We start from the raw sequence: 72,089 nt of genomic DNA, 5'->3' as shown, positions 1-72,089 counted from the left end.
AATTCTCCAAATGCATTCTGCAGCCTGGAAAAAAAATTAGACATTTGTCTTAAAAATGAACTAAGTTCCTGCCAATACTAAGTGATCAAATATGCTTCTAGTTGTGGATATAATTTCTTTTGCAAAAAATTCCACAAAGAATTCCACAAAGAGATAAATGTTGAAATTCACGAAGATTAAAGTCCCATTCTGCCATTGTATAAAAAGAATTTACCAATCTTTTTCAAATTCTAGAAATATTAACCACATGTATTCATTTCAACATTTATCATTCTGCACAGAATATAGGAATTTTTAACTATGCCAATTTTTTTTGATATATTTAAAACAATTTAAGCAATACTGTATGTCAGTGATTTTCAACCTTTTTTGAGCCGCGACACATTTTTTACATTTACGAAACCCTGGGGCATTTTGAGCCGTGGGTGGGTGGGGGGCTAAAAAAAGTTTGGACAAAAAAATTATCTCTCTCTCTTCCTCCCCTTCGCTCTATTTCTTTCTCCCTCTTTCTCTCCCTTCCTTTCTCTTTCTTTCTCTCTCTCTCCATCCCTTTCTTTCTCTTCCTTGCTTCCTCTCTTTTTTGCTCTTTCTCTCTCCCCCCCTACGTCCCTCTATGTCTTTATCTCTCTCTCTTGCTTTCTTTCTTTCTCTTTCTCTCTCTCTTTCTCTCCCTCTTTCTTTCTCTTGTTCTCTTTCTCTCTCTCTTGCTTTTTTTCTCTCTTGTTCTCTTTCTCTCTTGTTTCTCTCTCTCTTGCTTTCTTTCTCTCTGAGCTTCGCGGCACACCTGACCATGTCTCGCGGCACACTAGTGTGCCACGGCACACTGGTTGAAAAACACTGCTGTATGTTATATATTTGTTTTACAAATTTCCAAATATACTTTAGATCCTGATGAAAGTATATTGGACTTATTCCAGTTGATTGAATAACTTGATAATTTACCAAACTCTTATATAATATTCAAAATGATGTTAGGAAACAATGATAATTGATCAACCAGATCTGAAAAGCATTTGCATGTAGTTGCTTTTAGTTCAAAATATATTTGTATTCAAAATATTCTTTAGTTGTCCAATAATGGAGGCCAATATTCCTAGCACCAAATTAAATAAAAGAGGAAATGGAGAACAACCTTGATGAGTTTCATAAAATATCTTGACAAGATTTGAAAAATATTGTTAATATATAAACAATATACAGTATTGGAATTCAAATAGTATAATGCGCAGGCTTAAGTTGTAGTTTGAATTTAGAAACATATGAAAAGATCAGAAAGATCATGAGCCTGCAGTAATTTTAAAAGTAGGTCTAAGAAGCAGCTTCAGATATAATAGCTGATAAACCCCACTGAATCCAGTTTCTTATAAATATAATTAAAGAGAAAAGACCACATTTGTAGAAAGGCTGGCAACAGTAACTTTTCTTCATAGTTGATATGAACTTGGCTAATTACACAAGGATCTCATTAATAGTGAAGATCAAAATGTGATTCATATAATAAATATTGCTTCTCATTTGATTGCATTATATAATCTATACAACATCCATTGCCATTCATTCTCTTTCTCAGCCAACAGAACAGCATTGTCTGCATACAAAAATATATTTCTGTCCCTAACCAACATAATTATGGATACAAATCCAATTAATAATAATAATAATAATAATAATAATAATAATAATATTGATTAAGTGATTAAATGCCATAAAGTTGTTACCAACTCTTAGCAACCATATAGACTTTCCTCATCATGTTGTATCCCTAAGTTGGTTTCTGGTCTTCCAATGGTTCATTCAAGAATTCCATGTAGACTTATCTATGAACAGCTGATGTACCTTAAAGAACCAAGAGGCCATCATACTCATGTGCTTTTTCCTATTCAATGTTGAACATCCATTAAGCATTCTATTTGTTACTTTCTTTGTACTTTAGTTTCATCATATATCAATCATATACCAACACTTTAATCATATGCTGTCATATACTACATTCAATAACCAACTTTCAATTCCACTTTCCTCCAACACACCCTACTTATAGACTTTCTGAAAATCAACCAATATGCAATATACTATCTCACCATCATGTCATTCTCAGTGACTTTAAGAAGAATAAAAATCTGTTCTGGATACTCCCTCACTGCATTTCCCAAATGTTTATTATTGTCACTTCTTATATCCTTAGAATAAGTATTCTGCAGATTACCTTCTTAGATTCATTTAACAAAATAATCTCCCAGTATCTTTAATTCTTGCAACACTTAGCTTTGTATAAGGGAACAATAATAGCATTATTCTAATTGCAAGGCATATTTATCACAGCATTTATTACTTCCCTTTCATCAATTAGACATTAATTTTATCATTCATTTTGATTCCATTTTTTGAGTTATTACTATTATTCCTCTACAATCTCAAAAATACTCCTTAAATCACTTCCTCCTCTTAGTTTTATCCCAAATCATTTTATGACTTTAATTCTTAATTCAATTTTTGAAGCTTCATGTTTTGCCCTTTCATCCACTTCTAAAACATTTTTCTATTTCCATCAAAATCACTCTGCTCTTTCTTTGTACTTTTAATCGCAAAACTTTGTTTTCTTTTTGACTGCTTTCTTGATTGTTTTATTTACTAAACCGGCATAAAACACATGAAAATATTTAAATAAATAACTAATATTTCCCCCTTGGACTGATTTCATTTGGAACGTTCCTGATTCCTCCCCCCCCTCCCCCCCCCCCCCGCCCAGAATTCATCTCTAGTTCTTCCATTATCTCATTTCAGTGATTTCCAACCTATGAAATCCAATTGTTTTTTGATTTGCAAAAAATAATTAAAAACAGTTGAGACATCATTTCCTTCTTTACATTCATTTTAGCCTATTCATTCAGGACTGAACACTTTCACTTCCCTGCATGTATTCATCAACTTCACAAGATCTGACCACTGTCATTCAAAATTACATCCTTCCCCTTTCTATTACTTTCACAGATGTGCAACAATGAGTATTGTTTCTTTTAATCAGTTAATTTAACTATTACATTGCAGCAACAACCATCTCACTCTTAGTCAATTCTGATAATGTTGGAAACTACACCTACAGGAGAACAGAGCCTGGGTAGTAATGGGTTATTTTATTTTGTTTTGTTTTAATATATTTGATTTGATTTGATTTAATTTGATTTGATTTATATTGCTGCCTATTTGTACATGGCGACTCAAGGCAGCTTACAGGAATATAAAAATCTCATATATATAAAATAAAACTAATAAAAGAGAATAATCACATAATAAATTAATAAAATTTAAAAAATAATAATAAAATAATATAACCCCCCACCCTGACAATAATAATAATTATTATTATAACACATCACATACGGCATTTAATGGGCTCCATCCTATGTTCCCCAGGCCCCAGATCTTCAGCATCTTCTGGAAGAGTATTGGAGTTCTGATTACATTTGGGTGATACTACTAGTTCAGAGATTTATCAGTTGCCAATTGGCCTCCAGGTGTAATTCAGCATATGGAGTGTGACTTTTAAGGCTGTATGTAGTTCTGTAGCTGGTTATTTGGAGGACCATTTTCTCCTGCATTCATCAGTCCATCCAGCAAGATAAAATAGGGCCACATCCCTCCAGGGGCAATCTCTATGGGAGTCTATGGGGCTTCTGAAATAGCCATTATTTTTTTTTAAATATACTTTATTAATTTATACAAAAAGGAATAAAACGGGGGGAAAGGGAAATGGGGATACAGAAAAAAGAAGGTAGGAAGGGAGTGGGGTAAACAGTATTATTATATCACAGCTTATATATATTATTGTATATACATTTCAAATATTTGTCCATATGTAAATATTTCGTATTGAGAGTTCTTGTTTAAATATTTTATAGCTGTAGTATTTGGTAACCCAACAATAATGTGGGAAAATAAACGATAAAAAGGGAGAAAAAAGAGAGAGAAAAAAGGAGAGGGAGAGAAGAGAAAGAGAAGAGAAATAGGAAAGTAAGAAATATTACCTGCAACCAAGCAGGCGTTTAAGTTGTGACGACTTAGATGAATTATATTTGTTGTTTTTGTTAGTGGAAGTTTATCGTAAGCTGTGATATTAGTACATTTCTAGTAGTTATCAAATGGATTGAACTCAGATAGGGATTGAATTGTTTTTGGTCCACTTTTGGTTATACGTATCTTAATTTTAGTTTATGTTAAGCGATTTTGATTATTTTTTGGTTTGTCATCTTTAGAGTTGGATAGCCATCTGAACCATTTCTCCCAGGCCTTGTAGAACTCTGATTCGTTTTTGTTTTGAATTTCCATTGTTAATTTTGTTAGTTCTGCGCATTCCATAATTTTACTAATGATAGTTAGATTTGTCGGGATGTCTTCTTTTTTCCAATGTTGTGCATAAGTTAGTCTAGCGGCCGTTAGTATTTGGATAGTGAGGTATCTGTTTTCTTTACTTAATTTCTGTCTAAAAATGCCCAGAAGAAATAACTCTGGTTTAATTATGATCTTTGTCAATATGACTTGGTCTATTATTCTTTTAATTTGTGTCCAGAACTTTTGGGCGTATGTACAGGTCCACCACATATGATTGAAATAGCCATTTTCAGTACGTACCCAACTCTTCACAAGTCCTTCCCAGCAGAGATGTGGCCAACTTTCTCCCTTTTGGTTTTAGGAAAATTGTGAAGATCTACTTGTTCCCTCTTGTACAGGAGATGTGTTATAAAGAAAACTAACGTTCACAGATGCACAGTGCTTCCATTTCTTCCTTTTTATTGTTTTTTTAATATGTATTTCACATTTGGCAGACATGGATGCCCAGAGGCTTCAGAAATGGGTAGCACATAATCACAGTGGATGAATGAATGAATGAATGAATTCTGCTTTTATTTTGCTGTGATGGAATCACCATTCACTGAGTGTATTGTGCTGAGAATATATTGTGCTGAGAATCAGTGAGAATCCGTGCCTATTAATGGTGTAAAACTGCTCCGAGAAAAAAAAAAGGGGGGGGGGGACTTTGAAAAGGTCTTGAATTAAAAATGTAATTAAATCATAACATGTTCTGACGCAATCCAGTAGGACATGGTTAAACTATCATGGAACATTTCTGAGTTCTTACTTGGAAACAAGAAGAAGTTGTATAATCTCTCCCTCCCTCCCTCAAATATATTTCTTTGTTCACACCAACAGGACTATCCAAAACACGTTGTCACACCAAACAACTGCATAAAAGAAGCAGAGAGGATTCCTGGCATTGCCTTAGAGATGCTGCAGTACAAATCTTGCATTACAAAACAGATACCATCTCAATCTGGTCTTAAATGTAATTACCACTATTTTCAGATTTCCAGTGATGCCATCTAACTTTGGCCACTCTGTCAAGGTGTGGTTAGCAATCAAGTATGTATGAGGGAGGGAATTATAAAGATCAGAGTTTCTGAGTTTTCTCCTTAACGTTATGCTTACCACCAAAACTACTGTATTAGATCACTGCTGAATGCCTTGTTTCAGTAGTGGGCTTGTGGACAGATAACACTTTCCACTACTAACTTGCTATAACACATGATATGTGTGTGTGTGTGTGTGTGTGTGTGAGAATGTATATGTGTATGTATGCATGTATGTATATACAAAGCTTTGTTCCCCTAAGCACAAAGCTGAAAGCAACAGTCTGAAGATGACGAGTGGAACCTCATCGAAACATAGGAAAAGACCCAAATATGCCAAAACCTACATATACATACACACATACATACATATATATCATGTTTTATAGCAAGTTAATCATACACACACTATATATATATATTTGCTGATAAATGAAAAGGAAGAGAGCCTAGTATAGACCTATTTCAAGCTCGTTATGTTCTCATCAGCTAGATATACCCTTCTCGGAATTTGAACCTGTAGACTTCTGCGTGCAAGGCAGGATATTAACCTCTAACCTACAGGCTCGCCTCCAAATCAACTTTTACCAGGGAAGAGCCACATCATTGTTTTCTGTCGAATTATTCTGGTATTCCCAAATATATGGGAGGAAGCAACTTGCTTTCCTTTTGCCTCTCAGCCCCACTCAGGGGCCATAACAAGGCAGGTAAAAAAAAATTTAATAGTCAACAAACTATAATATACATGGTTATATATTTTTGCTGATAAGTGAAAAGGAAGGGAGCCTAGTATAGATCTATTTCGAGCTTCTTATGCTCTCGTCAGGAGATTAAGGGGCAAATGAGTTGTTTATATTGCTTATAATTAACAAAAGCCTTTTTTATCATGTAAGAAAAAGCAGTGCCTCACTCTAAGGTTGGGGCACAGCAAATCAGATAAATGTAATAGTGAGCCCAAAAATCCTACTCTTTATGGCGTAGACTACAATGCTGCTGCTATCATTGGAAGATGCCCTCTGCTGGCATCTTTTGGGGAGCTGAGTGGTGACAGTTATCACCGCAGACCTGCTTTGAAGGTTTGTAAGCATCACCACAGGACCTGGGTGACTTTCAGTCAGAGTACATCAGAGACGAAGCTAGAGATTAATTCTCCAACTTTTGAGTGATAAGCAAAGTTTCAAAGTCTCAGACCGTGTATCTTCTAAGGGCCTGCTCAGAGACTGCTCATAACAGTCAAAACAATAAGACCTCCATACAATTCCTTCTCCTTGCTCATGCGTGCATCCATTGCACACACACAAACAAACACACAGATGCACAGAGAGAGAGAGAGAGAGAAAGAGAGGGAGAGCTTTGCTGATTCAGTCTTCTGGAATGCATCCCGTCTGGGTGTGTGGGAGTGCTGGGTACCATGCCAGCCCCAAAGATCCTGGCATCTGGTAAGAGTAATTACCTAGAAAGGGCATCTCTTGCTTTTGGAGCTGTTAGGACAAGGCTGCCTGCCAATCAGCAGGGTTTGTTGTGCCCACATGTGCTTGTTCCTTCAGGAGGAAACAAAATCTCATTCTCAGTCTATGCCTTTTAAATTTTTCCTCCCCTAAGTTGTTTGCTCCTCAGCGCAGGTTAAAAAAAACCTAACACCACAAGACCCAGTACAAAAAATATATACAGTGGTCCCTTGACTTTCGCGGATCCAACTTTCGTGGAAAGGCTATACTATGGGTTTTCAAAAATATTAATAAAAAAATACTCTGTGGTTTTTTTGAACACCAGGGGTTTTCCTGGGGCTGCCCAATATATAATACTGTGCGTTTTAACTCTCCTCCTCCCACCCCCACAGCCATACTTCTTATTTAAATAAAAGCTCCGCTTCCGCCCCAGCCTCCTAATCCCTCCCTTTTATTTCTCCGTAATTCTCCACTTGAAGCCGAGCTTTACTGCCGCCCGCCGCCGCCGCTTCTTCCCCCACCCACCTAAGCCATCTCCCTTAATGGTAGCATCCGACTTCCCAGCTGACCAGCCTGGAATCCTGGCTTCGAGTCCTGGCCTGGATCCCTCTTGACTTGAGCTTCTCTTTCCCTTGCCCTGACCCTGAGCACTGGTGCTGCCGCCGCCGCCATGGGAGATGCCAGCAGCGAGCGCAGCAAAGCCCCCAGCTTGCCGCCCCATTTCCCCTGTGGGTTCTGGGGGTAAATAAAACCAGGAATGGAGCAGGGAGGGGGAGGAAGGAAGGAAGGAAGGAAGGAAGGCAGCATTTCTACTTCGCGGAAATTTGACTTTCGCGGGCAGTCTTGGAACGTATTACTATTATTATTATTATTTATTTATTAGATTTGTATGCCGCCCCTCTCTGTAGACTCGGGGCGGCTCACAACAGTGATAAAAACAATACATGGTAACAAATCTAATAATTAAAATCTAAAATAACAGTTTTATATTAAAAAGTCTAAAAAGAAAAAAACACCCAATAGATAAAATACATACACACAGTCATATCATACACAAAATTACATAGGCAAGGGGGGGGATGTCTCAGTTCCCCCAAGTCTGACGACAGAGGTGGGTTTTAAGGAGTTTACGAAAGGCAAGGAGGGTGGGGGCAATCCTAATCTCTGGGGGGAGTTGATTCCAGAGGGTCGGAGCCACCACAGAGAAGGCTCTTCCCCTGGGTCCCGCCAGACGACATTGTTTAGTCGACGGGACCCGGAGAAGACCAACTCTGTGGGACCTAACCGGTCGCTGGGATTCGTGCGGCAGAAGGCGGTCCCGGAGATATCCTGGTCTGGTGCCATGAAGGGCTTTATAGGTGATGATCAAGACTTTGAATTGTGACCAGAAACTGATCAGCAACCAATGCAGACTGCAGAGTGTTGGTGTAACATGGGCATACTTAGGAAAGCCCATGATTGCTCTCGCAGCTGCATTCTGCATGATCTGAAGTTTCCGAACACTTTTCAAAGGTAGCCCCATGTAGAGAGCGTTACAGTAGTCGAGCCTCGAGGTGATGAGGGAATGAGTGACTGTGAGCAGTGACTCCCGGTCAAGATAGGGCTGCAACTGGTGCACCAGGCGAACCTGGGCAAACGCCCCCCTCGCCACAGCTGAAAGATGTTTCTCTAATGTGAGCTGTGGATCCAGGAGGATGCCCAGGTTGCGGACCCTCTCTGAGGGGGTCAATAATTCCCCCCCCCCCAGGGTAATGGATGGACAGATGGAGTTGTCCTTGGGAGGCAAATCCCACAGCCACTCCATCTTATCAGGGTTGAGTTTGAGTCTGTTGACACCCATCCAGGCCCCAACAGCCTCCAGACACCGGCACATCACTTCCACTGCTTCATTGACTGGACATGGGGTGGAGATGTAAAGCTGGGTATCATCCGCGTACTGATGATACCTCACCCCATGTCCTTGCGAAAGTCAAGGGACCACTGTATATTGGAGAGGGGGGGAAATACCGTCTACATTTATCCACTGTGAAAACTGTCCATGCCTTCCTACAGTTGCTTCCTACTGAACTTGCAGGGAGATTCTCACCTTGTCCTAAAACAGCTAAATCTGCTCTAGGAACTTTGGCAGGAGCATTTGGTCAATAATCGTTCTACACAACCATGGAAATAGTGCATGGTCTCCTCTAGCTGTGGCTTATTGATGTCAGAGAACTTTAAAAAAAAATTAATTAGGATTTAATTTTAAGGGCCTATTCACTATTCTTTATTATTTTCAGCATACCCTACTCCTATTATTTATTTATTTTTATTTTTTCAGTGGTTCTCAACCTTTCTAATGCCGCAACCCTTTAATACACTTCCTCATGTTGTGGTGACCCCCAACCATACGTCTAGCACCAATTCTCCCAAGAGAGCTTTAAGCTGATTGGCAGAAGGTCAGAGGGACACCCCCCCACTGTAAATGCCTGACTGGTAGGATTGTAAATATATGCCAGAATAGAAGCTTTCGTTCCTAACACCATGGGAAATTTGTCGTTTACCATGGTCTTAGGAGAGCCCTGTGAAATGGTTATTCAACCCCCAAAGGGGTCACAATCCCCAGGATGAGAACCACTGTATTATATGCTTATTTTAGTTTAAATATTGCTTTCCATTGCTTTACCTGCGATAGATTAACCCTAGATGATTTTCAAATGATACGTTTGGGGTGTAGAGGCTGGTGCTAGGACATATTATATATTTTAGCTAACAGACCAGCAAATTCATATTTGATTTCCTTAAAATATTTGAATGGCTGTCATCTGGTTTTGGTAAACATGATTTCAAATTTCTGGTTTTGGTAAACAAGATTTGGCTAACATGATTTCAAAGTTTCAGCTGTTGTTACCTGTTCATGCCTCAATTCCATCTCTCTCCCTCTTGAAAATATCAGTTCAGAAATGACCTAAGCCATCTTCTGCAGTGAATAGAAAAGCAAAACACTCAGCTTGTTTTGCAATGTTTGTATTCTCCTTTAGGAATCCTTCACTCCATTGTTTAAAAACATCCCTAGCTTCTGACGCATTTAAAAATATTATTAGCCTTAGTGACATTAGCAAATGCCAAATTATGACAGAGCAGTTTTGGGGTTTAATATGGTTTTGAGGGTAGGAATGGAAGCCTCTCAGAAGTGTTGCATTAATTTCTCACTTCTTAATTTGGAAAAAAGCTGAAGACACAATTGTTGAAAATTGGCCATTTTTCCACCAGGTTCTGGGCCCTGCTGTCAGAGTGCTGGAGACCACAAACGATGTCCTGAGGGACTGCATGAAGCCCGTGGTCACAAACTGCCCATCTCTTGGTTTAAATGGTGTAGCCAGGAAATGCGATGTGGGAGAGATACACAGGATTCTCCCAATTAATGCATCCAAATTTGCCTTTTTTTTACCTCCCTCCCTTCACTAAGGCACTTACAGTTTTCTCCAAATACCTCCCACAACCCTTAAATCATTCTCATAGTGCCGCATGATTATTATTGCCACAAACATGGGGAATTCCTCATAAGTCAATCATGCTCTTACCAGCTGACTAATGGAGAATCAAGATTTCTTTAGGAAAATCATTTGCTCCCCATCTCACATCCAATGACTCTGGGTGGCTTACACCATAAAAACTTTAAAGCATTAAAAACATTAAAATTAACAATACAACACAGAGGATAAAATCATTAAATATAAACAATACAAACAATATTCTAGCCAGTGCTCTGCTCTCTCCAGCTAGACACCCGGAGGAAAGGAGGAGGACAGGATTCCCATCAAGGGAAATCCCACCTTTATCTCTGAAGCTTCTGCAGAATTCCAGGGTCAGCTGATAAAACCTGGGAAATAAATTATGACTCTGAAGCTGCATTTGAACAAGAGTCAGTATGCTCATTTGCCAAATAACAACAATTTCCAGGGGTTGAATATTGTTTTGGAAGTTATGAGAAACCCCCAAATGGAAGGGCCTGTACCACTGTAAAAACTTTGTGGTTTCATTTAAAAGAGAGAGAGAGAGATTATTGAGGAGGGGGGGAGAGGGGAAGGGAGAAGAGATTTGATAATGTCATGTTGATACTGTGAGTGAATAAAGTGTGGCTATTTTTCAATAAGGAACTTGAAGGATCCTTAATCATGTATTTTCCTGTAGCATTCTATGAATCTCTTTTTGTTTTTCCAACATTGTTTGTTTTTAGACATCATTCTGTCAATGAGTGAACGACATATAAACTGGATTCTTTGGGCCACTGCTTAAATCACAGGGGGGGGAAGTAAAGAGGCCCAGGAAATCCTGACTCCTAATTCCTAATTTTAGCTAAATAATTCATCCCTTTCCCTGAAAGTTTCTAACATCTTTAGAATGAGAAGCTCCAAGAGAGTCTAGGTGGTGAAACTCAGGCTCTGCCTTTGCACAAATAAATGATCTCTGATTTGGTATTAACCCAAAACACATTCTATTCAGATGAGACAATGTAGCCCAAATACAAATTGATAATTGTTTCCATGTCTCATTCCTCAGAAATCAGGATGTGTACTTTGTCTTTCTCTTATCTATGGGCCTCACCTTGGTTAACTTTACTTTCCTCTAATGCAAGTAAGGAAATGGGGCAAAGTAACGGCATTTCATCTGTCCTGGTGTTACTGATAAGAACAGCAAGGCTCTTGCTTTTAGGACATAAGTTGGGGCAACCATCATATATCTTGATTTCATTGGCACCAATCGTCACCTGTAAATTCGAAATCTCCAGCAGGAAATAAGAACGTTTGTTGCATTCCAAATTCTACTTCCAATTTCTTGCTTTGTTTTATTTTAGGATACACAACGATGTCCCAGCTTTGATGCAATCCTTTGCACTGGCTTTAGAGAGAAGGAGAAAGGAGGATGAATGACTTGATTTGCCAGGACAAAACCAGGCTCTATGTCTTTGTTCTTGTCCTGTGAATTGGCAGGCTGCAAGGGAGATCAAGCATGATGCTCAGTGTTCCTGCACGGCATAGACAGAATTCTCATAAACTTGCCCTTCAATATCTAAGTTAGCACCTAATCTATTGGTAGCCTGTAGGTTAGATAGGACCAGATGAAATGCAGATAATGGCCTTGTGATAATCATTCTTAATAAAATATTGTATTTCACCAGAGGTAATGGTATCCTAAGGGAAGAGATGATACATTCAACAACATTCTTGTGAAAGTACATATATTTTATTTATTTCAAATTATATGTCACTCCATTTCCAAAGCCTCAGAGTAAACAAACAAGCTTCAAAACCTTCCAGCCACCATTCAGAAGTACATGATTTTACTAATCCCTAAATGGAAATGGGTGTTGCAATTTATTTCATCACTTACAAAAGCACTGAATCATCACTGAGTTATGATGGACCTACCCAAAAGTTCCAGTCCAGATTAAATTGGGAGCCTTTGTCTCAAGCTCGACAATGGAACAAGTTAGCAACAACAACTTTTTCTGAACTTCAAAGGGACACAATGCAACAAAAATGGCTTCCAAACCTAGGCTAGTCTAAAGAAGATGTATTTTTAAAAAATATTTTCAAATCAATGTTGCACTTGGTGACTGTGTGTTCAAGTCCCTGCAGGGGTTTTTTTTGGCAAGATTTCAGAAGTGGTTTGCCTAGGCCTGCGATGGCAAACCTATGGCATGCATGCCACAGGTGGCATGCAAAGCCATATCTGCCAGTATGCAAAGTGTTATCTTAGCTCAGCTCAAGGGCACATGTGTGCTCTGGCTAGCTGAATTGTGGCTCGTGTAGAGGCTCTAGGGAAGCCTCTGGAGCCTGAGGAGGGCAAATAATGGGCCTACCAGAAGTCAAGGGAGGGGGTCGTGCATGGGGGTGGGGCAGCATGGTGGGGGGGGTCACACATGCATGCACAGGGAGGTGAGGTGCATGGGGAACATTGTATTATAGGAGTGGGTGCGTGTGCAATAGCATACATGCATGCTCTTTCGGCACACGAGGAAAAAAAGGTTCGCAATCACTGGCCTAGGCTGAGATAAAGTGACTGACCCACGATCAGCCAAATAGCTTTGTGCTTAAAGCAGTGTTTCTCAAATAGTGGGGCGCCCCCCCTGGGACGGAGTGATGCCAAGGGAGGCGCGTGACCCCGAGAAACATGCTTTTTTTCTGCAGGAAGTAGGGGGATTTTGCACCGAACAATAGCACACAGCACAGACCAGGAGATATGAAGCGCAGATTACAAACCCTTAAGAGATACCATGGAAAAATATTTAACAGGGATGAAAAGAAAAGAGGAGAGAGATTGAGATAAGATGAGGAATGTAGCGTATGTAGCGGTTGGCTTCACTGTAACTATGGTGGGAGATGAGGAAAGACCGTTATATTTACTGTGTCTAAAAATGTTGGCAGTGGACAGCATGAAGCCAAATAAAGTGTCACTTAAAAACATTACACCTTCATCATGCCCCCCACTTGAGATTTTTTCAGAGAAAACTTGCTGAATATTGCAAACAATCATCCCGGCGGAGAGTTGGGAGAGGCGCAAAATGTTTACTTCTTCCTGGGGGGGGGGGGGACATAACAGAAAATAATTGAGAAACACTGACTTAAAGTGAGACTAGAACTCAGTCTCCTAGTTTCTACCTTGACCCATTAACCAATATACCAAACTGGATCTTAATGGAAATATATGTACAGTGATATACCTAAGAACGCCTCTACTTACGAACTTTTCTAGATAAGAACCGGGTGTTCAAGATTTTTTTGCCTCTTCTCAAGTACCATTTTCCACTTACAAACCCAAGCCTCCGAAACTGTAACCGGAAAAGGCAGGGAGAAGCCTCTGTGGGGCCTTCCCAGGAATCTCCTAGAAACAGGGCCTCCATCCTCCTTGTGGTTTCCCCAATCGCATGCATTATTTGCTTTTACATTGATTCCTATGGGAAAATTTGCTTCTTCTTACAAACTTTTCTACCTAAGAACCTGATCACGGAATGAATTAAGTTCGTAATTAGAGGTACCACTGTATATAACAAATATTTTCCATATATAGAAAACTCATTTTCAACTTAGAACTGAAGGGAAATTGATCGCTTAAAGACGCTTTTGCCAAATTAGTGCCTGACAGAGGTTTTGAACTACAACTTCCATAACTGTCATATCACTGACTGTATATGATGGGAGCTGTGGTCACAGGTTGTAATCACATACAACTGTGTGATGCACCAGGTTGAGAATACTGATGCAAAGCGGGATAACAATAGGAAGAAGCAACATGGTTCATTCAGCAGAAAATAAATAAAAGTATAAAGCTTTTATTTATTTATTTCCTGTCTTTATTATTTTTACAAATAACTCCATATCCAACATACCTTCCTCCTCCTATTTCCCCCACAAAAGCAACCCTGGGAGATGAGATGGGCTGAGAAAGAGTGACTGGCTCAAGGTCACTCAGCTGTTTTTCATGGCTAAAATGCGATTAGCAGTTAGAACTCACAGACTCTTGGTTTCTAACCTGGTTCCTTAACCACAGTTAAGCGAATTGGCTCTCAAAATGGATTGGATGGAACATTTTGCTATAACTATCCTTCCACAGGTTAACAAGAACCTCTAAGACTTGAACAATCCATTCTGTTTAGGGTTGCAAGCATTTGGGGAAATGTATAGAATCTAGAAACTTTTTCTGTTATATTATGTTGAACATAAATAAGAAAGTAGAATAAAACAAGGTCTTTGGCTCAGATAGAGTATCATAGGAAGTCTCCATATTTTTTCCATCCTCCTATTAGCAGTAGACACCTATTTACGAGGCTCTTTCTGTGTTATTGGCAACAGCTTGTGAAGAGGCAGGCCATAAATACTCTTATGAGCACTTCCTTCCTCTTCCAATGAAGGCTCAGCCAATAAAGGACCTTTGGGTGTCCAACTATAAGGCTGATTATTCTTGTTCCTTCTCCTCAAGCTTGTGAACAGCATCTTGGTGGTCTCGGGTGTATTTCACATTTTACTGGAACTGGACTCCAAGATAAAACAGTGAGCATTTGTGTCCTTATTAATGGCAGTGCCTCCCACACACCCCAGTTACGAGCTTCACAGCAAACTAAAAAGCACCGACAGATCCCTGAAAGCCAGCTGTCCCTTAGTTGGGGAGGGGGACTGTCTTTTGAAGAATTTGTGCTCTTACCCCAATGTTTGTGCTGACTCCAACAAATAAAGGCTATCCCCAATGAGGAAACACTTGCTCACTCTATCCCTAATTCAAGAGAATTCTAAAAGTTGTCATTGTTTCCTATGTTTCCTATCCTTTGTATGTGAGAAACCAGGAGAGAAGGGGAGGCGCTCATCCTGGGCCTCACAAATGGAAGGGAACCCATGCAATATGGTTTAATTGTTTGAAACAATCAGATATATGGACCTTTATTCAATCAGATATATGGACCTTTATATAACACGTGAACAACGCATGCACAAATAGTATTCGGTGTTTTGACCAAGAATCTGCAAAACCTGGATTCTGAGAACTGAGCATTTCATAGAAGTCTGGAATAATTCATTTTTCCCATGGATTCTACCAATACGGGCATTCCAGTGGTGGTTCCCAGAGTTTTCCAATAGTTAGCCCTTTGAATTGGAATCAGTTTGGGTTCTCCTGGACATTATATTCCAACAGGATGGCCATTCCCTGGGATACGACAGATGCTACAAATCTGTAGGATTGCCTTTTGCAAAATTGCTGCTTCACCCTTGGAAAAGCTGGTATAGTTGGTGCAGGGCAGAAATGAAAGGCTCTGGAAATATTTGGAATATTCTATTGCCAGAACATTACTATATATGTTGTATATCTCTACTTTCCCTTATACGTTCCCATTTGTGGGGTTGTTGACTTTGATGGGGAAAAAATCAGTGCAGAAAACTGATTCATTCCATGAGAAGGAAGGGATAAAGGGATAAGAAGAACATAGAGGATTTGGGGAAGGCGTTCAAATGGACTTTTTGATACTAAACTTTTCAGAATCTCAGCAAAATCCCAGCTTTTGGCTGCATAGATATATTTACAATCAAGAAAACCAGGATTGCTGGCTATAACCATTGAATCTGTAATGACTGCATAGTCTTACATGCAACAAATATGTGGAACATTTGACGCTCCGAGTCTTCAGAGAGGGGCGGCATACAAGTCTAATAAATTATTATCATTATTATTATTGTCACATAGAAGATCCATTGTTCCCTAAAAAGGAGATGCCATGTTACAGCTATATGTTCTATTGATATACAATTCCTAATTTTAAACCCAAATCTGAGAGAACCTCCTGCTTGTTATTACAGATATCCATTGCTTCCTAGTTTTCCTAAACTCTTGAGTTACAGCAGTGGCTGTATTTTAAAAGATCTTTTAAACTGATCACATATTGGTGATGTCTGGTGTCATGGGATGTGGTTCCCAGTGATGGACAGAGGGGCAATAAAGGTCTCTAGAAGGAGAGGAGATGGTTTCATCTTTTTTGAAAAAATGTTTATTCTTCTTCTGACTACTCCTGTTGGGCTGTTATTTATAATCAAAACACATATATCGTGTTTTAGTGTTTATAAACTATAGCAGTGTGCAAAGTTTAGGTTCATTAATTTATTCTGAAACAAATTTTGTGGAATCAAGTTTTCAAATGGTTTCATTGATTTAGATCAAATCAAAACAGTAGAGCTCAAAACTGATTTAAATTTAAATTTAAAATAAGGGGTTTGTTTTGCATATTCAGAAAATTATATTGGCCTGATTTAAATTTAAAATCAAAATATGAAACCGACTGAATTTTCTTATCAGATTGAATTGTCAAATCAGAATTGGCAATTCAAATCAGATCAAAACCTAACATTTGAGGGAAAAGAACCTCATCCAAGAGAGCATGGATCAGCTCAGTCACTATGCAGATGGGCAGTCTTTGATCCTGCTGCTAAGATTAAAGTGACCAGATTTCCTCATTTGGTAAAGAGGGACATCATTGACTTGGGGGGGGGGGGGTTCTTGATTAAAAAGCAGGGAGCAAAAAAAAAAATTCTCTTTCTTTTTTTTTCTCTCCCTCTCTTCCTCCCTCCCTTTCTATTTCTCTTTCTCTCCTTCCCTCTTTCTTTCTTTCCTTTCTCTCTTTCTCTCCCTCTCTCTTTATTCTCTTTCTCTTTCCCTCTCTATTTCTTTCTCTCTCCCTCCCTCCCTCTCACTTTCTCTCTCTCTTTCTCTCTCCCTCCCTTTCTATTTCTCTCTCTCCCTCCCTCCCTTTCTTTCTTTCTCTGTCTTCCTTCCTTCTCTCTCTCTCCCTCCTTCCCTCCCTCTCACTCTTTCATTTTCTCTCTCTCCCTCTCTCTTTTTCTTCCTCCCTCCCTTCCCCGTTGTTTCAGCAAGGCAGGGCTCAGGAAAGGGGTCCCTTTGAAGATCATGCCTTGGCCGAGTCGGGGGGGGGGCAGAGGTAGAAGAGGAAGAGGGGGGAAGAAGAAGGGGCTCAGCAGCTGACTTGCCCGGCCTTTTGCAATGAAGGAGCTGGCCAGAAGGACTCACACGGGAGGTGGAGGAAGAAGGGGAACTTCCCAAGCTGCTGAGGCTTGTCAAACGGCTCTTTTCAGGGAGTGGCCGGGCTTAGCTGGACTTGGGTCATATCCAGGAGGGGGTCTAGGCCAGTGGGGGCAGTTTGACAGGAGGCTACCTGGCATGGAGTCGCTGATGACTGTGGCAGTGACTGTTGTGCCCACTACCTCTGTGCAGCAGTTGATCTTTTAAAAAAGAGGCACATTTTTCAAACGCCACGGGACGCGGGACAAATTATCAAAAAGCGGGACTATCCCGCCAAAAGCAGGATGTCTGGTCACCTTAGCTAAGACATAAGAGAAAAGCTCTATGATAGCAGTAGGCCTTTTAATCTGGTTCATAATCTTGCTGGCTTCTGTCAAGCCATCTAAGAGGCTACATGTTATCTGAAACATAACAGTTGCAGAGAGCTAATCTTGCAACTGGCACATTATATGTTGCATTCTCAGACTGAAGCGCATAGGCTTCAGTCAGGTCCTCCATTCCGGAGGGAAAATAGTGACTGCTGATTGGCTAGACTGGCAGGCAGCTCCCTATAAAAGGGCTGGCTGTCAGACAGAGCCTTTGCTGGGTTGTAAATAGTTGCCAAGTAAAGAGCTGTTGTTTTGAAGCCACTTCTGTCTGCCTCTTCCATTCACCCTATTCAACATTATACATTCCAGACCTGAAAGTTCTGGTCTTTAATTTCCCTCCTACTCTTTATTGGATCAGCTGTTCCCAAGCTTTTCACCAAGCCTGAGCCACAAATGGAATTTATCTGGCCTTTAAAATACATATCCACTACAAACCTCAAAGGCTCTTTTTGCCTTCCAAGGGTTGGTAAGGAAACTAGGACACTGTCCCAAATGCTGCACTTCACGAGTCTCATTGCTTGCCACAGCACTTCAGAGATTAGAAGTCATTCATTCCACATCCATGCCTTTTGCTCACTTACCAGGGACACAATCTATGGATTCTAGCCCATCATTCTGCCACCAGTGATCCAGTTTCTTCTCTCTGTAAAATGCAATCTATGGCCTCAAAATAAGGATCCTGATTCCTGACTCTCTGCCAAGGAAAAAAATAACAGGGAAGCTCACGAGAGAACAGCTTTTTACAAGCCTGTATTTATAGTAAAGCAAACAGGGACTCTAAATCAATGCTGACTCATAATGGCAGCCCACAGCCCAAACCATATAAACGTGATATTCACCACATAATCAGGGGAGCCATGATTGTTCCAAGTCCTGCTGGCATCTTCACCAGCATCTTCATCTAATCTGCCTCCCACTTTCAGCCTTGCAAGATGGAGATGTTATGTGTGACAAGAAGATTAAACCAGAATTTGGGAAGAACTATGAGTATTCATGCATGTTGACGCATGCCACTTTTTGAAAGGCTGGTGTGGATTAGAGATGTGCCAGTCTCACTCTTTCCTTCCCCACACCCAATGCCCCATTTCTGAAAGGTACAAGTTTGTTTTGCCCTGATGAAAAATTATGGGCTAACAATTAAGCTTTCACAGGCTGCGAACACAATTTCCCCCCCAGGAAGCAGAGAACAGCCAGTGATGATCATGGCCCTTCAAACACACTATTTATGCTTGCAAGCTTGAAATCTTGCTCATATTATGGTTGAAGCACTGGTTCACTTTTCTATATTACATGCCATGCCCTTCCTAAAAACTATAACCAAATCCCATTTCCTCTAACTGCTTCCTATGTGCCAAAAGAGGAGAGTATCCCACTTAGGCTTGTGTTCCTTCTCTTCCAAGCAGTGCTAAATTCTCAGGGCTCCATTTTCATCAGAGAAGTTGAGAATAGGGCATGGAGTGATAGCAGTCCACCATCAAATTTTTGGGGTGATGTAATCATAGGAGTTTTCCCAGAAAGTAGAAATCTACTCCTTTCCAGAATCCAGTTCTAATAAAAAGTGACTTTTTGCTGTATTCATATCTCACTTTTCTCTGATCAGTTGAAATAAAACTCTCCCTTCACCTCTGTTGTTTCATGAGCCATGAAAGCACAAACAGAATATCAACTCCCCTTCTACCCTGTACTCAGTAATGGGCAGCCAAAATTTTTACTGCCATACTGCGAGTGTGGCTTATTTTGTGGGTGTGGCTTAATGGTCATGTGACCGGGTGGGAGTGGCTTGAACGATCATCATAGTTTAAGTGAACTGTTAAGCCCTCGACTTGCAACCTTATCAATGTCGCTCGCTGGAGTGATAATTTGCTTCACGTTTCCCGCACTCTCCTTCCTGGGTCGCCCCCTCCCGCCTCAGGCTGGGTAGCTAGGCGAACGGGTGCTTCCCGAAGCATGAATACTGTACTGCCTGCGCCTCTTCCACCCATGCCTTCTGCTTGCACCTCAGGCGGGAGGTGGCCGTGTGAGGCTGGAGGGGAGCCAGGCAGGAGAGTGGGAAGCTCATCCAAGGCCAGGGAGGAGGAAAGAAGAAAAAAGCAAGGAGTGCAGATGCAGCAGCAGCAGGGAAAAAAAGGAGAGCCGAGCGGAGACCAGTAATCCAGGAAGTGACAGTTGCCGATCAGTTGGAGCTGCGCACGCATCTTCATTTCTGCCTGCTGCCCACCCCTGCCTGTACTCCTACTACCTTTCCTCAAGTAGTCCATCAGAGGTAGGCTGATAGCTGTACTCATGGAAATCTCAGATTCAAGAATGCAGTGCTAAAATAGATACTTAGGTGTCCCAGCCTTTAAATCAACACCCTTCTTAAACACAAAAACCACACACACACATTGGTTTGATTAGAAAAAATTCAAGAATAATACTTCTCTTTAAATAAAGCTAACATCTGCCCTGTACTAACCAATCAGATGAAAGTATTGCAACCCATTTTGCAGCAGTAGTGATCATGAAAACAATTTACTGGCAACTTTGAATCTCCTAGACCAGTCTTCCTGCCCCATGGAGGGTACAAGATGGAGGTTTGCTGTAAAGTATACCTTCTAATCCTATGGACACTCCAGATTTGCAGCCACTAAATGAACCTTGATGTAAAGGAAAGAATCTGAATGAACTTTGTGATAGCCAGCAGAAAGGAAGCATCATCTCTGGGCCTGACTTTTATATCCCAAATTGCATGTAGGTACTGGAGAAGTTGTCTTCTCCCTGTTTCCTTTGCTTTCATTGCTCACCTTTCTTTTTCCTGAATCCTGGATCACTTTGGGTACTGAAGCTAAGCTGGGCTTCTGAAACCCCAGAGGTGTAAGTTGATTTTGATTTTGGTACACTGGCCAACAGATACAAACTTAATATTAACCGCTCTAAACTGGACTGTAAAAAATATGACTTTAGCAATCGAGTTTTCAAAGTGTGGAACTCAGTACCGGACCCCATAGTGTCTACCCCTAACCCCCAACATTTTTCCCTTATACTATCCACGATTGACCTCTCCAAGTTTCTAAGATGTCAGTAAGGGGCATGCATAAGTGCACTAGGGTGCCTTCCATCCCCTGTCCAATTATCTCTCCTATATCTCATATTTCTTTTCTTCCACTCATATATCTCTATATCTCCTCCTCTTTCCTCCATTGATGTATTGTACTTTATTCTTATATCTTCACTCCTATCCTTCCTTCCTTCCTTCCTTCCTTCCTTCCTTCCTTCCTTCCTTTCTCTCTCTCTCTTTCCTCTCTTTGATATGTATTACCACATGGTTAATCTCATTAACTTTCATTATGTATTGGACAAAATAAATAAATAAATAAATAAACAAACAAATAAATAAACAAAAATATGGCTTGGATCTACCAGTGAAGGGCTACTAAAACTTTCACTACCATACTGTGGGCGTGGCTTATGCAGGAAGCCCTGCATTTTCTTTCAACATCTTTCAATTCAAATTGGGTGCTCTGGGTTGGAACTCCATTTTTGCTATCCCACTGCGTTTCCCCCTGTCCGGGCAGCAGCCCACAACTGGATCTACCCCTCCTTCACATGTGACTGGGAGAAGTGTGGCAACCAGCATTTGGAAGTGTACCATGTGCATGTGAGAAGGTGGGAAATCCAGAGACAAACTGTGTCATGTGCCTTTGATTGCTGTGGGTTTGTGCCTGTGTATCTGAATACTGTGTGTACATCTCAGATCAGAAGCAGGCATGCACTTCGTTTTAACTGATTCCAAATGTATGTGCTACAACTGTTGGAGGCACTTAAGAGAAAATGTGGTTTCCTCTGCTTTGCCTTTTCCAAAAGAAAAAAGAAAAAAACCTATTTTATTTTTACCTTCGGCTTTTATCATTAGTGGAGCGACAGGAAGGGAGCCTTTGGGAGCCACCCAGATATTTGGGGAAGGGACGCAGCTGGACTGTCTGCACTGCCTGTGATGTCTAGATAGAACCCTGGAAGCCTCCGCAGGGCTTCTCTGACACCCATCAGATCAGGCATATTTTTAGAAATTAAGGTCCCTCCAGTATTACACATTGAAGTTGAAAGTAGTCTCCCGTGTGAGTGAGGAGTTCCATCCAGCTTCTCTAATTGGAGAGCAAGGCCTGGCAACTCTCCACAGAAGAACCAAACAAAAGCCAAAGGGGGAAACTGTCTGGAGAGGCATCGCCTCTGGAGGAGTGAGTCACAGCCATGTGAAACGCTTCTCTCCCACATGTGTTTCTCCAAACAGCCCCCCACCTCAGCCAGTCGTCCTGCTGGCAAAGTCCTTCGGCTAGAAGTTACAGAATCTGATGGGCAAACAAGGCTGGCCATTTCCTTTGTTCTCGCAGTTCTCAGCCAGTCTTTCTCCCTATTTTTCTTCTTCTGGTTTCAGGAAGAACACCAAAGAAGATAAGCTCCACAGAGTTTACAAAGCAAAAGACAAAACACCTCAACCTTCAACCACATTCCTGAGTTGTGTACAGCTCTCTTCAGGTGCTTGGAAGTGACAGGGAGGGATTAGACGTCAACTAGTGAAGTTTGTTTGTCTCTTGGGGAAGTTGAAAGTGTTTTGAATAGGGAATTGTGGCTTACGTTGTGTCTATGATCATCCTACTTCTGTATTTGAGAACAGGTTTTGCAAGTTTGGATTTCTTTTTTCCATAACCCTACCAAATCTGTCTCACCAGAGGCAATACAAATGTTTGTGTGTACAGTCAACATTGGAAAATTATTCATCTCTCTAACTCATCTACAAAACTCTCCGGAAATGCTATTGGGGTCAAATTGCACATTTCTTTAAACGCATTTCTAAATCTCAATCTTGGGAATTTCCTCATCTTTCTTCTTGGATTTAAATGTACAAAAATAACAAATTAAATAACTAGCTATCTGCTAGTTTCTTTCTGGGCTTTCACAACACCCAGAATCTTTCTCTGGGGCAGCTGCCTCACTTTGTTTAATAGCAGGACTGGGCCCTATTCACAGACCATATCATATGTTGCTCTCCCTAAAATATTGTCTTTTTTTCCATATAGATTGTTAGTTCTAATCAATTTTATCCCCCCCACCCCCACTTGGTTGACATGAGGGGAGAAAGGATGGTTATATAGAAACCAATCTATTTTGTAGGTCACTCATTTGCCTATGCTATATAAAATAAAAAATATCAGATCTATAACAACTTCCAGTATTAAACTAAATGAGTATCTAGAGTATTAGACAACGAGCAACTAGAGAGATTCTCTCTCTGAGGGAGATGGATGGGCTAGAAACATGGAATATAAATAAATGTTCAGATGTTGTCTTCATTCTCTTGTTATGGCCTTTGTAGGAATACCTAGTTCTCTTCTGATGAAGTACTTTGAGTCCCCTGGTGTTTGTAGGGGAGGGTGGTCAAAAAAGGCAATACGGTGGTCATGATATTCTAGCGGGAGACCTACCCCTTTGTATATGCATATGCAACATTTCCACACATAGAAAAGGAGTGATACCTTTCATCATGATGCTGTGTCTGCCATCTTATTACCCTAATGCAGATACTCGCTTGGATGTCTGATGCTGTATATATACTGCATGTACCTGTAGGAATGCAGACAACATTGGTTTACAGGATAGTTTCTAAATTGTTTAAGAAATTCTAAATTCTAAATTGTATCCTTAATATTTTTATTAATATTGATTGTTTCCTCATTGCTTATTTGACCTCTATGGCAATCATTAAGTGTTGTACCTCATGATTCTTGACAAATGTAGTTTTTCTTTTATGTACACTGAGAGCATATGCATCTCCGAGACCGCCTTCTGCCGCACGAATCCCAGCGACCGATTAGATCCCACAGAGTGGGCCTTCTCCGGGTCCCGTCAACTAAACAATGTCGGTTGGCGGGCCCCAGGGGAAGAGCCTTCTCTGTGGCGGCCCCGGCCCTCTGGAATCAACTCCCCCCGGAGATTAGAACTGCCCATACTCTCCTTGCCTTTCGTAAACTCCTTAAGACCCACCTCTGTCGTCAGGCATGGGGGAACTGAAACATCTCCCCCGGGCAGATACAATTTATGAATGGTATGTTTGCATGTATGTGTGTTTAGAACAGTGATGGCGAACCTATGACACGCGTGTCAGCACTGACACGCGTAGCCATTTTTGGTGACACGCGGCTGCTCCCGAATCTCCCCTCTACTCTGCTGCTGAGAGTCTGGCGGTGGCAAGGAAGAAAGCCAGGGGGCGGGGAGGAAAGCACCCTATGGCAGAGCAGCAGCAGTTCCTCTCCCTGAAGGCAAGAAAGAAATTGGCCAATTGCAGGCCCGCTTTCCTCCCCGCCCCATGGCTTTCCTCCTCCTCCTGCTCCAGACGCTAAGCTGCAGACCGTATTGGTCCCTTCAGTGCCGCTTTTTTGCTTCTTCGCCGCCCCGCGAGAAGCCTGGAAACCCTGCATGAGCGGCTGGAGGGGACCGTAAGCAAGCCATCAGGACCCCCGCACACTAACTTGCTGACGGCCATGCTGTCCCGGATCGTGGGGAGGGGAGCTCTTCTCCCGCCAAGTGACGGCGAGGCCCTCCCAATGCTTGCCCGCCCAGGCCCCGCACTTGGAGCCGGGGCGACGGGCCTAGCCTCAGCTTACTTGGCCCCAGCGCGGCCGAAGCGTGGGGCGGAGTAGGCGGCGGCTGCTTCAGGCCCGCCCCCGAGCTGAGCTTCCTTTGGCTTCCTTCGAGGCAAAACTGCAAAGCTCACCTGCTGCCTCGAAGGAAGCCAAAGGAAACTCAGCTCAATGAGGATCGGCTGTTGGTCTCTTCAAGCTGCTGCCGCCCACTGCGGAGATCCCTTCGCCCGAACAGAGGCGGCGGCGGCGGGTTCAAGGGACCAACAGCCGGTCCTTTTTGGGGCTGCGTTGTTGCAGCGTCTGAGGCCGCCGCCTCCGCCTCCAGGCGAAGGGATCTCCGCAGTGGGCGACAGCGGCAGGTTTAAGGGACCAACAGCCGGTCCTTTTCGGGGCTGTGTTGTTGCAGCCTCCGAGGCCACCCACCGAGGAGATCCCTTCGCCTGGAGGCGGAGGCAGCGGCAGCCTCAGACGCTGCAACAACGCAGCCTCGAAAAGGACCGGCTGTTGGTCCCTTGAACCCCCTGCCACCGCCTCTGTTTAGCCCCCCCCCCGCCCAGGAAAGAGTTGCAGCAGGAAAGCAGCGCATTTGAAAAGCACGCTGCTTTCCCGTAAAGTCGGCTTTCCTGGCTGGCACAGGGCTTTCCCGGGCAGCTGGCTTGAACCTTGTGCCGGTTAGCAAAGCCGTCTGCCCGCCGGAGACGTGGAGAGAAAGAAGGGAAAAAGAGGGAGGGAAAGAGGAGAGGAAAGAAGGAGGGAAGGGAGAGCAAAGTGAACGAGAAGGAGAGAGAAAGGGAGGAAGAGGGGAAGGAAGGAAGAGATAAAGGAGAAGAGGAAGAGGAAAAATGAGAGGAGGAGGAAGAGGAGGAAAAGGAGAGGAAGAGGAGGAGGAAAAGGAGAGGAGGAGAAAGCGGAAGAGGAGAAGGAGAAGGAAGAGCAGGAGAAGGAGAACCAGAAGGAAATGGAGGAGATGAAGAGGAGGAGAAAAAGGAGAGGAGGAGGAAAAGGAGAGGAAGAGGAGGAGAAAAAGGAGAGGAGGAAGAGGGGGGAAAAGGAGATGAAGAGGAGGAGAAAAAGGAGAGGAGGAGGAGGAGGAAGAGGAGGAGGAGAAAGAAAAGCAGGAGAGGAAGAGGAGGAGAAAAAGGAGAGGAGGAGGAAAAGGAGAGGAAGAGGAGGAGCAAAAGGAGAGGAGGAGGAAGAGAAGGAGGAGGAGAAAGAAAAGGAGAAGAGGAAGAGGAAAAATGAGAGGAGGAGGAAGAGGGGGAAAAGGAGAGAAGGAGGAGGAGAAAGAAAAGCAGGAGAGGAAGAGTAGGAGAAAAAGGAGAGGAGGAGGAAGAGTAGGAGAAAAAGGAGAGGAGGAGGAAGAGGAGGAGAAAAAGGAGAGGAAGAAGAGAAGGAGGAGGAGAAAGAAAAGGAGAAGAGGAAGAGGAAAAATGAGAGGAGGAGGAAGAGGAGGAAAAGGAGAGGAAGAGGAGGAGGAAAAGGAGAGGAGGAGGAAGAGAAGGAGGAGGAGAAAGAAAAGCAGGAGAGGAAGAGGAGGAGAAAAAGGAGAGGAGGAGGAAGAGGAGAGGAAGAAGAGTGGAGGAGGAAGAGAAGGAGGAGGAGAAAGAAAAGCAGGAGAGGAAGAGTAGGAGAAGAGTAGGAGAGAGGGAGAGGGAGGGGAAGAGGGGAAGGAAGGAAAAGAGAGAAAGAGAAAAAAGTGGAAGGAAGAGAGAAGGAAAGAAAGGAAGAGAGAGAGGGAGAGAGAGAGAGCAAGAAAGAAAGAAAGAGTGAGTGATGAGAGAGGAAGGAAGAGAGTGAGAGAGAGTGAGAGTGGTTTTTTTCTCAAGGTGACACACCACCTGAGTTATGCTCGGGTTTTTGGCAAATTTTGACACACCAAGCTCAAAAGGTTGCCCATCACTGGTTTAGAATATGGGGTCTTTTAAATATTTTTAAACAGTAATTTAGATTTGTTGTAGATTGTTTTTTTTCACTTGTTGTGAGCTGCCCCGAGTCTGCGGAGAGGGGTGGCATACAAATCTAAATAATAAATAAATAAAATAAATAAATAAATAAAGACAAATTCCTTGTGTGTCCAATCACACTTGGCCAATAAATAATTCTATTCTATTCTATTCTTCTATTCTATTCTATTCTATTCTATATCCTAACTGATTTAAAAAATGTGTAGCATTTAGCATTTTTTAGCATTTAGACTTATATACCACTTCACAGTGCTTTACAACTTCTCTAAGCAGTTTACAGAGAGTAAGCATTTTGCACCCAACAATCTGGGTCCTCATTTTACCGACCTTGGAAGGATGGGAGGCTAAGTCAACCTTGTGCCTGGTGAGATTCGATCTGCCAAATTGAAAAAGTATCATTTCAAAACCACAATTGACAAAAGATAGGATAAATGGTATAGGTGAATATATGGGCTGATGGAAGAATTCCAGATGGAATATAAGAACCCAAACTAATATAGGAAACAATGCAGTGTAACTATGTTTTTTTAATAAGTTTTTTTTAATTTTTAAAGTAAAACATATACATCTTTTACAGGAAAAAGTGTTTTCCAGGTCCCTTCTCTTACATCATTTCTTATACATAGTCAATAATACATCTTATTTCCAATTTCAGCCATATTATTCTTTTTCCATAGTTCTTTATCCTTATTAATTTTCCTTATACATATCACATATCACTATGTGCTCTTAATTTCTAATTTTTATATTAAATTCAATTATTTACCATAATTTCCATCTCTCTAAATTTACTTATTTATTCGACTTCTATGCTGCCCAATCCTGAAGGACATCTTTTAAGTTTCCCCTCTAGTTCTTTAACTGTCCAAATTTACATCTTAAATTAATTTTATAATGCATGTTGCCATGTTGTGTGTCTATGAACCAGAGATCTCTGGTTCATAGACACGTCTTGCTGCCTCACCATCACCCCACTCATTGTTGAAGACATAAATGGACAACATCTTCCCCAAAGCCCATTCTTTCTTGTTCTGTTGCAAAAGTGTTTTTTTTAAATTCTGCTGAATGGGTCATTCTGTGGAAATCCTTCCAAGGAAAGTTTAGACTCAGAGGTCTGTCCTACTACTCCTCACCACCTGAGGTTACTGTGGGCAGAGCCCGTTGCTTTGCACAGAAAGAAGTCAGCACTGTGTGCCAAAAAAGCCATCTTATGTAGGGGTAAAGGAGAAGGAGAAGAGGGCAAAACCCTTTTTCATATCAGTCTCCTGGCACCAAAAGTCACCCATGGAAGATCCACTGTACCCTACCTCCAGCAATGGCCACTTCCATTATGACATAGCTTCCTGTCACCCATTCCTGTGTATGCAGCTGTGGTGCTCCAACACCAAAAGGAGGACTTTTCATGTGTGTTGGGCTGCATGAAGACATTGGTGAAGGGTATTGGGTTGGGATTATTGAGCCTCAGGTTCCGAGTTAACCCTCAGCCATCGAGGTGCCAGGGTTATTTGGGGCTAGTCATTTTCTCTGCCCTATTTCACAAGTTGATACAGTGAGGAGAAAAAAAATAACAAAAGAAATACTCCAAACCATTGTTTAAATCCTGGAGAAAAGGCAGGATATTATTATTATTATTATTATTATTATTATTATTATTATTATTATTACTACAGTATTATTATTTATTAGATTTGTATGCCACCCCTCTCCACAGACTCGGGGCAGCTCACAACAGTGACAAAAACAATATACCGTATATTGACAAATCTAATAATTAAAATCTAATCTGAGAAACCAATGAACAAGCAAGTGAATAATAGCAATGACATTATTATTAACCAAATTGAAAAGGAAAAAACAAGTGTGCCTTCCTTCCCAGGAAGCATAGAACTACCTCCTATAATATTTCCTGGGTCACCGATACCCTCCTTTTTTCCTCCCAACTCTTTGAGGCTAAGGTTACTAATGTTCTGGTTAAAATTAACTCCTTTAATTTGTTTTAACCCTATCCCACTGGATAGGGACATTCTTTCATAATGAGAAAAGTTTCCTAGAGACTTTCCTCATGCTATTCCTGACAGGAAAGAAAAAAGTGATGAGTAAAAAAACCCAAAACTTTGAACTTCACAATGTTCAAAAAGTAGAGACATAATACTGCCAGTTTGAAATAGTGATTTTCATAGGAAAGCTTAAAGCCCAATACCATACACTTGGGCTGAAACAGATACTTTCAAGAGCTCTAGCTGACTCTTTCCAAGACCTCTGCAAAGATATGATCTTGATGTATATCTTACACATGAAAAGAAGAGAAAGAGTGGGAAAAGAAATCAAAGGTGTTTTAAAATAGAGTGACTAGGACAGATCAGAAAACTAGAGGGATCCAAAATGTGAACTATAGGCTAGATGTTCCAATCACATTTGTATTTTTATCCAATATTTGTTTTCCTCTACACATGTCTACCACATATGATATGGTGGCATTTCCAACATTTAGCTGATTTATATTTAAACATCTTTGCCAGCCTCACCGGTGCCAGGTGCCATCTACAAAATATCTTGTACAAATTTTCTTTGTATGCAGTTGACGTTGTTAATTTATAATTTCTACCCCACAACTTCCTCCATTCATCTAATTTTATTGTGTAACCAAAGTTTTTTTTTCAATGCTATCATTGTTTTCTTCACTTGTTCATTTTCTAATTTAATAGCCAATGAATACTTACATAGCATTTTTATCAGTCTTTTTTCTGTCCCTGTTAATATCTTATCTAATTCTGTTCCTTTATAGAAACCAGATAAGCAGAAAAAAATGAAGAGAATAGATATTCAGATTACTAAGAAAGTAAAATACTTAGGAATCTAGTTGACAGCAAGATGTGTAACGATTAAGGAACATAACTACCAAAAATTGATGCAATAAATTAAAACAGATTTGGAAAAATATTAAAATTTGCAGCTATCTTTGTAGGAAGGATAGCTACAATTAAAATGAATACATTGCCGAGAGTACTAAATCTATTTCAAATCTATTTAAAATCTATTTAAAATTGTAAAAAAACATTTTGAAGAACTTAATAAAATAATACTAGAATACATTTGGCAGGAGCGGGAAGCAAGAATTAAAAATGTTGCAGGATTCAATAAGTAGAGGAGGCTTTGGATTACCTAATTGGGAACTGTACTACCAGGCAGCGGCATTAACATGGATGAAAGAATGGATTGCATTGAAACACACAAGACTATTGACTCTGGAGGGACATGACCTACAACTGGGTTGGCATGCCTTTTTATGGTATGGGAAAAGCAGAATACATGGTTACTTTCAAAAATATTATATAAGGAATGCATTATTTATTTATTTATTAGATTTGTATTATTGTTAGTATGGAGAAAATTAGAGAACAATGTTACTTGAAGATACCAGTTTGTCTTTCAACAATGGAAGCACTGATTTACCCAAATGTTATTAACATGGGAAATATTGTTAGATAGGAAGATATTTTGAATGAAAAGGGGGAACTCAAAACTAAACAAGAATTGAGTGATCAAGGGATCGACATGGCATGGCATTCACAAGTGCAGATACATTCTAGATATGAGAAAGAAGCTAAATTGACTCTGTATTTGTTAATGGTTGCAAGGATTTTATATGGTTTTTAGTCCCTTCTTCTTCAAAATGGTTAATCAAATTGTATGAGTATGTTTCAATATTTAGAAAAATCATATTTAAAAAGTAAATCTGATAAGATTTTAATTCGGTTTAGAACTCAATTTTAGACTACAATTTTATACATAGAATTGTGCCGCATTCAAAATTTGGATATTAGAATTATATTTTAATTTAATACATGTGAATTTTACATATTAATTAAAGTATTGTTTGAATGTATTTTTATCGCACAGTCTTCCTCTTTCTCCTTTTTCTTATAATGCCACATGAATTAAACAAGTACATTTAAAATTTAATAGACAAATATTTTGATTGGAAAGCAAATATCAAGTGTCTAATATTTACTATAATCTTTCCTGATATATTATATTAGTCACTTATATTTTAGAGTTGTTGATTATGCATTTATATTTTACAGTTAGTATTCAATTTTGCAAACATATTTTTATATTCTTTTAAATTTGTCTTTCTGTTATTTTTTCCTTTATTCTTGTAAAATTTAGAATATGTAGTTTGTCAAAAATAAAACATAATATTTTTTTTTAGGAAAAATGCCTTGAGTACCTTCCCTACCAACTGGGCAGGCACACAGCAAACCTGAGTGAATTTTTCCTCCCAGAGAAAACAGATTATATCCTGTTTCAGCTAGAGGACATATTTATAATAAATTTGCTTCCCTGCATAAAATTAGTAAGTTCGTGTTTACTGGAATTCTGAAGCTTTTTTATTATCTTTTTGGTGAAACATTTCCCACTTTTCAGATGAGTAAGTGGCCACACTCCCACTTCTGGATTGAGACATGTTCAGTCAAAGCAGGCTTTCAAATTGTGCTGCTAGTTCCTGAGGCTGGCTTAACAGAATGTGTAGGAACAGAGGAGAAGGAGTGCAAACACGATCTATCTCCAATGATTTTCAAGGTCCTTCCATATTACTGAATAAGAGTTCTCCCCACCTTGTTCAAGTTGGCAGAAAACTATACACATGAAATGTGCTTTCCCCATTGCCAACACTAATCCTGCCTTTATTGCCTCCATTTCAACTCAACATAGTCACTTGTTACCTCATGTTCCTTCAATGTAAGGAGCAACCAAGTCAAACAATTTTACAATCTTGGCTCTGTCCTTGGAGAGAATTAGAACAAGAGGAAAATACAACTTAACTTCCCCTCTTGCATCAAATGAAAGTTTTTTCATTCATGACCTGTAGGAAAGGAGATGAAGGCAACTTCATGGGTGATACAGGTATAAAGGATGCTACCAGGTCATTATTAGGTACAAATGGGGAAAGGCTAAACTCCTCTCCATGGTTCCCAACTTTATTGAATAAGGAAGTCAATCTGAGAATAATCTTTCGACATTCTGAAGAATGAATAGAATTCAATTGGAAACTCGATGCCCATCCATCTATCCCTGCATCCATCCACTCACTTACCTACTTTCTTTCTTACCTTCTTACTTACTATATTGGAAAATTACTTTTTTGTCTCAGGCTTAGAAGCCATCTTTTACCTTTTTGTATTCAGGTTTGCCACATTTTCGACTGTGGTAAATGGGAGGGGGAAATTATATGGAGTAGGTGATATGTAGTAGTTTAAACAACATTCTTTTCAGAAAGTCAAGGCTGCTGTGCCCGGCAGCTGGAAGGAAGTGACAGGGAGGCATCTTCAGTTTTGGATGGAGACTGATTGGATCGTGTGATGAACATACGGATGCTGGGCAGGGACTTGAACTTTTGTTTTGGTGGAGAAAACCTGGAAGCTTTTAGGTTCAGGTTTTCTCAGATGTTGCCAACATGGCATCTCTAATAAATTGGAACTTTGAGGAACTTCTAGCCTCAGAATTTTGTTTTGTTGGGGGTGTTCATTGTAATGATGACATTTTGTTTGTTTCCAGGATATAGACTGCTCCCACATCATCTAATGAACTTTTTGGATTAAATTAAGATTAAAATGTGTTTCTAAGGGAAATAACCAATCTGCATCCAGAAAAATGTGAACAGAACTGCCCTACAAATGTTCCATGAGAAAATCAGATGGTGCTGGTATGATGGGCAACTGGCACATGTGACCTTGCCAATTATTCCTAAAAAAATTTAAATCAGTAGGGCTGTTGACTCCTTATTCCCACATTCATATTACAGTGGTACCTCTACCTAAGAACGCCTCTATTTACAAACTTTTCTAGATAAGACCAGGTGTTCAAGAATTTTTTGCCTCTTCTCAAGAACCATTTTCCACTTATAGACCCGAGCCTCCAAAACTGTAACTGGAAAAGGCAGGGAGAAGCCTCTGTGGGGCCTCTCTAGGATTCTCCTGGGAGGAAACAGGGCTGGAAAAGGTGGGGAGAAACCTCCGTGGGGCCTCTCTAGGAATTCCTGGGAGGAAAAAGGGCCTCCAGCCTCCCCGTGGTTTCCCCAATCACATGCATTATTTGCTTTTACATTGATTCCTATGGGGAAAATTGCTTCTTCTTACAAACTTTTCTACTTAAGAACCTGGTCAAGGAACAAATTAAGTTCATAAGTAGAGGTACCACTGTATTTCTATTTATGTATGATGGCAAACATATTTAACACATCTTCTTCCTCTTATGTTCTCTATAACAACAACCTAACAACACTGTGAGGTGAGTTGAGCTAGGCATGACTGGCCCAATGTCATCCAGCTGGCTTTTATGGCTAAGGCAGGATTAGGACCAGACTGGTTGTCTATTATATTATTGATAATAATACTGAATATCTTCTATGCCAATTCCCTTGTTTTCTCCTCCCATTTGGATAGTGCTCAGTAACATAAATAATTTTTAATGATATAATCTGTGAAAATAGATTTTATTAGACTGGGTTTTCAATACTTGCATTGCACGTATTTTGTTGCATTCTCTATCAGTCCCAAATTCTTAGAAGAAAAATAAATTAAATCAACCTCACACACATGCACATACACAACCCAGAGATTAAATACACGGAAACTAGACTAGATTTAGTGTGAATTAATTTCAGGTGCTACTTCCTATCCAGATTTATGACACCACGGACAAATGATACAGGTCTTCAAAAAAGCAAGTAGCCAGCAAAATGTGCAAATGTTTAAAATATGTTAACTGGTATTTTATTGTTAGGTGAATCAAGCTCTTTATAGGTCAAATAGAGATTAGCACTTTCCTCTAAACTTGTCTTTAATTATCTCTCTAGGTCAAAGTAGATGTAATGTTAATTATCACAATTCAGAAAAATTAAATCACACAAAAGGAGATCTGCTGGATCAAGCTAAAAGCCCATGAAATCCAGCACTCTGAATCATTCATTATCCAACCAAGTGCCTCCTGAAATCTCACAGGTATGGACAGGAGAGTGAGCCCTTAGCACCTCTTGGCTCCCTGTTAGCTATCTGCATATATGCAGATATGCTGCCTTTTATTCTGGACACAGCACTTAGCTATCAAGATTAGTAGTAGCTGAAACCCTTATCTTCCATTAATTTCTTTAAGACCCTTTAAAATTTGATACTTCTGAGTGTTGTAATGTCCACACATTTGTAAAGGCCATTGCCAAATAATTCACGGCCATACTATATGCATCTCTCCATTCATCAGCATAGTTTTCTCTTTTGTATAACCCCAGGTTTCCATGAGAATTTGATGGTGTTCCATGAGAGAGATGGTGATGGGAATTATTCAAACAAAGCCAATTTTCTATCAGGGGCTCCAGGGATATTTTTTTAAGTAGCAGGTTTTGTGTCCCGAAAAAGTATGAAAATCCTTGGCCTAGAAGACGACGAGGCCAGATTTCATTTGAGCCAAGATTTTGGCCCAGAGACCTATGAATAACAGGTGAGAGGTCTTGATATGATGCCTTCTTTTCAAATGGGTAGAAATGACTGCAATTAAAAAAAAGGGTTTCTGTTTCCCAGTGACAAAAGTCTGCCAAACAGTTGCAATGGGCCTCACCCTCCAGAAAACGAAAGGCAAGGCTTGGCATTTAAGAAGCAGGAATAACGCATGGCCTCTATCAGACTATCACCGATCATGTAGAAAGTTAACTAGCTACTTGTACTAGATATATAATAAAGAAAAAATGGACTTTTAAAAAGTAAAATATGGGCTAGATAAGACAATAATGTGAATTTGAAATGCCTTTGGGGGAAAAGCTACTGGAGTAGGAGAGGATGGCATTTACTATAACCACAAAATTTGGGTTGAGGTTTCTCAGAATGGCACCAAAGCTGCTGTTGAAGTTTTTGTTAGTGCCATCACGAAGGGGGGGATTATTGTTAAATATATAGAGAGTGATCAAATCATGGGGTGTGTGGGGTGCTCAGGGAGGGGTAGCACCTCTGGTGTAGGGGCATGTCATGTCCTTTTACAGCAGCTCATTTTAGGGCAGCTTTTAGGGCAGCTTGTTCACCTTTGGTCCCCACCTGTCACTCAGCTCTCACCTGTGGCTCCTAGCAGCTGTAGCATGCGCAGCGGCCACACCCCGGGCAACAGGTTTGATAGGCTGGCCAAACTAGGTTGAGAGCAGCCGATGGGTCATTGAACTTTGGTGGGATAGGGACTTGTTTATTCCGAGCATGTGAAGACAGATTCCGGTGGACTGAGTGGATAACATCTACTAGAACAGGACAACGGTCATGAAGGCAGTCTCTGCAAGTGGTGTGGCACACTAAGACAAGACAAGAGAGGCACCCTAGTCAACCACTAGGAGAAGGGAAACTCTGACTGCAAACCTCCACTGCCTTGTGGCTATATCCATCATTGGAAATGATTCAGGAGTAAACCTTGAGGAAAAATCTGGAGCCAGAGTCCTGGAAGCAGTTCATGACTATGTACAGCCACGTTCTGATAACTCCTACAACACAGCTGGAATCAGTCGTATTGGCCTTTGCCATTCCATTGGATTATTTCAGACATGGAAAGGGGGGATCTGCTGCTTGGGTAACAGTCTATCCTCCATACTAACCTACCCAGGCTTCGTGCTCTGAAGAGTCCAGAGCATGATAGCATAGTCTTTAAGACTGAAGGATGCCAATGCAATCATGCCAATTATATAATTAGTTTTTAAATTAATTCAATCAGTTTTAATTTAATCTCATCATTTTTTCCTTCAACCACATTAACTTTTTGTAATGCTTCTTTTCAAAGGCCAAATTTGGCCTTGCCCCCAAAAAGGTGTGTTTCCCTAATTTAGAGCAAAACAATTGTACCTGGGGAAAGGGATTACCTGCTATGCCCTTCCCTCTGTTTCTCTGAATACTTTTGTTTTCAAACAGATTTCCCTTTCCAACAAAACAGCATTGGAATTTGGCTAACAAGTTCTAACGTGTGGTATGTAATCACCCTTAAAAATTAATGGGATAGTTCATTCCTTTAACAAATGCAAAAGTTACTGAAAGAGCCAATCAATCAGTGCACAACCTGCATTATACCACGATATTTGTATAAAATGGATATCAATGTTAATAATAATAATAATAATAATAATAATAATAATAATAATAATAATAATACCCAGAAGTAACAATTGTTGATTAAGAAAGATAACAAAGTCTGCATAGTTGGCACTACAGTATCTGGAGACAGCAGAGAAAAAGTAGCAGAGAAAAATCACAAACTACAAAGATCTGCAAATACATGTAGAAAGATTGTAGCAAAAGAAAGCAAAAATAATATCAATTGTAATAGGCATCTTATGTGCAAGCCCAAAACATCTGAAGCAGCACTTGAACACCATCAGCATTGACAGAATCATACTCATTCAATTATAAAAGGGAGCTTTACTTGGAACAGCTTACATCCTGTGACAATAACGTTAACACAATCAAACCACAATAGCTGCCCAACCAGGTCCTTGTGTGTGTGTGTGTGTGTGTGTGTGTGTGTGTGTGTGTGTGTAATCAATAGGTGGGCAAAATGCTAGTCCATTCTAAACAGGTGGCATTATAATATTGCATCAACAAGAAGCCATTGATCAAAACAACAATTCATTGTGAGATAAGCTATAATAGATAAACATTCCCCAACTCAATCATTTCCAAGATACTCAGAGACTAGGATTCCCATGATGGAAGGAAATGTGCAGAGTTTTCATACTGACATATCTGGAGGAAAATTAATCATCTTGTGCACCAATTCTTATTCTTATTTGCCAGAGACAAATCTATAAATGAGTTTCAGTGCATGGAAATGGGGACAAATGACACTAACGCCATCTAGCTCTGCTTCTATTCCATTCCCCCCCACCCAGTGACTGTCTCACTTAACAGCCGAGTTGCTACTTCCAAATTTGGTTGCTAAATGAGAACTACCTGTACTTTGACTGCTAAAACTTCACCGCTTCTCCTACAGTCCTCTAAAGCAAAGTTCTTCACAATGGGGATGGATTTTGCCAGGAGCCATCGTCCTCATGAGTTTCCCTTTAAAACAAAAATCAAAAATCAAAGAACTTAACTCATAGCACTAGGATGTGGGGTGGTCGGACGGGAGAACGGAAAAAAATAACAGGGGACTTGTTGAGGAGTTGTTAAGTTGTGTGAAGTTTCCATGAAAATTCAAAGAATTAAAACTACACTATCCCTCCCGGGGGAGGGGTGGTGGTAAAAAAGAGACAATCAATAACACTGTTGCTAAGGAAAGGACAAAAAAAAAAACCCCAACCCTTGCCATTCAGGGACTTGAATGGCAGATGGGGAGACGGCAGTCAGACATGTTGCTCAAATTACAGAGATTTGTATTTAGCAGAAAGAAAACAAAATAGCTTTGCCTCTCCCCACCAGGGAACCTGTCCTGAATTAAGTGTTATATTATAGGCCTCACATAACTTCAGCAACCACAGTGACGTCCCGTGGCTTTGCTGACTTCCGAAGCAAAACACTGTTTAATGTCTGTGTGTGTAGCGTTGCCATGGGGAGGGAGGGTGTATCTCTCTGTGTGTGCACAGCCTGCTTATCACAATGAAGGAAATGTGAGCTCAGTCAAAGGCTGACGCAAGCGGGGGACCACTGTCCTGACAAAAACACACAGAGGAAGGAATTCCTGGGTTTGCCCTTCATTCTATGCTGGGAAAGGACAAAATTGGACAATGGAGGGATGGGAGTTCAGCCACTGTGGCCTTTATTTTTTAGGGAAGCCACTGGGAATGAGATCATTGGGACGGACGAAGGCAGGAGAACCATTACTATCAATCCACAAAATGGCTGCTGTTGATTTGAAAAGGCAAGGACATTTCTTGCAGTGGGTGGGTTCCACTTACCTTCCCTGCCGGTTCGCATTGGTCGGAAATGCATGTTTTGCATCACTTTGGAGAAATGACCCTCTGACCATGTGCAGAAGCCTTTGCTTATGCACAGAGGGTTCTTTGCCAGCCACTTTGAAGGAGCGGCTACCGGAGGACTGGTTCAGTGACATGGCCAGCCAGCCATCTCTGCCGATTTGGCGAGCGGGGGCAGATTTCCGCCATTGGTTCAGGCAGACCTGTCCGAATGGACAGGAATCGACCACTGATTTCTTGGTAATGGCAAGTCTAGGTCCAGTCCCTCACTTTGATCCATGAGAGAAATAACTGACAAGCTGTTTTTATTTGTATAGGTCTCCCTCCCTTCCTTATGTCTAAAGAGAATAATGCTGGGGCTCAGTCTAAATAGGATCGAAAGCAGCATTCAGGTAGGGAAGAGCTCAGCATTCCTTCCTTGATTTTGCACATTATATGTCTTTAGCACCTTCCCTTCCTGGTCAATATTTGTGCATTTCCTAATCCCCTTACCTCCTAATCTAATGAATTTCACAAACTGGTGCTTTTTTTCCTTCATGTTTTTAGCTGTATATCATTTTCAGCCCTGGACAATTTTTTATCTTTTCTTGAGCATTTTCACCCAATTTACACATAAGTACCCATTGTTATCATATGGAAACAATTCTGCAAAATTACGGTATTTTTTTTAACCCTCGAACAGTTGTGTTGCTACACAGAGTGTGGTGTTTTTATTGTGGTTTTTGGAAATCTTTTGGATATTAATCCCTCCTAAAAGTTGGTGCCCTAGGATAAGAGCTTACTTAACCTTGTCAGCTCTTCCCCAAAGCACTGCAGAGCTGCGAATGTTCCAGTGGAAAAAAACAGTTTGCTCCTTGAAAAACAAACGTCAAACAAATGAGAAGTGATTTTGAATGGGTGCAAACGAAACTTTTATGTAAAGATACTTGAGGAGGACAAATGGGCACAGATTCACATATGGTTTATTTTATTTGTTTGTCAAATAAATAAATAAATTAAAATTTAAAAATAAATTAGGTTCTCCTAATCTAATTTGGCAATCTCCAGGTGTGTGGTTCTATAACTTCCAGTTTCCTCAACCACCCCAGCAATCATGGGGATGGTGGGAATGTTTGTCTCAAATCTCAGAATTTGAGAATTATCTGCAGAATTATAACTATTATGAAGTAGTACATCATATACTTTTGTAGGTATTATGGAATGTGTAGCATCAACTTTGTAGCCATGTTCTATATGACATCTCAAAGGTGCCATTATCATAAATAGAGCATTTCTGCATACATTACCATCAAAGCTTTTTAATTTCTTACTTGTATAATGTACTGTATGTTCATGTGTAATGAGAAAAGAGGACATTCTGGAAAACACCATAACCAATACGAGTATTTTCCCATTCTAGATTTACTATAGTACTACAAGTTACCACCATAAAAAAGCTTGTTTTTTTAAAAAAAATTGGAATTTCCTTTCCTAGTGAGTCAATGAGAAAAAAAATAAGATTTTTGTGGAATGGAAACGCAAAACCAACATGCTCCACCAATAGGATTATAGGCTGGCATGAGGAACTTTGTCATTTTAAATGTTGGCCTGTGGTGGAGCAGGTAAGGGTGTTGAGCTGCAGGAAGGAATCGAGATTCTGGATCTTAATCCATCTTGTTTGGGGATATTAAGTTGGTTTCTGTGCTTTGGCTGGGCAGGCTGAAAATTGATTGGAGAACTACTTTTGAAGGCCTATTTTCAAAGCCTGGCTAGTGCCAGCTGGTCGCCAGACGTTTAGTTCCAGAAGCAGAGTTCTCCTTAAGGAAAACTATCTTTAAAGCGGATAAATTATCCTTTCAGCATTAAGCCTTCCAGGACATGCATGTTGCTTTGTAACTTTCCAAGACCCCCACAAGTTGCAAGGGGAAGTGAAAACATAAAACACATCATATAAAGATGAAATTGATTTGTTCCATTTGTAGGTCCCTGGTCTTCATAAGCTAGATGTGGTTCATTTTAAAAAATGACACTACTTGGCTAGATAACAGTTGGCTGTAACCTTGAGGCTTACATTGCATTGGATAGGCTGTCAATGGGTTTTCCTAAAAAAAAAACCCAACAAGCAGCTCTGGTATGAAAACTACATAGAAAAAAAAACTATAAGGGTGGCAAAGCTTCCAGACATTTGCAAATGATTCTGTCTTCGACAGAGGCTTTCCTGCCATTTTATCTCCTTAGAGAGTCCACAAAGAAATCAGAAATGCTATGTGGCAAGGATGGAGTAGTATGTACACGTGAGAAAAAGAAGCATCCAGCCCAGCTACACTGTATCTGCTTCCTTGCTATGCAGGATAAATTATATTTTGCATCCATTTTCAAACAGAAACTTTTAAAGATATTCAGACACATTTGAGGTGTGATACTTAACTGTAGGAAGGAATAGGTAGTAATATGGAGAAAACACAGGGTTTGCAATATACTCAAAATGTTATGCTTTAAGTCACATCATACCACAGCCACTGCAAGAAATTCTTGGCCTTTCAATTAAGATTTCCCAAACTTTGCTACCAAGAATATTGTTATGTGTCAAGCTGGTTAGCCTGACCCAGGGGAACTGAAATATAAAAATAGCCAGGTGGATCGTCACAGAGTCAAGTCAAGATTTTACATTTGTGCTTTTAATTTCAGTTTTTTCATATTTATCTTGAGATGTACAACTGATACTTCAGAATAAATATCAGTTTTTTCTCTGAGGCTGTTGCCGAGAAATATTCGGATCTGACTCATGAAACCTGAAAGAACTCAAAATATTTTCAGCAAGAAAGTAGGAGCCAGTAACTTCATGCCGAGATCACTCATTTTAACCAATAGATTTTTTGAAATGATAAAGCAAGTATCTAAGGCATACATAATCCAACGAGAACGGGTTTTGCATTAACCTCATTTGAAATGAATCAGCGGCAGGGCTGTGCCCATAATTAGTGCCAGATCTCACTATGCGATTAATGCCCAGAAAACGTGCACTTGAAATAGGCAGAAGTAGTAAAACGCCTCTAAAAGCCTTGGTTGAAGCAACAAAAGACTGGAAGGCAACTTTCTGTTGAACCAGGAGGAAAAGCATCCCTTGTTTGAATTCAGCTCTCCCCAGCCAAACCATACTGACATGTTGGTCAACAACTGGTTTAGATTAAGGATTCTGTTTGACCAAAAGTTCCCATTAACAGAAAACAAACAACTGTAACGAACTAAGCAAGGCAGAGCAAGGTATGTATGGACAATGTAGTCAAACTGCTTCTGGTGACCGGGTTTTCCAATGAGACTGTGTCTCCTTCTGAAATCATCTTCAAGCGTTGGGCAACAGCTTTTATAAAGCAGGACACTCGTGGTATGCAAAGTACTTCCAACGGCCTGAAGGCCAAGTGTACATTTTCTCTTTCTTAAGACTTGCTGGGCCTGAAAGGAAAGCTACAGAAATAACATTCCATCCCAGAACAACAACAACAACAAAATCTCGCTTCTAAAAATTTCAAAAAAACAAAAACCAAACCAGCCCTAATTTTTTTTTAAAAAAAACCCACAACTTTGCAGCATAGCAAACCGGATGAGAATTCAGCTCCAGACAAAACGTGTGGCAAGCTTGAGGAATCCACTCTGGAGCTGAGCGAGTTTTCTTTTGTCCCAGAATAACCTTGACTCCCCCTCCCCTTGTAACCCATAATCACAGTTGACTCCCTAAATACCGACTGCCTCGGCCCCAAGTACTCAGGAGCGGGAAGGTTGTCTGCAGTTTGCAGACATGAAAGGGTGTCATTCTGACTCCACATTACAGTAAGGAGGCCCCTCCTCCGTCTGTCTGCCTCATAATTACTGGCCTGGGCGGGGCCAAGGTTTTAAAAAGGATTTCCCTTGTTTGACTAAAAGTCAGTGACTTTACGTGGTAAGTTCCCAGCTCAGATTCTTGGCAGCTGGACACAAACACCACACACGCGCGCACTCTCTCTTTCCTTGCCTTTCCTTTCCTTCCCTCTTTCAAGGTGGAATTATACAGCAAGAGGCCTCTGGGCTGAGTCCTTTCTGCACAGCATGTCCTGAGTGCTAGGTAAGCAATAACTTTTGTGTGTGTGTGTCTATGTCCTTTTTTTTTTAAAAAAAAAGTGTTTTGCAAAGTGGCTCCTTGGCTGCAAGTGTGGTATTGTGGCATGGATTGGATGTACTTTAGAAGTTCTCTCTCAAAACATTCCTGGGTGATGTTTGATTTCATAAGGGAGGGGGCCTTGGGTCATAAATCATTCACTTGTGTGAAGATAAATCAGGAGCAACTAGTTTTACGGCAGGCAAAGAGCGGGATTCAAGAGACATTAGATGGGATCCAAAGCAAGGCTGGCTGGCACAGGAGGAAACTCGTTTCTGGTTTATGTTGTTGTGGTTGAAATCAATGGCTAGCACCCTCTCCAGGGTAGTCAGCGGAAGGAACAAAAAGTTGGTTAAACTTGATTCTTGCTCTTTCGATTCTAACCAAAGTCCTAGCAGGTAGCAAGTGCTGCTACGTTCACAGTTAGGCACAGACATACATTGGTTTCACCCCAAAATATCAATCACAACAACTGGGGTGGAAAAGGTTTTTAGGATGAACTCTCTGGTTTCTTGACTTTGGTAAGAAAGAGGTGCCCATCCAGAATAGGCAGAGTTGAAGGTCTTTCAGGAAATTTCTCTTGAGGAAGAAATCTCTGTAGGCATAATACAATTTTTCTTTTCCAGTCAATGGCAAACATTGGCAGGGATAATGCTGGTGGTGACTCTCACTCCACTGACTGAAATAGCCTTAATTCTGCACTATGCTGGGTCTCCTTCAGGGAGAGCACTTTCCTCCATAATAATAGCTCATTTCTCCAGCCTCGATAATTTAGTATGGTGGGATGTAGGAAGGTGAAGAAATGGAAAATGGTGAAAACTGCATTCAGGTTAAAATGGCAGGCAGACCAGAAAAGGGATGGGGAAGCTGTCGACTTCCAAGTGGCAGCTGATATATAGAGAATTCAGCTTTCCTGATTGAATCTGGTAAACAAAGGCACACGCAGGAAAGGGAGATGTATCTTTGGCTGGGAATCTTGAATGGTTTCGCCTCTGTTGAGTTTCCTGTGAGGTTGTGTAACCGCCCACAGCTAAGTTATATAAGGACAATTGGAACATGATGAGGCATCAGTTTTGGGTGGGGGCACTTCCAGCGAGGGGTACCCTCAAATGGCACCAATCATACTCTGCCTGGCTCACACCCCTTGGGAGAATGATTCATTCTTTCCTTGTAGATTCACTTCTCTCTTTTCTGCGCGAAATTTCTTCTGCTGGGAAAGACAGATCTTTGCAAATTTCAGCGCCACTCCCTCTTATATTTTCCATTCTTGAAGCCCAGGGAGGCTTACTGATAGTAAACTTGTGGCATTACTGGTGTATCCAGGGGTTTAGGGGCACTGTGCAGCAGGGCAAGCTGAATTTTCCCTTTCTCAGCTCCTATCAAGACCCTGCAACTTTTCAACTTTACTGTCCACCCAAGACTTTTTGGATGAGAGGGATATAGAGAATCCAAGCAGCCTTTGCCAAACCGCTTATTTCAGTAGGGCATAGTCACTAAGATTTTCTTCCTTCATAAGCATGATTTAGATGATTTAATTTAGGCTTACAGTATAAGGAAAACATGCCTCACTTGGATTAGATTCCAGTTGCAGCCCCATTTTGCGTCATGAAAAGGCTATTTTTATTCATTGGGACCTTCTTTTATTCTTTCTTCAAAGGATACAAATTAAAAAATGATGCAGGGAAACCAGGGCTGGTCTCCCAAAAGATTTTCTTGAGCTTATGTCACCCACATAATCAACATTTTGGGGGCAATTATGGCGGGAAAATGTGTTGAAATTTCTTCCCACAATAGCTGGTGCTCCCTTGGAAATCCCCAATAAAAGCATTTTAAAACGTTCAGTTTTAAAGAGATGTCAGATCTGATCATGATTCTATGTTACGAACACTTTACCTCTGAGCATTTGGAGTTTTCTTCTGTTCTGGCGCAAATGCTAATTTCTTACCGCTACTTTGTGTTCCTAGTGTCTCGCCGCCATTTCATTTCTTACGGCCATGTTGCTTTCTAGTGATTGGATATAGAGGAAATCTAAGCATCCACATCCTCAACTGGGGGAAAAATAATCCATGGGTGAATCTGTACTCTCCTCGTGTAGGCTCTTGAGCATAGGGGGTTCTGAACAGGTTATGCTCAGTGAGGGTCATGGTGAGGAATTCAATTTATTTAGAAGATATGAGGAGGAAAGCTTCTTTCCTGATGCTCAGCCATTTAATTTTTCGCCTCTTTCAATACCAGCCTTATCCCTTCAGAAACAATACAGAAACTTTACAAGTCAAATTTCTTGTTTCTGCAGAATCTGAATCGGGCAATACAGTAGTTGTAAAAATCCTGCTTAAGCTTGAGAAAAGAGAAAACTAGGTATCTGGCTAGCCACTAATACTCTTGTCAAGTCTCTATTTCTATCATTGAAGAAAAGTCCTCTTTGGTTATTTTCACCAAATCTACTTTGATGTTTCCCATAGATAACATAGAAAGGAAAGTCTGTTTTATAAGAGCTGAGGAATCCACTATGGATTCCTTCCCTGTATTCAGTCCATCCTAACTATGTAATTGTAATATGAATTATATAAACTCATAAAATACTGCATGGAGTTTGCAGTTATGGCCTTCCCTTTTGTGTTTCCTATCGTACCTAAGCAAAATGTTGGAATAATGTTGGAATAACCATGACAAAAAGGAGTTTTGTGAATTGTGAAGGTTCTAGAGCCTTGTCAAGGCGTTACTTGCCAATTTTGTTTAGGTTAATGAATGGCTTAATCAGATGGAATTTCCAGCAGCTTAAAAGCTAACGGCTCATTTTAATTGGTGAGGGAAGATTTTAATCAACTGAACTACCGGTTTCTGAATAAATTTGATTTTGGTTTTGTTTTGTGTTTTTCCCTCCTTTCCATTATTCAAATTTGAAATTCGGAAAATATATATATATATATATGAAGACAAAATAAAATACAATGGAACTACTACAGGCATAATATCAGAACTACGGTAGTTTGATTTACAATATTAAACCAAAAATAGGGGAGATGTTTTCAAGATGTCTGGCATATTTCTTTGTAGTTTTGTAAAGAATAAAAAGTAAAACATTGAGAGGATGATGATCAAATTGTATGATACATCACATTCCCCACTGTCTCAAATGAAAGAGGAAAACCACATCTATTTCCCTTTGCTTAAAAAAAAAAAGTATTTCCTAAGGGGTCAGATCCTGTAGTGTTTACCTCTCAGTGCATGAGACTCTAAGAGCTAACTTGCATTTGGACAGGAATAAAGTTGGGCATGGTTTTATTGTACTGTCTGGTTTCTCTGAGAGATCAATTTTCATATATTCCTATTTACAAATAGTTGTAACATATTGTTTCTCTACAAAAACTTGCCTTTCCTTTGCCTCCTTGGCTTCCCCAAACAACAACCCCCTCTCCCTCATTTTATTTTTTTTGGAAGGATCACAAGATAAACTGCATGTGCTTACTTTAACTTTGATAATTGGGTATTGAATAAAGAAACCATGGTGGCTGTACTACTGCCAGAATATTGGTTGATAAATCACAACCACAATTTACCTGCAATTGTGTGCTCTTTCCCTTCCTTCCACACAATCTTTTAATGCAGCTTTTCATGAAAAAATTGCCTTCCAACATGGATATTTAATTTTATTTAGAACCAGCTCTCACCCCGTTTAGCCTGAAGAGGTGAAAGGAACCCCTACCCAGAACTTCAGATTAGGTTTCAAGTCTGATCCAGTAGGCAGACAGAACTGATGCTTTCAATTCACCATTCTCAAATGTATGTGCCTTTTTTCTGGTTGAAATGGCCAGGTTTGTGGAAGCAAAGAAAAATAGGCGGTAAACAAAGAATCAGTAAAAGGTCAACAATGAAAGGTTATCAGAATCCTGCTACAACAATGTGAATGTGAGCAAAGACTATTGGTATCTTCCTGAGGTTACACTCAAATCTGCTAAGGATCCAGTTCGTCTATGATTGAATATTAAATCCACTCTCCCTTTCCTCGTTGCTATCTTTCTGAGAAAACACATGGTGATGGCGTTCATTCAACTGCCTTGTCCCAGTTTAAATAATTGTATTACGTACTCCAGAGCAACCTTTTTGCACATTAATAGTCCTCACTTAGCAAGCACCAGACATATCTTGGTGAAATCCTATTATCTACCATGGGGAAAGAAAAAAAAGAACCAATCCCATCTCTGGGGCTGAGCTCTGTCATTTGCTTTAATCCAGTAGCTTGTTCCAATTTTGTTTCTCCTGGAGGTAATGTTGCTGCCACCATCTTGATCAATAGAAGAGAAATTCAAATTCCCTGTGCTTCAGGAGCACTCCTAAGAGTTAAAGTACAATTTGTAATGTTTCATGTACAGTATTTCTACAGCTACTGTTATCAGTTCTTTTGTTTCACTGATTCAGAACATTCTCCGCTCCTTAAATGATTTGTAGTTTTCCCTGTCCCTTTTTAATATGTGACATAAACAAATCAACCATGAATATGGAAAAGAGTAAATCCTGAGCAAATACTTCTGTATATTATTATGTGTTATGGTATATTCTATCTATTGCAAATTCTTGTTACAAAAACTTCCAAGGAAATATTCAATACACTTTCCTTTGTTTCCATCTAACAAAAAATTAGATTAAGAACTCAAATTTATTAATTTGTACATAGTACACCGGATATGATTTGCAGCTGTATGCAGAGACTAATTAAGTATATGCATTTTTCTCTTCCGTCTCCTCTGGCCTTCCCAGCTATCAAACCTTTTAGAAATGTAATTAAATCCTGGGTGCCGCAAACTGATTCCCAGAGAATTTGATGTTTGGTCAAGATTGATAAATGTGCACATGCAAACAGCTCTGCCCTGGAAAATCTAGAGTGCCATTTATCTTGCTGATCTTGAGCACTGTGTGCACAGCGCCCCATTCAATTTTGTTTCAGACTATCCTACTTAGGACGTAGGATGGAGAAGAAATAATTTAAGCACATAGATCGGGATGTTCATGTAAAATGTCTCACAGAATCATTCCTTTGGGTTGATAACAAACAAACAAACTAGAGTGCAATAGCCATTAAAGTAGACTTTCTGTTGATCCAACTGACTTTATTGAAAGTTGGGCACAAAAAAGTTGAGCTGCCTTTTTTACAGGACAGGTTTCCTTCCTTCTATTGCTTGTCTTTAGCAAACTTAGTAATCCTTACACCTGTTTATAAGATACTGTTCTCAATTGTTCCCAGTATTTTGTTGTTGTTCTGTTTGTCTCTGATTCTTTTGCAGCCTGTCCTGCAAAATTGAAATCCAAAGTGTTTATACGTATTTATATATTTCAACATATTGCATTTTAATGCTGGGACTACTCATCCTTTCGGAATGAGAAGAAAATTCTAAAAAGGGCAAAGGTTAGAAGACCAAGATAAAAAAAAATTAAGCTAAATTTTTTACATATGGTTTAACTAGAGAAAATATCTCCCGTCTGGTCATTCGGGAACCTTTAATATACTCTGGAGTATACTCTTAATGGCAGCACTTTAAATTTCTGCCATTTCAATGGCGGTTTAGGGAGCCACACCTAAAATGGCGCACTGCTATTACAATTATTTGTTTGTCTGGAAGATTCAAAGCACGGATTGGATTTGCATGATTACACGAAAATGCAAACCCACGTGTCTGATGTGTCCCATTAAGAAAACAAGAAGCCCTTTCATGGGATTGTTTTTCTTATAGGATACTTTTATGTTGTAAACACAAAGTGAGCTGAGTTGATTTCTTAGGCAATGTGACAGGCAGGTCTTGTGAATGCACGAATATGGCAATTGTGACTTAACAGTAATCTGGAAAATTTGCCAAATGTGGACCGGAGGAGGAAATGGCAATTTGAGATCCATCTCAGCATATGTTGAAGTATGAGCATTCACAAGGCTCATTACTGTGCCAGAAAAAATCAATCCTCCATGCAACCACTGATTAAATGGAAGGACAGACAAAATATATATAGAAGGAGGAGGGGGAAATGGGCTTCTAAATTTTATAACAAAGTATATTGCCTTTAATGCAACTAACATTGCAATTAACATAACACTAAAATGAGACAAACATTTTGATCTGCTGCCTAGAACTTTCTTCTAAAAATAGCACCAAATCTCTCAGACGCTTTTCTGAAAAGAAAAGGAAACAGACTTCCAAAAATGGTACCCAATCAAAGCTGACTCTCACACTGTTTGGGTAATGCAAATGATATAGAACTTATTAACAATCCCCTCTCTTCTGTTGGTTTGTTGATAAAAGGCTCAAACTAGAGGCAACCAATTCAAAAACGAATGATTTTCAGTGCTTAGAAGGATCTGTAAGCATCATTTTTTAAACTATAAGCAAATAACACAATACAGTGATCCCCCGGTTATTGCGTCCCCGACCATTGCGAACAGGGTAATTCGCGATTTTTCAACCCGGAAGTAAACTCCACCATCTGCGCATGCGTGCCCTTCCACGCATGCGTAGATGGTGGAGTTTCCCCGCCGGGCAGAGGCTTCCCTGGGTCTTCCCCCTCTTTCTCTATGTTGCTTCTTCCTCTCTCACACTCTCTTCCTCCCTCTCTCATCTCTTTCTTTCCTTCTCTCTCTTTCTCTATCTCTCCCCCTCTTGCTCTCGAGCGGCCGCCTAGCAGCTGATCTGCTCGGCAGCGCAGCAGCGGGTGTTTTAAAACATCCCCGCCGACATGGGAGGCTCCCTAGCACACCCCCAAACCCGGGTTGGGGGTTCGGGGGTGTGCTAGGGAGCCTCCCATGTCGGCGGGGATGTTTTAAAACACCCGCGCGACTTTCCAATGAGTCCCGAAGACAAACGCGTTGTCTTCGGGACTCATTGGAAAGTGGCGCGGGTGTTTTAAAACATCCCCGCCGACATGGGAGGCTCGCTAGCACACCCCCAAATCCGGGTTGGGGGTTCGGGGGTGTGCTAGGGAGCCTCCCATGTCGGCGGGGATGTTTTAAAACACCCACGCCACTTTCCAATGAGTCCCGAAGACAAACGCGTTGTCTTCGGGACTCATTGGAAAGTGGCGCGGGTGTTTTAAAACATCCCCGCCGACATGGGAGGCTCGCTAGCACACCCCCGAACCCCCAACCCGGGTTAGGGGGGTGCTAGCGAGCCCCCCATCTCGGCGGGGACGTTTTAAAACACCCGCGCCGCCCCCAAGTAAAAACACCATCTGCACATGCGCAGAAGGTGTTTTTACTTCCGCAGCGCTACTTCGCGAAAACCCGCTCGTTGCGGGGGGTCCTGGAACGGAACCCTCGCAAAGAGCGGGGGATCACTGTAACAGATTTAGAAGGGATCTTGGAGATCTTCTAATCCAACTCCTGCCCCAGCAGGAGATCCTATACCATTCCAGACAAATGTCTGTCCAATCTCTTTTTAAATCTTCCAGTGATGGAGCACCCACAATGTCTAAAGGCAAGCCACTCTACTGGTTAATTGTTTCTACTGTTAAGGAATTTGTCCTTCGTTCTAAGTTGCTTCTCTCCTTGATTATTTCCATTCATTGTTTCTTCTCTTGCCGTCTGGTGCTTTGAAAAATGGATTGAGCCCCTCTAAATAAATATCTAATATCTAAATGATATAGATAATATCTATTATCTAAATGCATATTTAGTACACATAAAACTGACCATAGGTCAGATTAGGAAGAGAAAAATGTCTGCAAAATTTTTCTCTAATCTAGAATATTCCATAGGTTTTAGGGTTACACTTTCTAGATTGTAAGGGCTACGCCAGAGAGCAATTCTGGGAATTTAGAAGGTACACATGATCTGGATACTATTATTCTGAAGATAGCTGTCAGATCTACAGTGGGATCTACAAGAAAGAGGGCTGTACTCTGTTTTAGATCTAAATCTCGGACTGGGATTCACAGAACTGAATTTAAGATCCAATTTGGCATAGAGGTTATATATATATATTGTTTAGATAGGTTAACTTTTTGACAACTACATTCATGTTTATGTAGATCATTTTTTCTGCCTATTAAACGATGTTTTTCCCTGTTCATATATACAGTATTGGTATTATCAAAAGCAACCAAAATATGTCTTTTAAAAATCCAAGAATGATTTTTATTCTGAACCATCTGAAACATTGAGTCCCACTCTTAATATGTTATATACAATCATGTTAATGCGATACTTTACCTGGGGGGAGCAGAAGGGGGGGACCCTATGCAACAGGAGCATTACTATAGAGCAGGGGTCCCCACACTAGGCAACTTTAAGACTTGTGGACTTCAACTCCCAGAATTCTCCAGCCAGCATCCATCCATCCATCCATCTATCTAGTTTGGAGACCTCTGCTGTAGAGCTCTGTTTTTTGCTAAGTCAGCATTTGGAAGAAGAAGGGACCAAGGAAGATGCCCCATCAGATTGGAGGAAATTTTTGTGAGTGCTCTTTGTAAGAGATTGAGTGGCAGGCAGAAGGTCCTATTACAATTTGGTTTTGGTAGGATACTGGTCCCTATGAAAGAGCAGTAGGTAGAGCACAAAGAATCTATTAAATGTGATTTCAAGCAGACAAGTCATGAATGGAGACGGAGGGCTGAGTCTCCTATACCCCCCTAGCCAAGAATTCTTTTTCCCAGGATGGGTTGGTTTTTGTTTTTGTTTTTGGTTCCTCCAGTTGCCCCTATTTCTTACTCTGAAACCTAAAATTCTTAAAAACGGGCTGATGGAAAACTTTAAGAAAAAGAGTTCAGCATCCTCTTCCAAATTATTGATTCTGCACATGAAATAAACCTTGCTCACTTCAGCTGGTTCGGCAGAAGGGACCCATTTTTTAACAGATCAAACTTGAGATGTTTTTTTAATATAGAGCTGCAACTGGCAGGCCAATGTTAAAAGCAAAATAGAATTGGACAAAGGTCTACTGAAAATTGATCCTCACCGAACATGTTATCCTACTCAGTTTAGAGACTTCTAACTTGGGAAAATAGCAGCTTTGGAGGAGAATTTTCATTCGGACTGTAACAAAAGGGAAGTGTTTGAAAGAATCATTCTCACATGCAGTTGTCTGAATCCTGATTTTATCCATAACTACTCGCTTTTTTTATTAAAAAAAAAGTTAAAAGCCATTGTGAAATTAAAACTGCGTAATTTAGCCCCAAAAGACAAAGCAACAACAGAGGCAGGAAATGCAGGACGTATAACTTACCTGTTATACAGGCAAAATCAGAATCTGGTTGTTACACAGACCAGACTGCGAAGTATTTATTCCTAGGCCAACTCAAGGAGAACTAACGACCTATCTGGTTGAGCGGAGATACGCTTCAGGAAACCACTGGGCAAAACAACAAATAGTATAGTTACTCCAACATCCTCTCTGTAAATGCAAATTCAAGACATATCTGTTCTAAATTATGACATTTTCATAACAAACATCCAAGAACTGTGTCTGCAGTTCTTAAATTCATCCAACATTGAAAAGAACTTTCTTTGTTGCTTCTATGACAAAAGATGTTGTGCGCCGTAATCTTGTACTAAATGTAAAACTTCAGTGGATGTCATTTTTATGGAGTTATTTAAAGCCTTCATGCTTGTTCACGACTTTCAAAGACTTTCTACTATGGTTTCTTGAACAAAAGTGAGAGAAATCAATGAAGAGAGATTTAGTGTTAATGAATGGTAGAATTAATGGCAGAATGAGAATAGAAAAAGTGAAATCATAGGATGACCATTTGAGCATGTTCACAAACGAGGAAGCTATTTCAATGAAACTATGAAATTTATGTTAACATATAGTGAGAAATTGAAGGCATCTTCAAAATAAGAATACCTACAACACTATCCTGTAAAGTAGAACATCGATGATCACACCAAATAGCAAAACTGGGAAGATAACCAACATAGACCAATAATAATAATAATAATCAAATTTAATAATCATTTGTTTGCTGTGATATTTTTCTGTCAGGTTTGTTCCTAGACATGCCAGGTTCCCAGACAAAAATTAATTTAGTGTTATGGCAGCTTCCTTTAGTGTTATTGCAGCTTCCTTTACAAAACCTATTCTGAGGGGCCCTTGGTGGTCTCTGAGCTTGCTTGTTTTATTGACGACATTTCATTACCTAAATTAGATAACATCACCAGTGCTAGTCTTGATTAAAACCTATTCTGGTGTTCAGTTCCAGTGTTTTTTAAAAAAAATATATTTTTTCTATACAGTTATAACTTAATTATGAACAAAGCAAACACACTGTCTTCATTGTATGCTGAACCCTCTTAGGTTTGCTAAAGGAATTTGTGATAAAAGTCTGGGCAGTGGCTGCTCATGTTACAAGGATATAAGAGAGGCAGCAGGATTCTGGCCTTTAAAATGTGGGAATGGAAGGAGAATCGGTTGAGAGCTCAGTGAGCCAACAAGAAAGAATCATACAGGGGAAAGATTTAATCTAATGGAATGGTTTGGATGGAAAAAAGACTGGAAATGAGTAAAACAGAAAAGCAAAGGGACAGGAGAAAAAGAAGTTTGAGAGGCTGAAAGTGTGTGTGTGTGTGTGTGTGTGTGTGTGTGTTACACACATCCACTTTGGCATGCATATACAGTTTACAGAATCAGTATATTACCTCCAACAATCTGGGTCCTCATTTTACTCATTTCGGAAAGATGGAAGGCTGAATCAAGCTTGAGCCGGTGGTGAGATTTGAACTGCTGAACTACAACTAGCAGTTAGCTGAAATAGCCTGCAGTGCTGCACCCTAACCACTGCGCCACCCTGACTCTTATTTATAAGAGCATATATAAATAAATGAATATGCATACATGCATATATGCATGAATCTCTGTTATTTATTGATTTGATTTGATTTCTTTACCACCCCTCTCCTAAGACTTGGGGCGGCTTACAACATATAATAAAAACAATAAAATACAGTGGCAATCCAATTAATTTACTAAATAACTAAGCTAAAATCCCTAATATTTTAAAAATCAGTCATAGACATTCAGACCTCAGCCATACATAACATTCATCGGCCAGGGGGCCTAAGATCTAATTGGCCCAAGCCTGGTGACATAAATGATTCTTAAGACTCTTACAGAAAGTGAGGAGGGTGGGAGCAGGGCAAATATCTGGGGAGAGCTGATTCCAAAGGGCCGGGCCCCCACAAAAAAGGTTCTTCCCCTTGGCCTCCGCCAAGCAATATTGTATGGTTGACGGGACTTGGAGAAAGCCTACTCTGTGGGACCTAACCGGTCACTGAGATTCATACGGGACGTTATCATAATCTCTAATTAGACCATTATTTTGACTTTCATTCTCAAGAGGCAAAATGTCCTAAATAGGCCACCATACACTGTGCTGACATTCTTCTTTCCTCTATGTTCTTAAAATGGTTTTCATTTCTGTGCTGTTGCTTTTTTAATACTACCCATAATAAATGGCCACCCATCTCACAAATAAGTGACTCCAGGTAGCATGCAACAAGAGTTTGGCAATTAATTAATAAAGACAAAACAATTGAGTTTCAACCACTATTGAGCTCAAAATTTATGTTGCTAAATGAGAAATTTGTTAAGTGAATTTTGTCCCATTTTACGGGCTTTCTTGCCACAGTTATTAAGCGAGTCACCACAGTTTTTAAGTTAGTAACATGATTATTAAATGAATCTGGCCGACCCGAGTCTGCAGAGAGGGGCGGCATACAAATCTAATTAATAACAACAACAACAACAACAACAACAACAACAGTAATAATAGACTTTGCTGGTCAGAAGATCACAAAAGGTCAAACCCATGCCATAACTAGCACCTTGAATTGAACCCAGAAAGAGACTAGCTTGTGAAGGAGAGGTATAATGTTTGTGCTGCTAGAAACACACTGCAGTGCTGCATTTTGCACCAATTGAAGCTTCTGGATACTCATCAAGAGCAGACCCATGTAAAGTGCATTATAGCAGTCAAGCAGGAGGTGACTCAGGCATGAGTGACTCAGTCTAGGAACTGACACCACTGGTGCACAATACAACATTGTAGAAAGGCCCTCCTAGCTACAAACGCTGCCTGCTCTTCAAGTCTAGGACCCTAAAATTGTGCAATTATAATTCCCCGTTTCTAATTCCTGGGCTCTGGCTGCCCCTTGATCTCCATGTCCCTTCTTAATGTAATGCCATAACCCACCCACCCCACATAGAACTACAATACAAAGCCCCTATTGTTGTGCTAGATAGCCTAGGGCAGGCGTGGCAGCTGGATCCATTACCACCAAGCAGAGCATGCAAGACTTGAACACCCCCAAAGCAGAGATAGCTTTGAATCCTGCCCACTCTTGGGTTGGATGTGTGCTTGCTTGGGAAATAGGGGAGCCTTTCCTGCAGTGCTCTTAATAATGAATTGAACTGAACAAGCTGTCGTCTCCTGCCCTGATCATTTGCAATTTCAACATTTTTTTTCTCTTCTGCATAGGAACTCTGATTCTTTTTTAAATGTAAAAAAAACCATCCATCTCTGTGTCTCTTAGTGTTCAATAGACGTATCAAAAACAACTGGCAGACAAGGGTGGTGCAATTATGCCTTTGCCAAGGTTAGCACAGGGGGCTGTTGCTCCAATTCCACTTCCATCCTGGAAACGTTCGAGACAGAGCCAGGAACTGCAGATTCGGTGATTCATGGTGGTGCCCGCCACCTCCAATTTCCAGGGACGGCCTGGCACTCCCAGGTTGCAACAACCAGGGCTGCCTTTCCTTCCTGACACTATCGTGGATGGAAGCGAGCGAGCAGAAGGGCTAAAAAGGAAAGGGAGGAAGCAGCTGCTGCCACTTCATTTCCTGCTCCACTGGTATGCCTAAAGGTAAATACTTGTCCCCACCCACCCCACATGCTAACCTGGCAGTTGGGAGCGTCTGAGGACAAGGCCATTGTGAGCGCCTTCTACTCTAAAGAAACACCTAGCTGAAAGTGTTGCCGGACCAGACATGACTTCACTCGTAACTTGTTTCTACAAGACTCTGTACCCCCTGAGCACAAGACAATTAGGCCAAACTGCTAGGAATTCTGGCTTATTGGGAAGAAGAAAATATGCTGGAACATGCTGTCCAGTGGCCTTGGCAACTACAGTATACAAATCAATAAATTAAGCTTCGTAATACTTCTACAATCCAGGCTCTTGATTTTGTTTAGGAACTGGTACACAACAAAATGCCCAAAAAACGTGAGGATCAAAAAGGTGATGACTATTTCAATAGTGCAGAAAAACCTAAGATAACTACAGGCAGAGGAGGGCTGCTAAAGTGGAACAGTGACGTGTGCTCGCCCCCGTGGCTCTGAGTGCTAGCGGAGTCCAGCGCAATTCTGCTACTGCACCTGGGGGCGAGCACACGTCACCGTTCCGTTTAGTAGCCCACCTCTGACTACAGGTAGTCCTCAACTTACAATCACAATTCAGCCCAAACTTTCTGTTGCTAAGCGAGACCGCTTGTTAAGTGAATTTTGCCCATTTTATGACGTTTCCTACACAATTGTTAAGTGAATCACTGCAACTGTTAAGTTGGTAAAATGGTTGTTAAGGGAATCTGGCTTCTGACTTTGACTTGTCGGAAGCTGACAAAAAGTGATTATGAGCCACTGCAACTGTCATAAATACGAATAAGTTGTCAAGTATCTGAATTTTGGTCATGTGACCATGGGGCTTCTCAGTGCGTAGGAGGATCTGTAAGCACCAATCAATTTTTTAAACTGTAAGTAAATAACAGAATAACAGAAAACGTGTCATTTTTTTCAGTGACATAGCTTCGAATGGTCACTAAATGAACTGTTGTAAGTCAAGGACTGCCTGTAACAGACAGGCAAGGTTTTTGTACGAGAACTATGTTTGAGAGAAAAAAATAAGGTGGCAGATTAATAGGAAGTATGCTACAACCTGGATGATAAAAATGGAAGAAGAGAATGCATTTGCTTACAGTATATGTAGGTATATGGCACTATTTAACTCGGGTTCATTTCAGTGAAGTTTACACATGAAAAAATAATGCCATTTCACCTAAGAAGATTATAGAAGAAGAGCCAATCATTTAAAGGTGGACTACTTGTGATCATATTATGCAGCTGGCCTAATTTCACAAGGTCTCTATCTGAATTCATGAATATATTTCTGGTAGGACAAGCTCTCCTTTCTATGGTAAATTATTGGACATGACATAAATTGAGGAAGGAAGAGGGGGCAAAAAGGGAAAGAAAGAAGGCAATACGTAATTGAAAAGATGGCAAAAAGAAAAAAAGGAGTGGAGAAAGAATGAAAGAGGTGATCCTGCCCATTACTGTCTTCAGACCCACCTAATGCTGGAATGCAGTTCTTAATAGAAAAGCAGCTCTCCACCCAAGAAAACATTTTTTCTCCCTTGAGGCAAGGGTGCTGAGGCAAAAAAATACTCCCATCCCTTGCTGTCCTGATTTATCTTGTTCAGACTTACATATAAGAATAACACAAACTCCATCCCGAGGAAAACGTATGCAGTTAAACAGTACTTTGAGGAATATTTCCAAAGGTTGTTGGATAAACACTTATTATCCCAATAAAGCTTCCAAGAAAATGTTCCAGGAACCTAATCAAATTCATTCTGCAGATTCAGAAGCAGGCACTGGGTGCTACTGGAAGTGCTTCTTGGAAATGGCACGCAAATTATTAACGATCTGTTTTGGTATGCATTTGTGGCAGTCCACAGCTTTTTTTGTGATGACGTTTTTCATTTAGGTCAATGTGCTTAACTATTTTTAATGTTGGCACATATGTACTTTATTCAGCCTGGATTGGGGAAAAAAAGCTGTTCTCTTTTTTTCTTAATCTGTAGAGAGCAATGTCTGTTATGGGTGGGTGAATACAAACTACATTTCTGAGGGAACAATAAATATAATACTGGGAATTATATCCTTGCACCATAACAATCTAGGAAGTTATTTGGAAAACAGTTTCCAAGGGCTCGGCTGAACCGTACTCTGAAGATGTTATCTACCTGGGTAATGTAATGTGTGCATGAAGACAACCAAGTTCAGAGAGCACCAAGGAATCCACAAAGGCTCAACTGAAAGCCGTTTTGAATAAAGCAAAGGAGTGTTTACTCATCACTGCTTCTTTCCATTTCTATAATCGATGCTCACAAAGCTCCATGCAATATTCTCCATTTTGGTTTAAGGTAATTTCAGCAGGCACTCTGATGAATAAACTCTTTTAGTGTAGATCCCTTTAATTAAGTAGATTGAGTGTGGGTATGCAGGCATATAATATCTGATACATTAATCTTACCACCTTCCTCTATATCACTTAAGTGATCCCCTCACATGGGGAATTGCTAAATAGTGAGATATCACAACGATTCTGGCATATTCCAAAATATAATACTATTCATTATTATGAAGCCACAGTAGGTGAATAACAGAAAATAATTAAGATTTGTTTATAAAAATTAACTCTTTTACAAACAAGATCACGAATGTTGAAAATAACTGCTTTGTTCTTTCTATAATGCTCATAGATTTAATGCTATTATTTCCCTTCCAGAATGCTCAGTATTTAAGTTTAGTGGCTTCTTGAAATCAGGGAAAGAAATTTCATTTAAGATGCTCAACATATCAAGATATGCTTTTAAAAATGTACCACTCTCACTTGTGGTTTCTGGACATTCAAATCTCATTACACTGAACATCTTCATCCAAATAATCCTATTTTTGCCTTACTCACTTGAAAGGAGAAGTGCAAAAATTCAGCCTTACAGCCATAATCTACTGCTGCTCTTATTTTCACCATGTATGGTAAAATATCCTAGAGTCAAGAGTCCCAAATTACTGCAATGAGACCTAAGAATTAAGAAAATCATGTGGGATTATGCCTTATGAATTAGATGTGCCTGATTGCTCATCTTTTGAAATTCCAAAGTTGGTAACTGAAAGAACAATACCATCCTGTCATAAGAGAAGCTTTTTTTAATCTAGTTCATTTTGTTCATCTGCTAAATTTGCAGCCTATTCAGGGAAGCCACTGTTCGATGTCTTTGGCAGTTCTGTTTGTTGTTGTTGTTGTTCTTGTTTGGGGGGGGGGGGAATGTTCAAGGCAAAGTAGGCAATGGTGTCAAATGGAAAACTTTAGACTGGCAAGTATTATTTGTTTAGAATAATCCCTCATTTCCTTCTTTAACATTGTCAGGAAGAAAAATATTCAGTACGCAATGCATTCATCTTCATCAGTGACATTCTCTGTTCTCGTTCTTACCTATTCAGCTATCAGTGTGGAATCCTAGTTTCACGATTTAAACTGCAAAATACTTATTACAACTCATAACCTACTACCATGCATTGAGACATGTCATAGAGATAGTTTGCATCTGAAGGTCACCAACATGAATTTGTAGTCATTGGGCATTGAGTAAAATTCAAATGGGACTTTACTTTTACTTAAAGATACCTCAACAGCTCAACAGTATCAGAGGTATATTCACCTCTTAAGTGACAAAGGTGACACCAAAAGTGTGCTCTATGTGCCTGCCACTCTCTGGCCCTCACCTATCCGGTTTCTCTCTAAAGGCCTTTCTCCAACAAATAACAAAATGTTTCCAATTCCTCTAGGGCACCAATTTATGGTGCGTATGTATTGCCAAGCTTATTCATTGTTAAGCTACATATTGTTTGATCTCCTTCCGCCCTTCCACTTTGAAGAACAGTCGTCAGTAGTTACCATGGAGACATTGATGTCACTGTGGAGGATGGGACTTAGTGATGTTCACAAGACAAGAAATCAAGCCAGTTTCTCTGGAATCGAGTCATATCTGTGGAATAACAGAGTGCTTATGCTTGACAAGAATTGAAAGCAGAAAATGCAAGCTCTATTTGTAAAAGATTTGATAACTGGAAAGATTCTTTATAAAGGGACTCAGGAGAAGATGGAATAAAACTCAGTTTCAGAAAGCCTAAGTAGAGTTGGGTTTGGTAATATTTTTTTGTGGGATATCAAGTCCCCTTAACTGTTTGTACGGAGTGACTGGCAAAATTATAATTTAGAAGACATATCAATTCAGAAAATATGTCAAAGTTTCATGCTCTTTTTTTGCTCTGGGGCCTAGCTATAAATTCAAGAAACTATGAATAATCTGCAAGACAAGTGCCAGGTCTATATATGTACTGAAGCTAATCTCAATTGTTTTAAGGAGGAGATCATTTGAATACTCATTCTATACCTTTTAGGGAAAGGGAAGGGGGGATATAAGTAGAGCAAATAATAAGGTGATTCAGTTTAATTGGAAACAACATCTAAACTATTAGCCTGATGCAGGCCAGGGTTAACCTTTTGCTGATCAGGGGTCTATATATAGCGGGATGATACAACCAAGTAAATAAAGTGGTCATGCATCATGGATAAGAGATGTTCTGGATGTTAGTCCCTGTTGTGGTGTTGCTGGGACTATTATTATTATTATTATTAATAACTATAACTAGATTAAGCAAATTTAGTGCTTGTGCCAGAGATTTTATAATGTAAGGTAAGTTGTTCCTTACCTCAAAAAGGCAGCAGAAATAGGCTGCAGAAATAGCATCTGAAGGACTTGCGGGCCCTGGGGACATGTCAGATATCTCTCACTGCCCACTTTCCTTCTAAGAGGATAGAGTAACATTTCAACCTCAGTTCTTCAATGTTGTTTTGGAGAAGTGACTTGCCCACTACCCCTAACTACTAGCTGAGGTTGGCAAAGACCATCATCTAGATTAGGGGTGTTAAACCCACTGGATGTGTCATATGCTGGCTCCGCCTTACCTGGTTTAATATGAGGGGAGGGGAAGTCCCAATATATCACATAACAACACTGTGACGACGCAAGTTTGATACCCCACACTCCTCATTTATGTTCAACATCACACCTTCTATGCCAGATTTCCAAATATTACCGCATAAACTAGAGGACACACAATAGACTCCTACAGCTATCAACTGTAAAGCAACGTATGCCTATTTTGCACTCTCGTCTCCTGATGGATCTGCTGCAATAGAGAAAAAGAATTACAAGATGTGGGAGGATGAAAGATGACAGCTGCGCTCTTCATAAAATCATGTGAACAAAGCAGAAATTTATTATACAAAACTCTTTTCTGGAACACCCAATTTTAAAAATCAATTTTAGGATTTTTTCTATAATTGTTTTAAAGATAACGTGATCATTCTTTCTTCCAAAGGAAGAAAATGGGAAATATAGACTTAAACATGAATTTTTATCTGTCCCAGCTCTCAAGATTTTATGGAAAAAGCCACAATGTTTAATTACGTTGATGCAAAACAACAATTTGTTTGCAATTGAGTTTGTTGTCTGTTAATACACCATGATTGTCTGGTGTACCTGCTAAGGCATCAAAATGTTATTTCCTTTCTTTCAGACAACTATCCCTGCTTCTGAATTTGAAGACAGTGTATACCCAAATATGTAGCATGAAATATCAACATAGACAAAATCTGTAAGAATGTGGAGGTAATTTGAAGAGTTTCTCATGGATACTGAATGTGTATATATTTTATAGTGGCTTAATCAACTTTAGAAAGTTGAACAGGCACAATAAATTGTAATCTATTATATAGCACATACTTTAGATAACAGAGCCACAATGTTATTGCATGAATTGGTCCCAGAAATGAAACATGTGCTGAAAATAAAATATAGTAACGTGTCTAAGGCAATCCAACATAGTTTATATAAAGGCAAGAAGAATTTAAATTTGTTCCCATTCTTTTTCTACATTTAATCCAAGCTTTTCCCCTGGAAGCTAAGATTTTGCTCTGAAGGCAAGTGCCAAATTCAGAAGCAGGGATAGTTGTCTGAAAGAAAGGAAATTACCTCTACATTCTTACAGATTTTGTCTATTCTAGCAATATATATTGGTATTTCATGCTACATATTTGGGTATACACTGTCTTATTCAGTAGGTCTCACTCAAACAAAAAATAATACAATTAAGCCTGCCACATTAATGGAAAGTCACCTGGAAAAAAGGGCATTAGCAACAATAGCACTTACTTCCAAGTAAGTATATATCTGGAGCCACTTCTAACCTCCCTACAACACCAACTTTTTACCTCTCTACAATACCAAAATCTGTGGGACATACATATTGTTGAAATCACAGCAAGATGCAAAGGATGCACAATTAATCTGCTCCAGATGGCAACCACCATTTTGTACTGGCTGCCCATACTTTGTGCCTGCAATTACTATCATATTCCTTTAGGTACACATATTACAGAGAACATTGCACTAATAATGTTCAGATACTTTAGCTACAGAATTAGAGAATGTATGGAAATCTTACTTTGAAGACCTAGAGCCACATAAATTTTAGGCTCAGGATTCTAGAATGGGGTCCTGCATGTATCATTCAATCAAAGCATTTATGAACCATGGAATAAAAATCTTTTTTTAAAAATGAAGTCATATGTGAATGGAGTCATAAACTTGTATTTACATGTGCCAAGAATAATACCCTAATTTGCCCCCCTACGTGAAGGCAAGCCTAGCTCTGTCAGTGAATTGATAATTTGTGTCTGGCATTTACAAGTATGAGTTAATACATAATGGAGTTTCTCCTGCATAGAAAAAGCCAGTATGTCAAAAAGAAGTGTAGACTAGAAAGGCTCTTTTAAAAAAAGATCTCTCATTTTCTATAACGAAAGACTGTTTGCTTTTGGTATTATCAGGCAAACCCTCACCTAGAGTCCAAGGGCCAAAACAAACATCTTAGCAAGAAGTAGATTAATATTCTATGTATGCTCCTATGTAGGCATTTATATTCCAAAGTTGCCAATCTACTTTTGTAGTTTCAGATCTAGAGACTTGCTATTGAATAGCATTCTAGTCCGCACTAGTAATTTCAAAGAAATAATAAAGTAAGGTAAAGATTTCTTTCCAGTTTAGACCAAATTAATTCAACACCATTTCCTTCTCCAAGCCAACAACCATCATAGACAGATTTGGTGGCAGTGAATTCTGTCAAAAATTACATGGGAGAGGGGAAAAAAACTTGTCCTGAACTATGCTGCTAAATCAACTCCCTTGGGCAAGCCTTGAGTTCTAGGGATAAGCACATTTCATTAAAAGACATGATCTTACATGTTATGGCACATTCAATTTGTTCAAGAAACCAGCCTGCCATGCTGTCTTCAAATGAAGAATCCATCCAGAGCTGGGTCTTTCAAAATCATAGTTAGCGACAAAATTGGGAACCAGGTTTTCTGCCACTATTTAGGAACTGAATTGAAAAGACACTACCTACTGATTAGACGGATCAACAGTCTAAATCAAATGTCCATGTAAAACTTTGATTTTATATCAACCAGAATTCTTGGGGTGGACTTGATAGATCTGGAATTCGGCACCCTCAGAATGTGAATTATCACATAGCTTTGCAAGGCAGATTTCACTTGAAAGAAAGTAGCTGGCTTGTGGTCCCCCTGAGCTTCTTTGCCCATACAAGATTGAATCTAAAGGCTTTTAATATGTTTGTTTGTGTATTAAATATGTACCCACTGAATCCACACATATGTTCTTTAGCCTACAGTAAAAAAAATCTATACACAAGAGAAATCATTCATATTTTTTAAAAGTCTTAAATCAAATAATTCTGATAATTTTAATTTCAGAGATAACACTCAACCAACAAAGACCTTTCAGAATAATTCAGTCTTTACTAGGGGTGGGCTACTGCCCGGACGGGGGGGACACGCAGTGGGGTAGCGAAAATGGAGCTCCACCCGAGCATCCAATTTGCACTGAAAGATCTTGAAAGAAAATGCACAAGCCACGCCCACAATGTGGTAGTAAAATTTTTGGTAGCCCTTCACTGGTCTTTACCCATTTCAAAAATAGCCATCACCCTAGAGGCCAGCCTTACTTCCAGAGTCTGATCCATTAAAAGTTCCCATTCACAGCTCTATCCACCTCCACCACACTGACTCTACAGAAATTCCAGATATATATTAACAAAAGCAAGGATTTAGCATACCTCCCATGATGAAAGATGTGATGGAAGCTGTGATTCACAATACCTGGAAAGTAGCTGTTCAAGGAAGATGGTCTTTTTATTTCACTTTCTTTTGCAAGCAGATTTTATTTATTTATTTATTATTTAGATTTGTATGCCGCCCCTCTCCGCAGACTTAGATCCCAGGACCAGTGAAAGAATAATATTTTATTGTGTGGTAGTAGCTCAGCCAGTAGCTCAGCTAAACGGATATCAGGGTATTTCTATGTCACATCTGTCCAAATGAAATGTCCAGCTCTTATCACAAACCATTGTTACTCCTGCTATACACAAAGCTCCTAGAGTTACACCCCAAGATCTCTTTCACTTGAGATCTTTTAAGGCAGGGGTTTCCAACCTTGGTAACTTTAAGACTTGTGGACTTCAACTTCCAAAATTCTGGGAGTCCACAGGTCTTAAAGTTGCTAAGGTTGGAGACCCCTTGTCTAAGGAATATATCTCTGAGTGATCCCATTGTTCACGGGTATATAGTATTACCTTCTCCATAGCAAACCATTGTTTTATCCTAGCCAGAAAATATGGGAATGTAATAGTGGTGCTCTGGATTTACACTAATGAAATTGTACTCCAAACTGGCTGTGCATCAATATTTAAAGTACCTTGCAAGTCACCTGCAGCTCCTAGCCACTGGGTGGGGTTTAGCACCAAGGGAATGGTACTGAGCAGTCACTCGTTCTTACCACAGTTCAGTCATAGTCACTGATCCTAACAGTTGCTGGTGACGATTCCTCCCTTAAGGTTTATGCTGTAGTTAACCGAGCTATTAAAGGCCGTCCCCACTCCCAATTCCAGGGGAAAGATTTATACCTGCAGAAGAATTGGCATTTGTTAAAGGTTCAATATACAGTATAGTTCAATTTGGTGTAATCTATGGAAAGTAAATAAAATCATCCTGAAGTCCAGCTTCGCTTCTGCTGACTTTACAAATAATTATTTCTGACAACTGCAATTACATTCTCCAGGGATGTTTCAATCCAGTCACAACCCTGGCATTTTCTAGTAGTCTCCCATCCAGTAATAATCAGCCCTCACCCTGCTTGGCTTACCAAGATCAGCCAAAGTACATAATAAAAATATGCGGGAAGAGAAGGTTATAGGTGTATCTCAGGCACGAACTGGGAGCATTTCACCCCAAGTGTATCTGTTGATTCAATCATGAAATTGGAAGAGTCGTATAAACTTATGGATTTATCAATGTTTTTCCAGGTAGGAAAAATATTAGGACTTTTTTTGCAAGATTCTCCTTGAACCTTGCAAAAATGCTGGAAAAAACATGTCACTTGCAATGTTTGAGGCAGAGGCCAGAAGACTAATTCTACACCCACAAATACCCCTACTGCAGAGACTATCTGCATTATTATCTTTTTTTATATGTTGTAAGCCACCCCAGTCCTCAGAGAAGGACGGCATATAAATCCAATAAAACTAAACTGATAAACCTAAATGAATTTTAGCAGAGCACTTTTGAGAATGGAAGCCACTAGAAGGCAAGGATTGCCCCTAAGTACATCTGGTGGGCTTAACCTGAGCAGTGTGTGCAAATTAAAAATATACAATGTATTTTCCATTGCTCAACTCCCAGTTCTCTTTTTTAAGTATGCTAATGAAGGAAGGGGCTGCAGGACTATGGCCAGTTTGATGTCATGCTTGATTAGATAGGGCTGAGCTTAGTCCATGTGCCAAGATCTGAAAGAACACTGAATGTATTTCCTGAGCTGCATGCATCATGCCACCAGCTGCAGCTTATTTTACTTAGACAACTCCATTATCAGCATACAAAAAGTGGCAGGCACAAAGGATCCTAAAGCCTAAGCAGGGCAGGGCAGGGCAGGGCAAGCCAGGGGTGTACCTACACTTAGTTAAGGCTGCTCTTGAAACTCCGTCCAAGTAGGTGAAGTTGTCCGATACTGAATCAGATCATTCAGACCTGCAGCATTTTCTGTAGGATCAGAACCCAGCCTTACTCCTCTTCATTAACCACGTGTGATTTTTAACTTGGGTTTTTCCAAACACAATTTGATCTGAGTTTCTCCATATTGCAGGCTTCATAGGTCATTTCCCAGTCTGGACTAGCCCTGGAACTAGACTCCAAAGCTCTCCTGCCAAAGAAAAACAAAAAACAATGTGCTTTCTTAATAATTGCTTCTGTCAAATATGGGGGGGGAAATGGGTCTAATGCATAATTTCTACTTGGGATGCATAAGCCCAAGAAATCTTGACACCCAGAACAGTTTTCTGCCACAAGATCAGAAAAGATGGAGGAGATTGTGACTGATGGGAGAGCAGGGAGGGAAGGAAGGGATCTGTGGACCATACATGGCTAAGCTTCCAGCTCTGGGAATTCCTCTGTTCCCAAGTCTTTACTGGTTCCCAGGTCCAGAAAGGAAAAGAAATGGTTTTTCAGAAGCACATTAGAAACCTTTGAAATCTCACAAGCTGCCCATCTCGGCTCTTGGTCAACACTGTGACTCAGAGAAGGTTCCTTGCTCCAGATTATTAGAATAAACCATTGAATCCAGGCCAGGTGTGTCCAACCTTGGTAACTTGAAGACATGGTTGGCTGAGGATTTCCAGGACTGGAAATCCACAAAGCCTTCAAACTGCCAACATTGGACATTCCTGCATTAAAAACCAAACTGCATTTCAGAAGAAAATGCGCCAACGGAATGAGCTGGCAAGAGAAACAGTCCCTTCAGCATGCTGTGAAGGCATGATGAAAGAATAAGCAATTATTTCTGATGGTGCCCTTTGAATTCTCTAGTTAAACTGGTTTTGCAGGTTTCGGAAACATAGCAAAAAACACTTGCAGAACCTTAGTGGGCAAAGTCTCACAGACACTTTAAAATGGCATCGCCCTTCAAGACTCTGGTTATAAAGTAAATGCCTCTCAAGAGCCAAGTTGTCCTCATGGTTGGCGGGGGAGGGGTGTTTTGTCAGCCTGCCCCGCTCAGTCTTTATTTTCTCCAATAGTCGCAATTTTAGTAAGGTTTGGCCTGCTTTGAAACCGGCGCACGCCATCCAGCAAGGTTTCCTCCGCCTTAAGTCGAACATGCCAGCTTCGGAAAGATAAGCCTGGCATCTGGGCACCGCTCCTCAGGCAAGGCCGTGGCTCGGGCCCAGCATCCTGAATTGAGACGGCGACGAGACCGGGACGGAGAAGGGGAAGGGGAAGGGAAGGGAGGGGAGACCCGATTCTGCAACCTCTATCAAGAGACAGAGAGCTAGAAGTCTCCACTCGCTCGCTCAACCCCCCCCCCCTTTTCCCGGATGGACGCGGTTTCCCTATTTATCCACAGTGACTCAACCCTCCTCCGCCCTCGTGATTCGGCTCTTAGGCTTTAACCTTCAAGAGCCGACAGAAGCCAGGCGGCCGGAGAAGCCGTCGCTTTCATCTGCCCGCTCTTTTGTGCGAGGCCCGGGAGGGCGAGGAGGAGCGCTTCCCTTTCGGTCTCCGGTTGACGCCTTGGCCAATTCAACAGTCAATTCAAACCGGTGCGAGAAGGCGGGTCGGGCTGCCCCGCCATGGCTGACCTGGCGATGTGTGACCGTTTTAAAAGTAGAGATTGGTGGCCAATCACGGTTAGTTGGTGGCTTGCACCCCGTTTTCTCACCTTTGCAGAGGACCGACATTAGAGCCGGCATTGGTTGACACCCCACCTTAAAAAAACAAACAAACAAACTACGGAGCCCGTGCCATTCCCAACCATTTCTAAAACATTTAAACCGGTGCAAATTCCTAGGCGTTACTTAAGGCAGGAGTCCTCAAACTTATGCTGGCTGAAGAATTCTGGGAGTTGAAGTCCACAAGTCTTAAAGTCGCCAAGTTTGAAGACCTCTGACTTAAGGCTCGCCATTGACCTTTGCCAGGTAAAAGTCAATTCTGCTTTTGCTCAGAAAGCGGGATAAGAGCTATCCGAGGAAGTTGAAAAGAGCGCCTGGCTTCTCCTTTTTTAGAAAACAGACCCTCTGCACGTTGGAGTTTGCTACAACTGATTGTGGGTAGCCGAGCAACTGTCAGGCTGGGTTCCCCTTTTCTGTTGTTTTTATATACATAACCATTTCAGGTCGATCCAGCCTGACTTGTCCCATCATGCTTGTGTGGGGGTTGTGCTAATTTTTCAAAGAGGTAAGCAGGTATATTATAAATTATATTATATCACATATTATAAATCCTTCTCAATACTATGTCCCTTGGTGTGTGTGGGGGTGGGGAAGCAATGGGCAGGCAAGGAGACCATCCAGCATAGCTGACAAGAATGTATGGGTAGAACCTCCTTCTTGGCAGAGGAAATAAATAGGACCCCAGACCTCAAGAGTGGAAGAAAGGGGGAGGCGAAGGAAGGGGCTTTTGTAAAACTTCTCATTCCACATCAGCACTTTCTCCTATCAGGCTGCTTGAGAGTCCTGACTTTCTACATTATTATTATTATTATTATTATTATTATTATTATTATTATTATTATTATTACTATTATTAATTAGATTTGTATGCTGCCCCCCTCCGATATCCTGGAATAAGCAATAGCCACCAATAGTAGCACGTTGCAATATAAAGTGAATTTCCTGACTTACTCCAGTCAACACCTCCAGTTGCCCGGAAGGAGAAAATCACGAATGTCTCCACTCTCCATGCTTTCACAGAAGGCAATCCAATTTAGCAGGATCACCAATCGTAGCATTCTCGTGATATTAAAATGCTCGGAGACACCTGGGAATATATGTCCCATCCCAGGGGGATTCCCTGCTTTTGGTCCTTTGTTGTAGGATGTGGAGCAGCACAATAGCTGGAAACCCTGCAGCATCCGAGAGGGGGAAAGGTGCCCTCATTGAACTAAGCCAAAAGCCTCCTCTTGAGTCCATTTCAACACTTGTTGACCTTGTAGTTTTGTTGGAGGCAGTTTGCCATTGTCTTTTTTTCAAGTTCCTTCTCTAGCCTACAGGAAGCCTTTTATCTAAGTTATGATCAAGTCCAATTCTGCTTAATTCATGAGTCACAATACCGAGGGGAAATTGCTGGTCAGTTACTCCTAAAATTCTTAATCTTTTTTTTTAAGCAGACCAGAATTAGCAATATTTTTGAACCTTTCTTATTTGATTGCTAATTCTGGGCTTTGACTTTAGATTCTTTTCAGACTTTCTGGTCAGGAGAAAAAATATTTGAAAGGTGAAAGGGTTACTGTCAAATAAAATGTAAAGAATCCTTGAATTGAACTCAATTTGTGACCAACCAACAGGAGACAGTTTGCTGTTGTCTTCTGTTAACTAAAAACCATAGCATTTCTACATAGTTTCCATCCAAGTAGGGAACAGGGTCACTCCTGCTTAACTTTTGAAATGTACCAATCAAATACTACTAAAAAGCTTTTCCTCTAAAGATGCTCATTGCTGGAGATAACTGCTGAAGATCTTTGCAATGATATTTTGCAGACAATAGAGATAAATTCGAGAGTGCTTTCTATTCTTTTTTCTGAAGGATATTTCTTTAACAACGCTGTCCTCAATATTGGCTTCAGGCAATTTTATATTCAGCTGCTTCATCTGTGGAATTTTGGTTGGGATCGAGGGAGACGAAGGGGCAGGAAAGGGTATTTCCACAGCTGATCAGAGACAATCTTTGACTTAGTAGAGTTAAGGCTTTTTTAAATCTAGAAACTCCCTAGGACACAATGGCGCTGCTTTGAAATGCACAAATACAACAGGGAATAGTTCCCAGCTACTTTTGTTGTTGTCATTTTCTGAGTTCCATCAGTGTTGTCCACGACCTTCGTTATCTTCTGTTATCATTGCAACTCCAAACTAACCAGCATTAGGAAAAGCAAGACTGTATTTTTAATCCTTTAAAAGGAGATTTCTAGGCTTGAATGATGCTTTGCTGCTTGCTTTAAATTGACCCCAGGGACCCACGCTGGCAACTCAGCTAGAAGTTTCAGTCCATCCCTGTCCTGCAGAGGGGCAGATTCTATGAGGATGGCTTAGATATGTTCTATTGAAAATGGGATTATTCCAGCTGTCTGCACCTGCCCTATTGTGTATTTAAGTTCACAAATAATCATATTTGGTGGTTTATTTGGTTTCACTTAGTACAAATATATCTCCAGCCATTTGTGAACTCTTGTGGCTCAGAATTATGAATGAGCCAGCCACTGTGGGCTAATCAGTAAAAGATAGTTTGACAAGTCATTATTTTTTAAATTTGTAATTATAAAGTTGCTTATGATAAGAAATAATACATTGCAATAATACCATGTACAATGTAATAATACATTGCACAAAATAACTTCTTCATCATAATACATTACCTAAAATAGTGTTTATATTTCACAATCCTATAATAAGTTGATAGTTTTTAAACATGTTGACATTTATAAAAGACAAAACTATTCCTGCAAATTACAATTTAATTATGATTTCTTACCTTGATTTTTAAACATAATTTTTGTCAGAAACTTTCTCAAGCAATATAATTGGTGAAATCTTATTAAACCCATTTTTAATAGAAAAAATAAGAGATATTTCCAGCAGTGGGTCGTTTTGCTCTACAAAGCATTTCTTGCTTTGCTTTGTAGCTTTTTATTCCTTCCACCAAATATATGTAATAATTTTAAAGTTGGTGAGATTTCAGTCCTTTGGTTGTTGGTATCATTAACAGGTTCCTTTTTATTGCATTCCTACAATGGATATAATAACATACGATAGATCAAATAGATAGAAGAAAAGTATTCTTTTGTTCTTCTTATTGCAATCTTTAGCATCTGGTAGGACAGTTAAGTGAGATTCTTACATATAAATGCCTGTGATGTAACAGCTTAAAATATATTGTATTTCTTGATTAGGAATTGCCACATGGCATCATCCAACTGCTTGCCTAAAGCTGACTCCCCAACTCCCAAATATGAGGCCTATCTCTGTCTATTTCCTTGCAACAAGTAGCACTAATGTTTTGATAACATATCTTTGGATTGTACAATATAATTTATTGAAATCGGACTGTGTATTAGTGAATGAGGTCTAAAAGCATCTTTCTCCAAAATCAACCCTTCCCAGTTTGAATTGTCCCAATATGTTGGATATCTACAGTAATTCTCATATTTTAGATCAAGGTGCCTAGAGGTAATGGTAACTGGGGCTTCTGAGAACTGAACCCAGGAGAGAGAAAGATTGAGGAAATCTTCCTGGTATCTAGTAGCCATAAGATTGAGTCAGGATGCCAACAAGTCAACTCACCCCAAACTTAAAAGGGAAACAATATTTTTTCAAGCGATCTAATTCCTGAGCCTCAGACTAAGTAGCAGGGTATAGGGACAATTTCAACTAGTAAACAAAATAGTTAAAAGGAAAAAAAAACCCAACAATGTGGAATGTTATATTGGATCAGTACTGCTTTGTACACCTCTTTTGGCAGTATCATTTCAATTTGTAAGAACTGGTTCGATTGAAATGAAAGTGATTATATTTCACTTTATTGTGATATTCTCAGCTGTCAATCCTGATTTTCTTATATTTGTTATACATAAATCATTCCTCCTTGAGTTGGCAGAGGACTTGGGGACTAACTGCCTTTTGCCTTTTATGTTTATTTTTTTAAAGGAAACAATATCTTTTTTACAAGGATCATTCTACTACCATCGCAAAGTCTATAGAAGCAGCATGGCTTTTATGGAGAAATTTTACCATATTTAGAGAAAGCATGTATTTAAGTCAAGATTCCTCAGACTTAGCCCTTCCGATGGTATGGAATTTCAGAATTCCCCAGAAAAAATTCTGAAAGCCAAGAGAATGTGCAGCTCTTCCAGAAAGTAGCAATGCTTATCCCTTAGCAACTGTGTACAGTATAAGGTTTTTAAAAATTAAATATGGGGTGGGGTGGGGAGGTATGGAAAGAAAAGATTTAGAAATTGAGGGTTCGTGTTTTGCTCCCTTAGCAGTCCAGATCTGGATTCTGCTAACTCCTCCCATTCCGTCTGCTGATTCCTTTTAAAAAGCCATTTGCACAAATGCTTTTTGTGAGAGAGGTATTTTACTAGCTTGGTGCAGTTCGTTCCCAGGCTCTAGAGCAACATGAAATCAATTCTCAAATAAAATAAAATATATACGGTAAGCATTCAAGTATGCGCAATTTAAGCCAAGAGAGAGACTGCAACTCCAGATCAAAGTCCTATACACTTATTGTTGCTCTTGCGGCTTATTTTTAAATACTCCCACCCCCACCCCGACAATGCTCCCATCCTTCCCTATTTTTTTTCCCTAAAACTTAGAGATGACACATAATTGTTCAACTAAGAAAACTTTCACATTTATTTGGGGGAGTCTGTATTTCCTTTCACCCGCCCTGAACAGCAGTTGTTGCTCGAAAATGAGCCTTTCATTTTAAAAGCGCTTGGAAAAAGGAATTGCTCGATATCACATTATAATGTTCCAGACTGCCCCACACTCTCAGTGCTTTTCAAACATAAATAATACATTTGGGACGGAGAGCCGGCCCTGTGGTGGGATAGCTTCCACTGGCATAGAAAAGGGTGAGGAGAAGGGGGGGAAAGCACTTGGAAAAGATTGCATTATTTATGGGCAGCTCTTCCTGTCTTCAGACCTATCCCAGAGGCCTTGTCAAAGGCCATTGTGCACAAAAGAAGAAGAATCTTTTCCCTTATAGGATATTCCCTCACACAATTAGATGGTGCTACTTTTTCCCCTTGTAATGTCTGAGGCATTCAGACCTTTGCCTCGCTTTAGCTACTCTTCCTGACAGCTTTGCAAATTTTGAGTGTTGATAGTTTGCAAAGCTGCAAGTAGACTTTCAGCTTTCCACATACTTGGAAGGAACATAATGAAAGGCCCTGTTAACCAGGAACAGTCCAATTTGCACTGCAGACCAAGCCAAAATAGGCAGTCAGCAAAAGACTCTTCCATCAACTTGGAGCTCTTCAGACTGAGTGGATCCTCCATCCAGCAGATGGGGATAATGGGGCTTGTAGTTCAAGGGATACCTCTTAAGCCTACCCCAGGTGTGAAGAAGGCCGATCTACCTGGTTTCGGAGAAGGCGACAAAGCTCACACTTGGAACATTACAGCAAAACGAGAGGGTTGCTAATTTTTTTGGGTTTTGAGTGAAGGGCTTTCTGCTTTCTAACTGAATCCTATCGGCAAAAGGTGTTTTTGGGAAAACAAATTCATAGCAAAATGAAATATGTGGGATGGAAACCTTATAATGGTAGAACTGCCAGGCAGTAACCTGGAGGTCCATGTTTTGCTCTTTTAAAATATCCAAGTAAAACGATGGAAAGCAGCCTCAGCTTCTGCCTATATTTTCCCCCAGACTTGAGATTTGACTGCTACATGGCAGGTCTGGGCTTGACGGAGGTGAGTTGGAGGAGTTGTTCGCACTGCAAAGGGTTATTTAAAATGCAACAAGCTACAACACAGACTATAGCACTTTTTGATGTCAAGACTTCTTGGAGAGGCCCTGTGAAGGGCTTAGGTAAGCCTGCATCCTAAGTCTGTGCCGGGAGTTATTCTAAATTAGCAGCCATTATGTCATAGCATTTTAGTCCTCACTCTAAAATCTAATGCATTGGGTTGTGATTGAGGATCTTCTGCCTTTGTGAACAGCCATTTATTCTTTAGCGGTTCCC

At 40.3% G+C, this 72,089-nt stretch overlaps 1 long non-coding RNA gene across 1 annotated transcript; it reads right to left on the bottom strand.

Annotated features, from left to right (window-relative positions):
- Window positions 1–45,626: 45,626 nt before the first annotated feature.
- LOC139158799 (uncharacterized) lies at window positions 45,627–66,154 on the bottom strand. The gene is made up of 4 exons (XR_011557741.1): window positions 66,072–66,154; window positions 64,314–64,559; window positions 50,610–50,735; window positions 45,627–45,740 (listed from the first exon to the last, which is right to left on the bottom strand). It is a non-coding gene; the product is annotated as an uncharacterized lncRNA (long non-coding RNA).
- Between the last annotated feature and the right edge of the window lie 5,935 nt (window positions 66,155–72,089).

The sequence above is a fragment of the Erythrolamprus reginae genome, chromosome 2, assembly GCF_031021105.1.
Source record: "Erythrolamprus reginae isolate rEryReg1 chromosome 2, rEryReg1.hap1, whole genome shotgun sequence".
Classification (NCBI taxonomy): Eukaryota; Metazoa; Chordata; class Lepidosauria; order Squamata; family Dipsadidae; genus Erythrolamprus; species Erythrolamprus reginae.
The sequence above is the reverse complement of the archived record's forward strand: the minus strand, read 5'-3'. Positions and strand labels throughout refer to the sequence as shown.